Source organism: Triticum aestivum, chromosome 1A, assembly GCF_018294505.1.
Source record: "Triticum aestivum cultivar Chinese Spring chromosome 1A, IWGSC CS RefSeq v2.1, whole genome shotgun sequence".
Lineage (NCBI taxonomy): Eukaryota > Viridiplantae > Streptophyta > Magnoliopsida > Poales > Poaceae > Triticum > Triticum aestivum.
This window is the reverse complement of record NC_057794.1, coordinates 357,212,003-357,283,879: the sequence shown is the minus strand read 5'-3', so window position 1 is coordinate 357,283,879 and position 71,877 is coordinate 357,212,003. Positions and strand designations below refer to the sequence as shown.

The window sequence follows — 71,877 nt, the reverse complement described above, 5'->3', positions numbered from 1 at the left end:
TTGGAGACACCTGTAGAGTACCTTTATAATCACCCATTTACGTTGTGACGTTTGGTAGCACACAAAGTGTTCCTCCGGTAAACAAGAGTTGCATAATCTCATAGTCATAGGAACATGTATAAGTTATGAAGAAAGCAATAGCAACATACTAAACGATCGGGTGCTAAGCTAATGGAATGGGTCATGTCAATCAGATCATTCACCTAATGATGTGATCCCGTTAATCAAAGAACAACTCTTTGTTCATGGTTAGGAAACATAACCATCTTTGATTAACGAGCTAGTCAAGTAGAGGCATACTAGTGACACTCCGTTTGTCTATGTATTCACACATGTATTATGTTTCCGGTTAATACAATTTAGCATGAATAATAAACATTTATCATGATATAAGGAAATAAATAATAACTTTATTATTGCCTGTAGGGCATATTTTCTTCAGTCTCCCACTTGCACTAGAGTCAATAATCTAGATTACAAAGTAATGATTCTAACACCCATGGAGCCTTGGTGCTGATCATGTTTTGCTCGTGGAAGAGGCTTGGTCAACGGGTCTGCAACATTCAGATCCGTATGTATCTTGCAAATCTCTATGTCTCCCATCTGGACTAGATCCCGGATGGAATTGAAGTGTCTATTGATGTGCTTGGTTCTCTTGTGAAATCTGGATTCCTTTGCCAAGGCAATTGCACCAGTATTGTCACAAAAGATTTTCATTGGACCTGATGCACTAGGTATGACACCTAGATCGGATATGAACTCCTTCATCCAGACTCCTTCATTTGCTGCTTCTGAAGCAGCTATGTACTCCACTTCACATGTAGATCCCGCCACAACGCTTTGCTTAGAACTACACCAACTGACAGTTCCACCATTTAATGTAAACACGTATCCAGTTTGCTATTTAGAATCGTCCGGATCAGTGTCAAAGCTTGCATCAACGTAACCTTTTACGATGAGCTCTTTGTCACCTCCATATATGAGAAACATATCCTTAGTCCTTTTCAGGTATTTCAGGATGTTCTTGACCGCTGTCCAGTGATCCACTCCTGGATCACTTCGGTACCTCCTTGCTAGACTTATAGCAAGGCACACGTCAAGTCTGGTACATAGCATTGCATACATGATAGAGCCTATGGCTGAAGCATAGGGAACATCTTTCATTTTCTCTCTATCTTCTGCAGTGGTCGGGCATTGAGTCTTACTCAACTTCACACCTTGTAACACAGGCAAGAACCCTTTCTTTGCTTGATCCATTTTGAACTTCTTCAAAACTTTTTCAAGGTATGTGCTTTGTGAAAGTCCAATTAATCGTCTTGATCTATCTCTATAGATCTTAATGCCTAATATGTAAGTAGCTTCACCGAGGTCTTTCATTGAAAAACTCTTATTCAAGTATCCCTTTATGCTATCCAGAAATTCTATATCATTTCCAATTAGTAATATGTCATCCACATATAATATCAGAAATGCTACAGAGCTCCCACTCACTTTCTTGTAAATACAGGCTTCTCCAAAAGTCTGTATAAAACCAAATGCTTTGATCACACTATCAAAGCGTTTATTCCAACTCCGAGAGGCTTGCACCAGTCCATAAATGGATCGCTGGAGCTTGCACACTTTGTTAGCTCCCTTTGGATCGACAAAACCTTCTGGTTGCATCATATACAACTCTTCTTCCAGAAATCCATTCAGGAATGCAGTTTTGACATCCATCTGCCAAATTTCATAATCATAAAATGCGGCAATTGCTAACATGATTCGGACAGACTTAAGCATCGCTACGGGTGAGAAGGTCTCATCGTAGTCAATCCCTTGAACTTGCCGAAAACCTTTTGCGACAAGTCGAGCTTTGTAGACAGTAATATTACCGTCAGCGTCAGTCTTCTTCTTGAAGATCCATTTATTCTCAATTGCTTGCCGATCATCGGGTAAGTCAACCAAAGTCCATACTTTGTTCTCATACATGGATCCATCTCAGATTTCATGGCTTCAAGCCATTTTGCGGAATCTGGGCTCACCATCGCTTCTTCATAGTTCGTAGGTTCATCATGATCTAGTAGCATGACTTCCAGAACAGGATTACCGTACCACTCTGGCGCGGATCTCACTCTGGTTGATCTACGAGGTTCAGTAGTATCTTGTTCTGAAGTTTCATGATCATCATCATTAGCTTCCTCACTAACTGGTGTAGGTGTCAGAGAAACAGGTTTTTGTGATGTACTACTTTCCAATAAGGGAGTAGGTACAGTTACGTCGTCAAGTTCTACTTTCCTCCCACTCACTTCTTTCGAGAGAAACTCCTTCTCCAGAAAGTTTCCGAATTTAGCAACAAAAGTCTTGCCTTCGGATCTGTGATAGAAGGTGTATCCAATAGTTTCCTTTGGATATCCTATGAAGATACATTTCTCCGATTTGGGTTCGAGCTTATCAGGTTGAAGCTTTTTCACATAAGCATCGCAGCCCCAAACTTTCAGAAACGACAACTTTGGTTTCTTGCCAAACCACAGTTCATAAGGCGTCGTCTCAACAGATTTTGATGGTGCCCTATTTAACGTGAATGCGGCCGTCTCTAGAGCGTATCCCCAAAAGATAGCGGTAAATCAGTAAGAGACATCATAGATCGCACCATATCTAGTAAAGTACGATTACGACGTTTGGACACACCATTACGCTGTGGTGTTCCGGGTGGCGTGAGTTGCGAAACTATTCCACAATTTTTCAAATGTACACCAAACTCGTAACTCAAATATTCTCCTCCATGATCAGATCGTAGGAATTTTATTTTCTTGTTACGATGATTTTCAACTTCACTCTGAAATTCTTTGAACTTTTCAAATGTTTCAGACTTGTGTTTCATTAAGTAGATATACCCATATCTGCTTAAGTCATATGTGAAGGTGAGAAATTAACGATATCCGCCACGAGCCTCAACGTTCATCGGACCACATACATCTATATGTATGATTTCCAACAAATCTGTTGCTCTCTCCATAGTACCGGAGAACGGTGTTTTTGTCATCTTACCCATAAGGCACGGTTCGCAAGTACCAAGTGATTCATAATCAAGTGGTTCCAAAAGCCCATCAGTATGGAGTTTCTTCATGCGCTTTATACCAATATGACCCAAACGGCAGTGCCACAAATAAGTTGCACTATCATTATCAACTCTGCATCTTTTGGCTTCAACACTATGAATATGTGTGTCACTACTATCGAGATTCAATAAAAATAGACTACTCTTTAAGGGTGCATGACCATAAAAGATATTACTCATATAAATAGAACAACCATTATTCTCAGATTTAAATGAATAACCGTCTCGCATCAAACAAGATCCAGATATAATGTTCATGCTTAACGCTGGCACCAAATAACAATTATTTAGGTCTAATATTAATCCCGAAGGTATATGTAGAGGTAGCGTGCCGACTGCGATCACATCGACTTTGGAACCGTTTCCCACGCGCATCGTCACCTCGTCCTTAGCCAATCTTCGCTTAATCCGTAGTCCCTGTTTCGAGTTGCAAATATTAGCAACAGAACCAGTATCAAATACCCAGGTGCTACTGCGAGCATTAGTAAGGTACACATCAATAACATGTATATCACATATACCTTTGTTCACCTTGCCATCCTTCTTATCCGCCAAATACTTGGGGCAGTTCCGCTTCCAGTGACCAGTCTGCTTGCAGTAGAAGCACTCAGTTTCAGGCTTAGGTCCAGGTTTGGGTTTCTTCTCTTGAGTAGCAACTTGCTTGCTGTTCCTTTTGAAGTTCCCCTTCTTCTTCCCTTTGCCCTTTTTCTTGAAACTAGTGGTCTTGTTGACCATCAACACTTGATGCTCCTTCTTGATTTCTACCTCCGCAGCTTTCAGCATTGCGAAGAGCTCGGGAATAGTCTTATTCATCCCTTGCATATTATAGTTCATCACGAAGCTCTTGTAGCTTGGTGGCAGTGATTGGAGAATTCTGTCAATGACGCAACCATCTGGAAGATTAACTCCCAATTGAATCAAGTGATTATTATACCCAGACATTTTGAGTATATGCTCACTGACAGAACTGTTCTCCTCCATCTTGCAGCTATAGAACTTATTGGAGACTTTATATCTCTCAATCCGGGCATTTGCTTGAAATATTAACTTCAATTCCTGGAACATCTCATATGCTCGATGACGTTCAAAACGTCGTTGAAGTCCCGATTCTAAGTCGTAAAGCATGGCACACTGAACTATCGAGTAGTCATCAGCTTTGCTCTGCCAGACGTTCATAACATCTGGTGTTGCTCCAGCAGCAGGCCTGGCACCCAGCGGTGCTTCCATGACGTAATTCTTCTGTGCAGCAATGAGGATAATCCTCAAGTTACGGACCCAGTCCGTGTAATTGCTACCATCATCTTTCAACTTTGCTTTCTCAAGGAACGCATTAAAATTCAACGGAACAACAACACGAGCCATCTATCTACAATCAAGCATAAACAAGCAAGATACTATCAGGTACTAAGTTTCATGATAAATTTAGGTTCAATTAATTTACTTAAAGAACTTCCACTTAGATAGACATCCCTCTAATCCTCTAAGTGATTACGTGATCCAAATCAACTAAACCATGTCCGATAATCACGTGAGATGGAGTAGTTTCATTGGTGAACATCACTATGTTGATCATATCTACTATATGATTCACGCTCGACCTGTCGGTCTCCGTGTTCCGAGGCCATATCTGCATATGCTTGGCTCGTCAAGTATAACCTGAGTATTCCGCGTGTGCAACTGTTTTGCACCCGTTGTATTTGAACGTAGAGCCTATCACACCCGATCATCACGTGGTGTCTCAGCACAAAGAACTTTCGCAACGGTGCATACTCAGGGAGAACACTTCTTGATAATTAATGAGAGATCATCTTATAATGCTACCGTCAATCAAAGCAAGATAAGATGCATAAAAGATAAACATCACATGCAATCAATATAAGTGATATGATATGGCCATCATCATCTTGTGCTTGTGATCTCCATCTTGGAAGCACCGTCGTGATCACCATCGTCACCGGCGCGACACCTTGATCTCCATCGTAGCATCGTTGTCGTCTCACCAATCTTATGCTTCCACGACTATCGCTACCGCTTAGTGATAAAGTAAAGCATTACAGCGCGATTGCATTGCATACAATAAAGCGACAACCATATGGCTCCTGCCAGTTGCCGATAACTCAGTTACAAAACATTATCATCTCATACAATAAAATTTAGCATCATGTCTTGACCATATCACATCACAACATGCCCTGCAAAAACAAGTTAGACGTCCTATACTTTGTTGTTGCAAGTTTTACGTGGCTGCTACGGGCTTAAGCAAGAACCAATCTTACCTACGCATCAAAATCACAACGATAGTTTGTCAAGTTGGTGTTGTTTTAACCTTCGCAAGGACCGGGCGTAGCCACACTCGGTTCAACTAAAGTTGGAGAAACTGTCACCCGCAAGCCACCTATGTGCAAAGCACGTCGGGAGAACCGGTCTCGCGTAAGCGTACGCGTAATGTCGGTCCGGGCCGCTTCGTCCAACAATACTGCCGAACCAAAGTATGACATGCTGGTAAGCAGTATGACTTATATCGCCCACAACTCACTTGTGTTCTACTCGTGCATATAACATCAACATATAAAACCTAGGCTCGGATGCCACTGTTGGGGAACGTAGTAATTTCAAAAAAATTCCTATGCACATGCAAGATCATGGTGATGCACAGCAACGAGAGGGGAGAGTGTGATCTACGTACCCTTGTAGACCGACAGCGGAAGCGTTAGCACAATGCGGTTGATGTAGTCGTACGTCTTCACGGCCCGACCGATCAAGCACCGAAACTACGGCACCTCCGAGTTTTAGCACACGTTCAGCTCGATGATGATCCCCGGACTCTGATCCAGCAAAGTGTCGGGGAAGAGTTCCGTCAGCACGACGGCGTGGTGGCGATCTTGATGTACTATCATCGCAGGGCTTCGCCTAAGCACCGCTACAATATTATCGAGGATTATGGTGGAAGGGGCACCGCACACGGATAAGAATATGATCACGTGGATCAACTTGTGTCTAGGGGTGCCCCCTGCCCCCGTATATAAAGCATCAAGGGGAGGAGGCCGGCCGGCCCCTATGGCGCGCCAAGGAGGGGGAAAGAAGTGGGGAGGGAGAAGGAAAGGGGGGCGCCGCCCCCCTCTCCTAGTCCAATTCGGACCAGGGGGAGGAGCGCGCGGCCTACCTTTGGCTGCCCCTCTCTCTCTCCACTAAGGCCGATATGGCCCATTACTTCTCCCGGGGGGGGGGGGTCCGGTAACCCTCCGGCTCTCCGGTTTTCTCCGAAATCACTCGGAACACTTCCGGTGTCCGAATATAGCCGTCCAATATATCAATCTTTATGTCTCGACCATTTCGAGACTCCTCGTCATGTCCGTGATCACATCCGGGACTCCGAACTAACTTCGGTACATCAAAACTCATAAACTCATAATATAACTGTCATCGAAACCTTAAGCGTGCGGACCCTACGGGTTCGAGAACAATGTAGACATGACCGAGACACGTCTCCGGTCAATAACCAATAGCGGAACCTGGATGCTCATATTGGCTCCTACATATTCTACGAAGATCTTTATCGGTCAGACCGCATAACAACATACGTTGTTCCCTTTGTCATCGGTATGTTGCTTGCCCGAGATTCGATCATCGGTATCTCAATACCTAGTTCAATCTCGTTACTGGCAAGTCTTTTTACTCGTTCCGTAATACATCATCTCGCAACTAACTCATTAGTTGCAATGCTTGCAAGGCTTATGTGATGTGCATTACCGAGAGGGCCCAGAGATACCTCTCCGACAATCGGAGTGACAAATCCTAATCTCGAAATACGCCAACCCAACATGTACCTTTGGAGACACCTGTAGAGTACCTTTATAATCACCCATTTACGTTGTGACGTTTGGTAGCACACAAAGTGTTCCTCTGGTAAACAGGAGTTGCATAATCTCATAGTCATAGGAACATGTATAAGTTATGAAGAAAGCAATAGCAACATACTAAATGATCGGGTGCTAAGCTAATGGAATGGGTCATGTCAATCAGATCATTCACCTAATGATGTGATCCCGTTAATCAAATAACAACTCTTTGTTCATGGTTAGGAAACATAACCATCTCTGATTAACGAGCTAGTCAAGTATAGGCATACTAGTGACACTCCGTTTGTCTATGTATTCACACATGTATTATGTTTCCGGTTAATACAATTCTAGCATGAATAATAAACATTTATCATGATATAAGGAAATAAATAATAACTTTATTATTGCCTCTAGGGCATATTTCCTTCAGGTATTGCCAGATCTTCCTCTGTAGGTAACTTAACAGAAGGATTATGCAAAACATCAAGAAAGGTGTTAGGCGGCACCGGCTTACGCTGAGATCCCAGCCGGCTTAAGGCATCAGCCGCCTCATTCTTCCTTCGATCAATGTGTTCCACCACATAACCCTTGAAATGTCCAGCCACAACATCGACTTCATGACGGTAAGCTGCCATAAGGGGATTTTTAGAGTCCCACTTGCCTGACACCTGTTGAGCCACAAGGTCTGAGTCTCCCAAGCATCTTACCCGGCTCAAGTTCATCTCTTTGGCCACCCGGAGACCATGGAGTAGGGCCTCGTACTCAGCTGCATTGTTAGTACAAGGAAACATAAGCCGGAGCACATAACAAAATTTGTCACCTCGAGGGGAAGTTAACACGACTCCGGCCCCTGAGCCTTCCAACTGTCTTGACCCATCAAAGTGAATAGTCTAATAAGTGTTATCGGGCTTCTCCTCAGGTGCCTGTAGCTCTGTCCAGTCGTTGATGAAATCCACCAAAGCTTGAGATTTAATGGCAGTGCGTGGTACGTACTTCAGACCATGAGGCCCGAGCTCGATGGCCCACTTGGCGACTCGTCCTATAGCCTCTCTGTTTTGAATAATGTCTCCCAAGGGGGCAGAACTTACCACAGTGATATGGTGACCTTGGAAGTATTGCTTTAGCTTTCGGCTTGCCATGAACACCCCGTAAACAAGTTTCTGCCAATGAGGATATCTTTGTTTTGACTCGATGAGTACCTCACTGACATAATAAACCGGCCGTTGAACCGGATGTTCCTTACCAGCCTCCTTGCGCTCTACCACAATTGCCACACTGACGGCTTGTGAATTAGCAGCCACATATAACAGCAAAGGCTCTTTGTCAATGGGAGCTGCAAGAACTGGCGGCTCAGATAACTGCCTCTTCAAATCCTCAAAAGCAGCATTAGCAGCATTACTCCATACAAAGGTGTCTGCCTTCTTCATCAGTTGGTACAGTGGTAGGGCCTTCTCACCTAACCGGCTTATGAACCGGCTTAAAGCGGCAACACGACCTGCCAGTCGCTGAACATCATTGATACATGCCGGTTTAGCCAAAGAAGTGATTGCCTTAATCTTCTCCGGATTAGCCTCGATGCCCCTGTTTGAGACCAAGAATCCCAAAAGCTTGCCTGTAGGCACACCAAATACACACTTCTCCGGGTTAAGCATCATTTTGTAAACCCGGAGATTGTCAAAGGTTTCTCTGAGATCAGATATCAAGGTTTCCGCCTCTCTGGATTTCACCACTATGTCATCCACATAAGCATGAACATTGCGCCCAATCTGATTGTGGAGACAATTCTGTACACACCGTTGATAAGTCGCCTATGCACTCTTGAGCCCAAAAGGCATAGACACATAGCAGAAGGCTCCAAACGGAGTGATGAAAGTCATCTTCTCCTGGTCCTTAACTGCCATCTTGATCTGATGATAACAAGAGTAAGCATCCAAAAAGCTCAAATGCGCACAACCCGCCGTAGCATCAATGATTTGATCAATACGGGGGAGAGCGAAAGGATCAGCCGGACAAGCCTTATTTAAGTCCGTGTAATCCACACACATCCGCCAAAGTGCCGTTTTTCTTGAGCACGAGCACCGGGTTAGCCAACCACTCCGGGTGAAAAACTTCGACAATGAACCCAACCACCAAGAGCTGGGCGACCTCTTCTCCTATAGCTTTTCGTTGTTCCTCATTGAATCTCCGCAGAAACTGCCTGACCAGCTTATACTTCGGATCAATATTAAGAGTGTGCTCAGCAAGTCCTCTCGGTACACCCGGCATGTCAGAAGGCTTCCATGCAAAGATGTCCCGGTTCTCACGGATGAACTCGATGAGCGCGCTTTCCTATTTAGGATCCAAGTTGGCACTGATGCTGAATTGCTTAGACGAATCACCCGGAGTAAAATCAACAAGCTTAGTCTCTGCAGCCGATTTAAACTTCATGGCCGGGTCATGCTCCGTAGTCGGCTTCTTGAGGGAGGTCATATCCGCCGGGTCAACATTATCTTAATAAAATTTTAGCTCCTCTACTGCACAGACAGACTCGGCATAAGCCGCATCGCCTTCTTCGCATTCCAGGGCCACCTTTCGGCTTCCATGCACAGTGATGGTACCCTTGTAACCTGGCATCTTGAGCTGTAAATAAACATAACACGGCCGCGCTATGAACTTGGCATAAGCCGGCCGCCCGAACAAAGCGTGATATGGACTCTTGATTTTTACCACTTCAAAAGTTAACTTTTCCGCCCTAGAATCATGCTCGTCTCCAAAGGCCACCTCTAGCTCAATCTTACCCACAGGATACGCCGACTTACCAGGCACCACTCCATGGAAGACGATGTTGGAAGTCTTTAAATTCTTGTCAGTTAATCCCATGCGCCGAAAGGTCTTGTAATAAAGGATGTTGATGCTGCTACCTCCATCCATGAGCACCTTAGTAAATTTATAACCACCAACCTGCGGTGCCACTACTAGGGCCAGTTGACCCGGATTATCAACCCGGGGAGGGTGATCCTCCCTGCTCCAGACAATAGGTTGTTCCGACCACCTCAAGTAATGAGGGACTGCCGGCTCAACAGAATTCACCGCCCTCTTATGAACTTTCTGATCACGTTTACACAAACTTGTGGTGAACACGTGATACTGCCCACTGTTTAGCTGTTTTGGATGGCTCTGATAACCCGACTGCTGCTGCTGCTGACCTCCTTGACCAGACTGCTGTTGATTATAACCACCCTGGCTTCCCTGAAAACCGGATCCTGAACCGCCTCCCTGGCCATGAAAGCCGCCAGCTCCTGAGCCGCCGCCTGGGCCTTGATTGCCATCAAACATATTAGAATTCTTGAAAGCCTTCATGATTGCGCAATCCTTCCATAAATGAGTCATTGGTCGTTCCCGGGTGTCGTGTTTCGGGCAGGGCTCATTGAGTAGTTGCTCAAGAGACGGACCTGACCCGCCAAACCGAGGGGGTGGCTTTCCTTTGCGCTTCTGATTGTTACCCTGTGCATTGGCCACAAATTCCGGGTTACCGTCCGTCTTATGCTTATTGCCTCCTTGACTCGCTGGGTTATGCTGCTGACCCTTTCCATTACCGTTCTTCTTTCCCTTCCCTGTCTTTTCCTCATCAGACGCGGGATCCTTGGTAGTATCAGAATCGGCATACTTGACTAAAGCCGCCATCAGCGTCCCCATATCGTTGCAATCACGCTTAAGGCGCCCCAGTTTCTGTCTCAGAGGCTCAAAGCGGCAATTCTTCTCCAGCATGAGAACTGCTGAGCCGGCATCCATCTTGTCAGACAAATGTATTATACCTTTGACCCGGCGCATCCAATGAGTCGTAGATTCACCTTCCTCCTGCTTACAATTTGTCAGGTCCACAATCGACATAGACTGCTTGCAAGTGTCCTTGAAGTTCTGGATGAAACGGGCCTTTAGCTCCGCCCATGAACTAATGGAATTGGGTGGCAAACCCTTTAACCAAGAACGGGCCATTCCGTCCAACATCATGGTGAAGTATTTAGCCATCGCTTCATCACTAACCTCCAGCAGCTCCATGGCCATCTCGTAACTTTCAATCCACGCCCCAGGCTGTAAATTGGCCGTATAATTCGGCACCTTTCGAGGTCCCTTGAAATCCTTGGGCAGATGTACATTACGTAGAGCCGGTACCAGACAAGGAACTCCTCCGGTTCTAGTAGCAACACCCGCCTCAATGGAAGTCGTCGGGTAAGCCGGTGAGTCCTGTTGGGCTGCTAGCTGAGCCGCCCGCTCATCCTCCTGACGTATCCGATCCTGAACCGGGTTATACCCGCCGGGCTGGTTCCGGCGCTGAGCGCTACTTGACAAGGCCTCTGACTCCATGTGTCTACTGTAACTCGGGCTCCGGTTTTGACGAGGCGGAGCTAACCAGGGCGGAGGAGTTGAGTGAATCATGTCCCGGCTATAGGAGTAGGTCTCTTGCTGAGCCAGGGCTGTTTGGACAAGTTCCCTGATCCTCCGGGTTTCCACCGCTGTTGGATCATCACCATCTACTGGGAGAGCCGCCAATCGTGCTGATGCTGCGATTAAGTTCTCCATGGGGTTGGAGAAGTGACCCTGTGGTATTGGTACGTAATGGGGCGGTGCCATATTGCCGTGAAGAGGCGCCGTCATCGGAGGCTGGACTGGGCCTCCTGCTCCGGATGTCATAAACTGATTTGCACCTGGCGGGTTACTTGGGCCAGCCCCGGGTGTAGCAAAGAGATTCCGAGGATCATAAATCTGAGGTAAACGGGACTGAGTTTTCTGACGTCTCCTCCTCATTACCTCATTAGATGCGTTCAAGCTCAACGTGAGCTGAAAGGCCTCTGCCTGAAGTTGCTGCGCCCGTACGTCCAAAGCCGCCCGTTCTGTGGCTAATCTAGTATCTTCAGCTGCTAAGGTTTCCTTGGCCCGGGCGATCTCATCGCGAACCTGTGCCACCGCTGCCTCATGCTTAGATTGGTTTGCAGGGACGACTATAGCAGTTAACAAGGCCGTAAGTTTATCCATGAGATCCATCAGTACCTGAGCCGGTGAGCGCACAGGGCCTCCTGCCCCGGCTGCTCCTAACCTGGACATTATCGCTGCTAAAGCCGTAGAATTTTGGCCGGGTTGAGTACCAGCCATGAAGACTCCTGCCCAGTTTGGCGACTCTGAGGGGTCCGGAATAGTGCTGCCATCGGAATAGCCCCCAAGCACACCATCTTGAACTTGATACAGCGAATCTGTTGAGCCGACGGACGAATCACCGTCAGAGAGGACGGTCGGCTCACCATCACCTTCAGATCCTTCAGAAAGTTCACCTCCGTGGATGCAACTGAAGGAAATATGCCCTAGAGGCAATAATAAAGTTATTATTTATTTCCTTATATCATGATAAATGTTTATTATTCATGCTAGAATTATATTAACCAGAAACATAATACATGTGTGAATACATAGACAAACGCAGTGTCACTAGTATGCCTCTACTTGACTAGCTCGTTAATCAAAGATGGTTATGTTTCCTAACCATGAACAAAGAGTTGTTATTTGATTAACGGGATCACATCATTAGGTGAATGATCTGATTGACATGACCCATTCCATTAGCTTAGCACCCGATCGTTTAGTATGTTGCTATTGCTTTCTCATAACTTATACATGTTCCTATGACTATGAGATTATGCAACTCCCGTTTACCGGAGGAACACTTTGTGTGCTACCAAACGTCACAACGTAAATGGGTGATTATAAAGGTACTCTACAGGTGTCTCCAAAGGTACATGTTGGGTTGGCGTATTTCGAGATTAGGATTTGTCACTCCGATTGTCGGAGAGGTATCTCTGGGCCCTCTCGATAATGCACATCACATAAGCCTTGCAAGCATTGCAACTAATGAGTTAGTTGCGAGATGATGTATTACGGAATGAGTAAAGAGACTTGCCGTTAACGAGATTGAACTAGGTATTGAGATACCGACGATCGAATCTCGGGCAAGTAACATACCGATGACAAAGGGAACAACATATGTTGTTATGCGGTATGACCAATAAAGATCTTCGTAGAATATGTAGGAGCCAATATGAGCATCCAGGTTCTGCTATTGGTTATTGACCGAAGACGTGTCTCGGTCATGTCTACATTGTTCTCGAACCCGTAGGGTCCGCACGCTTAAGGTTTCGATGATAGTTATATTATGAGTTTTGATGTACCGAAGTTAGTTCGGAGTCTCGGATGTGATCACGGACATGACGAGGAGTCTCGAAATGGTCGAGACATAAAGATTGATATATTGGACGGCTATATTCGAACACCGAAAGTGTTCCGGGTGATTTCGGAGAAAACCGGAGAGCCGGAGGGTTACCGGACCCCCCCCCCCCCGGGAGAAGTAATGGGCCATATGGGCCTTAGTGGAGAGAGAGAGGGGCAGCCAAAGGTGGGCCGCATGCCTCCTCCCCCTGGTCCGAATTGGACTAAGAGAGGGGGGGGCGGCGCCCCCCTTTCCTTCTCCCTCCCCACTTCTTTCCCCCTCCTAGTAGGAGTCCTACTCCTACTAGGAGGAGGACTCCTCCTTGGCGCGCCATAGGGGCCGGCCGGCCTCCTCCCCTTGATCCTTTATATACGGGGGCAGGGGGCACCCCTAGACACAAGTTGATCCACGTGATCATATTCTTAGCCGTGTGTGGTGCCCCCTTCCACCATAATCCTCGATAATATTGTAGCGGTGCTTAGGCGAAGCCCTGCGACGATAGTACATCAAGATCGTCACCACGCCATCGTGCTGACGGAACTCTTCCCCGACACTTTGCTGGATCAGAGTCCGGGGATCGTCATCGAGCTGAACGTGTGCTAAAACTCGGAGGTGCCGTAGTTTCGGTGCTTGATCGGTCGGGCCGTGAAGACGTACGACTACATCGACCGCATTGTGCTAACGCTTCCGCTGTCGGTCTACAAGGGTACGTAGATCACACTCTCCCCTCTCATTGCTGTGCATCACCATGATCTTGCATGTGCGTAGGAAATTTTTTGAAATTACTATGTTCCCCAACAACAACCCACAAAGGCACGCTTCACGACGGGTTGAGCTTGGGCGGGTTTCGCACACTGAGCCGTCTCGACGAGGTCGGTGCAGCTGTCCGGCTCAGGGCCCGGCTCACCAATCCGGCCAATGAAGACGTGAATTCCGCCAAAGGGGACCCGGTACCCGTACTCAATTGAGCCAGCGTCGGGGCCCCAACCTTCATCGTCGATGTAGATCTTGTCGCGACCACTCTTGGTCATCCGGCCAACTGCGTAGCCCTTGAGCCCTTTGAAGCTGCCCTTCAGGAACTCAAATCCACCATGCGCTGGCCCCACGATGGGCGCCAACTGTCGTGGAATTGTCACGGCAGATGTCCTTTTGCAAGGACTTAATCGTGGAGCCATCGCAACTAGGAAGCTTAAAGGGGTTAATCGGGACAAGGACATGCGAGGTTTATACTAGTTCAGCCCCTTACGGTGAAGGAAGGCCTACGTCTAGTTGGGTTGGAATTGCTTGAGGTTTCGATGACCAGGGAGCGAGATCCGCTATGCCTGGCTCTCGATCAGTTGTTTCTCTCCCTAAGCCGCTGGCGGGTCGTCCCCTTATATACACGGGTTGACGCCCTGCGGCCTACAGAGTCCCGGCCGGCTCATAAACAGTGTCCGGCTCAGCGACTAGTTACTTCTACCTTACAGTACAAGTTATACCATCATGGCGGCTTATCTTTACGGGCCTCAGAGTCGCCTGTGGGCTTTTAAGCCTTTTAGTGAACCGCCATCTTCATGCCTTGGTCTTGGGCTTCTAATGAACCTCTATTTGCGTAACCCGACCCCTCCTGGATGGCTTACACAAATAGTCATATCCCCAACACGCGTTGTCATAATGCTTCCGCTTACGGTCTACGAGGGTACGTGGACAACACTCTTCCCCTCTCGTTGCTATGCATCACCATGATAGATCTTGCGTGTGCGTAGGAATTTTTTTTGAAATTACTACGTCCCCCAACAGTGGCATCCGAGCCAGGTCTATGCGTAGATGTTATATGCACGATTAGAACACAAAGGAGTTGTGGGCATGGGTATATACATATTTCTTGCCATCACTAGTTGATTCTTGATTCAGCGGTATTGTTGGATGAAGCACCTCAGACCGACATTACGCGTACGCTGAGCACCTTCTTCTTTGAGGTCACTTCCTCATCAACAACAAAGTCCTCATCTTCAGAATCTGAGGTTCTCTTCTTTCTTGTCCATGTTACGGCCTTAGGCAAATTGCTTGGGGTGCTTCTGCTACCTTCATCATAGTTGCTGTTGGAGGGACTAGTGCCCTCACTAAGATTCACCTGCTCCTCTGACCTGTTCTAACAATCACTGCCCTTTGACATCTCTGAAACCGACCCTGTGAATAGATAGGTATAGGTAGAGTGGATGAGCATCACAAAGCACAGCTATTTTTGCAAAAAGTTGAGACAAAAACTTAATTTTAGTTTTCTATAGAAAGCATTTCGGAGCTACCGATATGACAAACTCGGTGACACCGAAGCACAATCAGAGCCTAAACATATAGTCAGACCGAAATGCAGTTCGTTGACTCCGAGATGCTAGGGTTTCAAAGAGAAAGTGAACTCAGTCACACCAATTCATACACTTCGGTCAGACCGAGTTGTACATGTGCAATGTCCTGAGCCAAATCGGTGAGACCGAAATCTTCAGATCAATCAGTCTGAGATGAGTTCGGCAGAAACCTAACCCTAAGATTTTGCATCAAATCTATTCTAAAGGAAGTTTTCAGTGGATAGATTAATCTCAAACGTGGCAAGAAACATGGAAATGATCTTTGTGCAAGAATTGGAGTTAAGGAAAGCACAAAGAGATCGAGTCTGTACCCTAACTTGGCGACGAACTCACTATGGCGACAACGGCGGTGGGATTCTCGTTGACGGCGACGGAGACTAGCGGTGAGAGGACGCTGGCAACGGCGCGGACGATCGAGAGACCAGGAGGGGGCAGAGTTGGGTAGGAGTAGTTGGGTGTTTGAAGAATTTTCCAAATTTCAACCAGCAACATATATATACCCAGTCAGTGTGACCGAGTGGAAAGACTCGATGGCACCGAGATGCAGAATCGCAAGCAGTTACTGCAACTCAGTGAGACCGAACAGTTCTAATCGGTTGCACCGAGGTGAAAAGCTAGATCAACTCAACAATTTCGGTGGGACCGAGAGTAATGAATCGGTCAGACCGAAAGCCATTAAGAGGTTTTGGAAGTTTAAGCCCATGACGGATTGGTGGCTCCGAATCCTCCTCACCCGGACGGTCCGAATTTGACTTGTTTAGACTTTGTGATGTAGCATGAATAAAGTTTGAGACGAGAAAAGCATATATAGTTAGAGGGAGTTCTTAGGCATTCTTGTCCATCCATTTGGTAAACAGAAAGAGTAAACAATCGAAGCAACAAATGGATGCCCTTGAATGGAGAAAATCATGCAACCAACATGCTCACTCAATAAGATAGCAAATGAAATATGTGGTAAAGCATGCACAAACACTCTAGCATCTATCAAGCAATTGGCGATGACTAAGTTATCTATATATGAGTATATTGACTGAGGAGTCAAATGAGAACATTTGATCGTAGGTCATACTCATTGTTTAAGCACAAGTGGGGTTACCACTTTTACATAAAGCATTGTTGTGTTCACACCATTAGAGTTGCTTTTGCTCAATTCTTAGAGCAAAGCTCCCCCTAGATGTGATATCCCCCTTAAGAGGGATGAACTAACCTTGGGTTTTGTCGATGATGACTTCATGTAGGTGTTGAAGATGTAGATGCTCAATGTTGATGTAGATCATTTGGAGCAATCCATTGGAGTGAGTTGCACTTTCAATACCTACATGGGTTAGTCCCACAAGGAACACACGAGGATATCGATAGACATAGAGTGAAATACACATATGATGATGTCCATGAAAACATTAGGTTACCTTGTCTCTTGTCTTACCAATAAGAGGGTTTGTGACTCCTTGAACCAGTGCAAGATATGGAAGTTGATTGCACCTGTCCTTGCCAAAATGAATATGAGTGAAGTGTGTTGGTGAAGTCACCCTCGAGAACTCTCTAGTTCTTCTTCTTTGGGACCCACATCAACTTGATGGGAATCCTTGAAGTTGTAGTTGTACTTGATGAAGTAGAACTTAGTGTAGTCTTGGGAACCCACTTGACCAAGGCCTTTGGAGCTACTTCAAATGAATCAATCTCTTCTTGAAGCTTGTCCTTGCCTTTTAGCTTGTGGTCTTGTGGTGGAAGATCATCTTAAGCTTGTGTTCCCTTGAAAGAAGTCGGGTCATACTTCTCTTGTTGAGGAACAAACTTCATCTTGGGGTATTGATCTTCTTCCCACTCAACTCCATTGGCATTGAACTTGCGTTCAAAACCAACGCCTTGATTCTTCCGGTGCCTTCCTTGCTTGTGTACAATTTCCTCAAATTGCTTACTTTCGGCAAGGCTCTTGTAAACACTTTTCTCTATAATTCCCTTCAATAAGCTATTTTCTTGCTCAAGTGCAACTTGGCTAAGAGAATCATCAGTGGAATCAAGAGAACTACTAGAAGCAACAATATTGGATTTAGCATGATTATTGTTACTACTAGAAGAATCTTTCTTGCTCTTGTTGCTAGATTTTACTTGTGGCATGTAAGTAGACAAGAGTAAACGCTTGGCAATGTAAGAAGAACTTTTCTTACAAATATCATCATTGATTTCTTTTAAGAACTCATGCTCTTGCTCTAAATTGAGATTTTCAAAGTGTAGCTTCTCATGAGTCTTTAAAAGCTCTTGATGATCCTCTAAGGTAGTTTCATGAGCTAACTTAAGAGTGTTCATTCTTTAGTTAGACGCTCAATCTCCTTCTTATCATTGTCATTCGCTTCATCTTGATTAGCAAGATTAATGCAATTTCATCATAGTTTTCATCACTAGTGTTGTCAACAAGTAAATCATCATCACCTAGCAAATCATCTTCATCACTATTGAAATCAACATACTCGGGTGCCATACCTTGGGGCCTATAGCCATGAAGCATCTTCCAATCCCTTCATTTGGTGAGTCGAATATGTCATAGGAGTTGGATGACACAAGTGCAAGACTGGTAACACCTTCATCTTAAGTATATTCAGAGTCAGAGTGATAACTTCTCTCGGAGTAGTTGTCGGAGTCAGAATCGGATACCCATTCACCAACATGAGCTTGATGTCTTCGTCTTGTGTAGCCTTTGATGACTTGTCCTACCTTTTTGAATCCTTGCTTCTGGGAGAGGGTCTTCGTTCATAACGATCATCTCTACTCCTTCTCTCTCTTGGTGGTGATTCCTCTCTTTTACTTCTCCTTTTAGTTGAGTCTTCTCTTCTTTTGGAGGGAGCCGTACACTCATTGGAATAGTGTCCGGGTCTTCCACAACCGTAGCAATTGTGATCACGACTAGAAAATCTTTTGTCATTGTAGGACCTTGACTTGGAACTTCTCTCTTTGCTTCTCCTCTTGTAGAACTTGTTGAAGTTCCTCACCATTAAGCTCAATTCTTCATTGAATACTTGTTTCTCACTTGATGTTGCAGGAGCATCACATGAAGCTTTGTAAGCACCACTAGACTTGTTGTGAAGCTCTTCCTTATCCTTAAGTGACATCTCATGAGCAACAATTCTACCAATGACTTCCGTTGGCTTGAGATCTTTGTAATTGGGCATCATTTGGATCAAGGTGCACACGGTATCATATTTTCCATCCAAGGCTCTTAGGATCTTCTTGATGATGAATCTTTCGGTCATCTCTTCGCTTCCTAAGCCGGCAATCTCATTTGTGATGAGAGCAAGTCTAGAGTACATCTCAGCGACTCCTTCACCATACTTCATTTTGAACTTGTCAAGTTGACTTTGAAGCACATTCAATTTGGATTCCTTGACAGACTCGGTACCTTCGTGCATATCAACCATAATATCCTAAATTTCCTTTGCATTCTCAAGGCGACTGATTTTGTTGAATTCTTCGGGGCACAATCCGTTGAAAAGAATATCGCAAGCTTGAGCATTGTATTGCAACATCTTCAATTCTTCCGCGGACGCTTTACGATCCGGTTCTCTTCCATCCTGAAAGTATTCACCTTGCAAACCAATACACACAATAGCCCAAACTGCGGGGTTATGTTCAAGAATATGCATTTTCATCTTATGCTTCCAACTAGTAAAATTAGTATCATTAAAGTAAGGACCTCTATGGTGGTAATTTCCCTCGCTAGACTCCATACTCTCCTAGGTTGTGAAACCAAGGCTATGGTCACCAAAGCTATGGAAATCAAGGCAAATGGAGACCAAAGCTCCGATACTGCATGTAGGATCGAAAGTAGGCCTAAAGGAGGTGTCGGGGATATACCCCGCGGTGTGACCTGGTCGGAGATATAACCCGGCTGGGACTTGATGTTTCATTGGTGACCCGACAGACTATAAGCCGGCGGGAACAGTTAAGCAGGTTAAGTCGGCGGGAATAGTTGAGTAGGTTAAGCCGGCGGACACAGTTAAGCATTGTAAGCCGGCAGACACAGTCATGTAAGCCGGCAGACACAGTCATGTAAGATGGACAGTTAAGTCAGACAGTTAAGCCAGATTGTAAGCCGGATTGTAAACCAGCTTACGTTAAGAAGCCCAAGACATTAAGAAGCCCAAGACGTTAAGAAGCCCGTGGTGAGAAGCCTAAGATAACACGTCAAAATAGGTTAAGTCCTAATCCGAGTTTGACTCTACATGTAACCCGTCCCTTCATCTTATATAAGGAGGGGCGGGGCACCCCAAGAGAGGGGGGGGCAAGAAAAATAATTGTTAAGGCTAGACACAACTAGAGGAGAGCCAGATTTATGACGTCTCCCTCATGAGCATAATGAGACCTAGCCACAAACAACATGTAGGGCTATTACCGGATGATGTTTCCCGGGGCCCGAAGCTGTCTAAATTCTTGTCTTGTATGTTGCCTCTCTCGTCCCGATCAACCCGTCTCAAGTTACCACATAGATGCGTTGGCCTCACGACTAAGTCCTCACACTAGGACATCCGCCGTGATGTTTCCACGACAGTTGGCGCCCATCATGGGGCTCGCGCACGGTGGTGTTGAGTTCTTGGAGGGATCTCTCCAGGGATCGAAAAGCTCGCGATTGACCGGGAGAAGAAGAACCAACATTGAAAAGAGTTTGCAAATTTATGATCAAAGAAGTTAGGGTTTGCGGTTGAGCCGCCGCCACCGGCTGTATAATCCATCAAGTTGTCGTGTTTTTGCTACTGTTTCCTGCTCTCCACATCTACTACGGAAGGATCGATTCAATCTACGTGTGAGTTTCTACCAAGGAAACTAGAAGTCGTCGGTTACGACAAGGCAAACAAACAAGCGGTCGGTTTGACCAATCCAAGTCCGTTTTAATCCACAGTGAAGACAAGTTCGATCCAAACCGCCGCACCTCGAGCTACCCCGCAGTTGTGCTCTCGACCCACCCCGCTACCGTTGTCTTGAATCGCCAGCCCTCCGCCTTCGATTCTGCACCTGAGTCACCTACGTTGAGCCGCCAGGATCTCCTTTGCAGCTGCGGCTTCGTCTGAACCGCCAGTCCGTTCCAAGTCAACCTCGCGGTCTTAAACTGGATCGACTCCGAGTCGTTGCTGCTCCACGTCCATGAGTCCCAGGCCGATCCTCACCTCGCCCTGCCTCTGAGCTGGCCCATGCTGAGATGTCTCTGTTGCGGTCCAGCGCACCAAATCGCCCTGACCACGCCTCTGCACCGGAGTCGCTTCGTCCAGGCCGGGTTGACCCAACCTCGAACCACTTCCGTCGTGGTGTTAAACGTTGAGCCGCCGTGCCATGCCTCCGGACCACAGAGGACCGCCATGAGTCACATGTCTCTGGTTCCAACCCGGACCCTGCCTCGCCAAGTCGCCTCCGGGTCGCTGTGGTCTGCCTTGCTGTGACCCGCGTGCCTCGAGCCGCCGGCTGCCTCTGCCACAGAACGCCATTGTTTGCCTGCTTCCAAACCGCTAGCTGCTTCTGCCGCTGAGGCTGCGGCCTCACCTTGTTCCTTGGCTGAATCGCCAAGTATGGCCTCGAGCCGTCACCGAGGCCTCCCTTGCAGGTCGTGCCCTCGCCGTCACGCTAAGTCACCTCCGCGGGCCGCCTCAAAACGCCCCCGCGGTACACATCTTTGCCATCGCGCCAGTGCGGTCACCGTCGGTGTGGTCAACGGCCACGCCATCGCCTGCCCCTGTTGCTGCGGTCTTCACAAGCTGCTGCGGCCGAGTCGACCTTGCTTTAACTCGCCGGCGGCCCGCTTGTGCCGCCGCCTCCTCTGTTCTAAGTTGTCAGCTGTCGAGCCCTGTGAGCCGCCTTGACCTCACGAATGAGCCACCGCCGGTCTCCGATCTGGCTCGCGGCTGTGGTTTGCCGCGGGCCTCCCGGTCGCCTCCACGGCCTCGCCGTCGTACGTCAGGCCACCTTCACCCTGGTTTACTTCACCTTAAACCATTGTACGCCGAGTCGCCGCACCAGCCGCTACAGCCTCACCCCTCAAACGCCTCGAGTCGCAGCCACCAAAGAGCCGTCCTACGCCTATGAGCCGCCATGACCATCGCGGCTTCCGAGCCGCCCTCGTCGGAGTGCTGAGTTGCTGCTGAGGTCGGCCTGCTTCAAGTCGTCGCCTTGACCTTCGCCAATTCTCCTTAGTAGACGCGGGTTGTTTTCTGTTGTGGCCTTGCCTCGCTGTCCACCGTTGCCTCCGTGGCCGGCTTCTGCCGCATGTTGTTGTTGCTGCTGAGGCGTTATTTCTCTTTCACCTGTTGACAAGACTGCTAGGAAGTGCAAATTTTAAACAGTGCGAACAGATGATGTTTCAGAAGAAAGCGCTGCAGGCGCTCTACTACAGAGAGTTTGCGCCAAATGGGAAAGAGGGTCAAACTGGATACTTGTTTGACTCCCGTACACATGCTGGAAGCAAAATCAATCGGCACTATGGAATACTACTACCCCACGCAGAGCTCCTGGAGGATTTGATCTGAGTTTAAAAATGAATAAACGCTTCTTGCCAACAAAACACTGGTCCAAACTACCTACGGTGTTGCCCGAAGCCACATTGAGCCATCCCTGCCGCGCGATGAGCCGCCCGGCCTCGCGGCCACTGCAATATTAAATGATACTGCTAGCACGAATGTTCTGCCATAAAGAAAAGAAAAAAGCAAAGGGGGTGTGTCACTGTCATCACCGTGGCATCACTATGAGCCGGCCACTACTACTCCACGTGAGGTTAAGGCTACAGTCAAGACGTTGTCTACGTTCACCCGATGAAAATACCAGGTGCTATTTTTTCTATGTATCTCATCATTACATATTAAATTGTTTGAGAATAATTACTTTGGTCTATGGTATATTTTCGCACGACCATTTTTCGTTATAAAGGTGTCGCAAAGGGGTGTGCGCCAATATTATTTTTGCACTAGCGCTTGTCCGTGCCGTGCTGATGGACGGATACATGAGCAAGTCATCGCCCCCGCTACATCAACACAATGTGGCTGACTCGCCCGTGCGCGCGGCTTACCACGCCTGCGATTGACTCGCTCGTCCGCACCGGCTTACAACGCCGCGACCGGCTCATATACCTACTCCCATGGCCGACTCGATCATGATTGATTTCAGCTTCACCAAGGTGATCATCAACTCCGCGGTGGATAATTACTGGCTTGACGTATCAGGTGATATCCATCCAGTATATTTTTATATTACATATTGCTTTCTTTAAAAGAGCAATTACTCTGGCTTGCTAGTTCTCCCATGCAGACTCAAACCGGTCTATATCATGGTCAACTGTGGAGAATCTCAAGTCAACTCATTGAGTCGTCTTAAAGACTCGAGGGCTACATGGACATAGCTCAATAAGTGTTGCCAGTTTAAAGGTCGTCCGGAAAAAATTCTGGTTCAAGAAAAATTTATCTCTCGCAAAGCTCGATTCTCAGGAAAAATTAAAGGGACCAAAGAGAGTCTGTTGCAAGGCACAACTCAAACATAGGTACCCTACTTCAAAAGACCATTGTAGGCTGATTGTATTTGAATCTAGCTTAACCCCTCTTGGGTCCGACTTTGATCGTATTCGAATCAGAGTCGTTAAAAAAGTCTCAAGGTCATTTGGGGGCTTCCTGTTCAAACATAGGTCGTATTAGAACCAAAGAGAACATAGTTGTTGGTACCCTCTTGATCGGCGCAATGCCATACCCACTAGGGGGCTTATTGATCATATTCGAATCATAGTTTAACCCCTTTTGGGTCCAACTTTGATCATATTCGAATCAGAGTCGTTAAAAAACTCTCAAGGTCATTCGGGGGCTTCCTGTTCAAACATAGGTCATATTCGAACCAAAGAGAACATAGCTGTCGGTACCCACTTGATCCGCGCAACGCCAAAACCACTAGGGGCTTCATGATCGTATTCGAATCCTAGCTTAACCCCTTTTGGTCCGGTTTACTGATCGTATTCGAATCAGAAGCCTCATTTTTCCTCTGTTTGGCTTAAGTTTTTTGAAAACAATATTTGGTTTTGTCTTGAGACCTTTTTGTTCATATCTGAAGCATATATGTGGTTTGGATTAACCCGGCTTGACTTTGGATTATAAGTCGCCATATATGACAATCATAAATATTTGGAAGTTTTGGCTTCTAAAGATTGGGTTATCACCCTTACTGCACAGGTATCCTAAACCGGCAGTACGATTCAATATCACAGGAACCGGTTTTCCAAACCGGATTATATTATTCAAATCTTTATTTAATAGCCAACATGGCTGGATTTTTATTATGGTTATCAATAGCCAATATTATGATGGAGGTCTTCAAAGTCGCTTGAGCGCAATGGTTATTATTTTATTAATGGACATGATTTATTTTTACAGTGGAGGGAATAGTCCCGAGTCGCTGCAGGCTTACGACCCGGCACTTGGGGGCTACATTATTCAAATTGAGATTACATCAAATATGCAAGTCGCGTGTCACTGCCAGCATGCACCATGGCACTTGGGGGCTAATGTAAAGTCATTTTTTATCAACTTATTGAAGACCCGACTCATCCCATTGCAATGAGCCGGCCCTTGGGGGCTACCAATTGCTCCTGTCAAAAATTCAAGGTACACAAGCCTCAGTCCATTATATTGAAAAATCCACTACTCAGTTGGTAGAGTACAAATCTCTTAACCTTATGGATGTGGGTTCAAGCCCCATGGTGGAGATTACATCATATGATGTTATTATCAATGAATTATATACAAATTCCCAGCTCAGTATTATCTTAATGAGCCGGCCCTTGGGGGCTACACGTTGCTGCTCAAGTTTACATGATCATATTTACAAAGTCCCTGCTCATTATTGCATAATGACCCGACCCTTGGGGGCTACAAGTGATGAATATAATGGAGATCTACATCTTCAAGCCGACTGAAAATCAGATGAGTATTTCAAGGCCAATATTCTTCACAATATTTTTCTATGAGAAACCAATGTCAGCAAATTTATTATGAAGCTGGTAAATTGACCCGGACTTCCCACAAGAAGGAAATGACAAGGACTTAAGGATGATCAGGAGCCGGCTTACAAGAGTTCTTAACCCAGAGCATAATCTGTCAAAATTGTTCGTGTGTTTGTTTTACAGGATTGGCTTAACATGGATGAATCCAAATTAAACTGGGGGCTAATGTCGGGGATATACCCCGCGGTGTGACCCGGTCGGAGATATAACCCGGCTAGGACTTGATGTTTCATTGGTGACCCGACAGACTATAATCCGGCGGGAACAGTTAAGCAGTTTAAGCCGGCGGGAACAGTTAAGCGGGTTAAGCCGGCGGACACAGTTAAGCATTGTAAGCCGGCAGACACAGTCATGTAAACCGGCAGACAGAGTCAAGCATTGTAAGCCGGCAGACACAGTCATGTAAGCTGGATAGTTAAGCCAGATAGTTAAGCCAGACAGTTAAGCCAGATTGTAAGCCAGATTGTAAGCCGGATTGTAAACCGGCTTATGTTAAGAAGCCCAAGACATTAAGAAGCCCAAGATGTTAAGAGACACTACTAGGAAAAAGCCTAGTAGTAGCGCGGGTTAAAAGCTAGTAGTAGCGCGGGTGCCTGCGCTACTACTACGGCGCTACAGCTAACTAGTAGTAGTAGTAGCGCGGTGCATCCCGCGCTACTAGTACGTGTGTTAGTAGTAGCGTGGGTTCGACACGCGCTACTACTAACTATCTATAGCGCGTGTCTGAGACCCGCACTACTACTATTAATTTGAAAAACCAAAAAAATCTCGACCCCATGACGCGCGCACGTTGGCCGGGAGCAGGGAGATCTCGGCCATGACGCGTGCCTCATGGAATCCGTCGAGGGCAGCCGCGGAGGCCAGCTCGGCGTGGGCTGGGAGCTGGAGGACCTGCATCTTGCCATCGTGCGTGGGGAGCAGCACCTCGCGGCAGCCGTCGCCATTGAGGTCGGCGACGAGCGGCGGCGGGAGGCAGTCCACGTCATGCTTGATCGGGAACCCGTGGTCCGACAGCTGGTACCACGCCTCCTGGAATGAGAAGTCGCCCTCGTGCTGCCGGAGGAGGAGGGGGATGGGTCAGCTAGCGTTTCAGATCGAATCGAAGAGGGGGTAGGAGGAGGGCTGACCTGGAGCAAGAAGAAGACAACGAAGGCGATGAGGAGGAGGATGCCGAGGTCGCGCTTCCGCATCTTGGCGGCAGCGAGGAGCTCCGGCGACCGCCCACCGGAGGGATCTCAGAGAGGGAGGGGGAAGAAAGCAAAGTGTACCAGCGGCGGCCACCGCTGGAGTATGAGGGAGAGATGAGGAAAGTGAGAGAGGGGGAAAGTGAGGGAGAGAGAGGAGGGATTCGGCTGAGGATACGTGGATTTCACCTACCTCATACTTAGTAGTAGCGAGGGGTATAAAACCACGCTACTACTATCAACTTAGTAGTAGCGCGGGTTGGTACCCCTCGTTACTACGATGGCATGTCCCGGGAGGGCACGGTAGAGACCGCTTAGTAGTAGCGCGTTTTTTTATCAACTTAGTAGTAGCGAGGGGTAAAAACATGCGCTACTAGTAAGTAGCAGTAGCGAGGGTTATAAACCCTCGCTACTAGTAAGCGTCTGCCTATAAGCTTTTCCCTAGTAGTGAGACGTTAAGAAGCCCAAGACGTTAAGAAGCCTATGGTAAGACGTCAAAATAGGTTAAGTCCTAATCCGAGTTTGACTCTACATGTAACCCGCCCCTTCATCTTATATAAGGAGGGGCGGGGCACCCCAAGAGAGGGGGGCAAGAAAAATAATCGTTAAGGCTAGACACAACTAGAGGAGAGCCAGATTTATGACGTCTCCCTCATGAGCATAATGAGATCTAGCCACAAACAACATGTAGGGCTATTACCGGATGATGTTTCCCGGGGCCCGAAGCTGTCTAAATTCTTGTCTTGTGTGTTGCCTCTCTCATCCCGATCAACCCCTCTCAAGCTACCACATAGATGTGTTGGCCTCACAACTAAGTCCTCACACTAGGACATCTGTCGTGACGTTTCAACGACAGGGGGTGATTAGACTACTTGACCAAATAAAAATCTAGCCTTTTCCCAATTTTAAGTCTTGGTAGATTTTAGCAACTTAGCACAAGTCAAGCAATCAACCTACACATGCAATTCTAAGAGTGTAGCAGCGGAAAGTAAAACATTGCATATGAAGGTAAAGGGAAGGGTTTGGAGAAGGCAAACACAATGTAGACACGGAGATTTTTGGTGTGGTCCCGATAGGTGGTGCTATCGTACGTCCATGTTGATGGACACTTCAACCCACGAAGGGTAACGGTTCCGTGAGTCCACGGAGGGCTCCACCCACGAAGGATCCACGAAGAAGCAACCTTGTCTATCCCACCATGGCCATCATCCACGAAGGACTTGCCTCACTCGGGTAGATCTTCACGAAGTAGGCGATCTCTTGCCCTTACAAACTCATTGGTTCAACTCCATAATCTTGTCAGAGGCTCCCAAGTGACACCTTACCAATCTAGGAGACACCACTCTCCAAAAGGTAATAGATGGTGTGTTGATGATGAACTCCTTGCTCTTGTGCTTCAAATGATAGTCTCCCCAACACTCCACTCTCTCTCACGGATTTGGCTATGGTGGAAAGATGATTTGAGTGGAAAGCGACTTGGTGAAGGCTAGAGATCAAGATTCTTGTGGTTGGATTGGAATGTCTTGGTCTCAACACATGAGTAGGTGGTTCTTGGGTGGAGGGGTATATATAGCCTCCACACATAATCTAACTGTTACACACATTTGACCCAACTCGGTCAGACAGAATAGAAGAACTCAGTGAGACCGATTCAGTTCAAAATGTGAATGTTAGGAATCTCGGTGGGACCGATATGATCAGCTTAGTGGGACTGATGTGCTAGGGTTAGGGCAAAACCTCATCTCGGTGTGACCGATTGCATGAACATGGTGAGACCGATTTTAGCAATGAGTTAACATAGAGTTGGTCAGGCAAACTCGGTGGGACTGATCGCTCATTTCGGTAAGACCGAAACATTACGAAGGGAAACAGAGAGTTTACATTGCAAACTTGGTGGGACCGATCGCTCATTTTGGTAAGACCGAAACATTACGAAGGAAACAGAGAGTTTGCATTGCCATCTCGGTGAGACCGAGATCCCGATCGGTGAGACTGAATTGTCTAGGGTTTCTAGCAGTGGCTATGTCAAAAGAACTCGGTGGCGCTAGATAGATTAAATCGGTGGGGCCGAGTTTGACTTTAGGTTTTGGACATATTTCGAAATGAGAAAGTGGTTGAGGGCTTTGGAGCATATCACTAAGAACTTTGAGCAAGTAGACCATTAAGCAACACCTCATCCCATTTTAATAGTATTGGCTTTTCATGTGGACTCAATGTGATCTTGGATCACTAAAATAGAAATGAAGAGTCTTGAGCTTTAGCCAATCTTTGTCCTTAGCATTTTGAGGGGTCCACATCTCTAGACAATGCCATGCTGATATTAGTTCAATGAGCTATATGTTGTTATGAATTACTAAAACCACCTAGGGAATATGTCGGGGATATACCCCGCGGTATGACCCGGCTGGAGTTGTAAACCGGCAGACAATGTTAAACCGGCATGCAATGGTAAACCGACAGACAATGTTAAACCGGCAGGCAATGTTAAACCGGCAGACAATGTTAAACCGGCAGACGTTAAGAAGCCCAGGAAGGGAAGTCAAAATATTTTAAGTTAAAGTCCGAGTTGGACTCCACATGTAACCCGCCCCTTCAACATATATAAGGAGGGGCAGGGCTCCTCAAAGGGGGACAGGCAAGAAACAATCTCTAGGGCTAGACACAACTAGAGGAGAGCTGGTTTACGGCGACTCCCTCGTGATGATAATGAGATCTAGCCTCAAACAACATGTAGGGTTGTTACCGGATGATGTTTCCCAGGGCCCGAAGTTGTCTAAACCCTTGTCTTGTGTTGCGTCTCTCGATTCCGCTCAACCCCTCTCAATCTACCACATAGATGCATTGGCCTCGCGACTAAGTCCTCACACTAAGGACATCTGACGTGACAATTCCACGACAGAATAGTTGCACTTTCAGCTTCCTCTTATGGCCTTCAAACTTTTTCTACCGTTAATGTGCGCTAATACAACTATCATGTTAAAATTTGAAAAAAAAATCAATGGTCATTTGACCATTTAAAGACATTTAAGTGATTTTCTAGCCATGTAATGATTGTAATTCAAATTTGAACTACATGTACATGCAACAGCTAACCATAACGGTTTGAAAAATCATATTCGTGTACTTATGTGCGAGTTAATTCCATGTGCATTATATTAGAAAAAATTCGAACATATTGGTGTCACGGCTTGGACACAAGCATTGAGTGCCATGGTAACACAAAATAAGCATTCATGCCATATATGAGTAAAGAAAATGTAATTATCTGGCAAGACAACCGGACCCCACACGATTGGCACTCTATTTCGTGCCTCGAGGTTTGGAAGGTGAGTGGTGCGAGTTATTAATCAGACGCGGTTCTATATTGGAAACCGTCAGTGATTAAGTTCACACACGACTTTGCTGCGGGAATCGTGTGCAATTCAAACTACAGTACTCGTAAATTCCGGTGACCGATGTGTGTACTATTCCCATCGATCTAGATTCCGGCCGCCAATAAATAATACCATGCTCACGTCGTCCTGCCTGCATTATCATTCTACATCCTCTCCTCGCCCCCTCTCACACACACAAATCTCTGCCATGGCACCACCGATTTGCCCACACGCCGATGAGGAGGCGCCGCCCCCTCAGGATGTTCAGTCGAAGAGCAGCGATGAGGAGGCGCCGTCGGACGAGGTTGCGCCGGACCCCCAAACTTTAGATTGGTTTTGGGGCTAGTACAATCTTCGTCTGTGGAAGTCGCTGTCGCCGGCTGAGAAAGCCAGTCAAAAGTGGCGTTCAAGAAGGGGGTAGCAGAGGAGGAAGCCAAGTACCAGGCAGCATGTGAAGCCCGTGAGGCCGCCTAGAAAAAGGAGGTGCTGGAGCTTTGGGGACGGGCACGTCGTCGTGCGGAGGAGGTGTATGAAGACGGGTACTTCGCGAGGAAGGTCAAAGGTGTTAGGCGCCTCATCGCCGCATGGAGGTGGGTCGATAAGCTCCAGTGTGCCACCGACGAGGAGCTCCGATGGGCGCCCAATGAAATGGCAAGATCGTGCGCGCTTATCCGCCAGCAAGAGGCAAATCGGTACGTCAAGTGCTGTGAGGCGCAAGAGGCGGAGTACTACCTCCGCGCTGGGAAGATGTGGCGCACCAGGGAGCTGCTTGCGAGCGGCTGCCAGAATACTGCCCCCATGAGGGAATTAGTTTTAGTATTGTTCGTTTTCAATTTATGCATTGTACATAGTAGTTAAGTATCATCACGTATATGTGATGATATTATATATATTCTGTGATGAACTAATGAACACTTAATATATATATATTATGAATTCCATTTTTCTATCTGTTTTCGTAATACTAATTTGTATCTAGCTGTTATCCATATATACATAATGGAAAGCACATACACACACATTGTAACAGACCATATAAGAACGGAAAACAGAGTACTCACATTGAAACAGAGCAATATTATGACTGTTGTGAATACATAGTGATCCACGTCAAAATGACTCAACAAATAAAACACGTCCATCATCGGTAGCCCTTGCCTACGGTAGCTCTTGGCTCTGTCTGAACTTGTGCAGGCGTTCGCCCAAGCGGTCGACATGCTCGCGGTACATCTCGAGCTCCAAGTTGGCTATTTTATCGAAGATCACCAGCTCGAGTATGCGACGGCCATGTTCCTCTATTGCGCCCAGGTGGACACCTGGGCCAAGGAGGCAGTCGAGCCTAGTGACCAGCGCCTTGGCATCGAGCGGGCTGCGGACAAGGCGAACAACATGACCCATGCGAACGGCAAGGCGAGCGTCTGGTGCAAGTACGGCGCGGCCGGCCTCTGGTGCAAGTATGACACAAACGACGTCTGCCCACTCCTGGCAAGGAATGGGGGTACTGACGGGATGTGTGCCCAACTGCGACGCCCTGTCGACAGCAGGCAAGCACCGATGGATCTGCTCTTGCTATGTGGCGCACATCGCCTCTCGCTCTGCGGCGCTTCAACGGTCTCGCTGTGCAGCGAGCCATAGTCTATCGGCGCGGACGCGCCTAGCTTGCTTTGTGGCGCACCATCGATCATGTTGTGTGGTGAGCTGCAGTCTCTCGACGCTGACATGCTTATCTTGATCCCTAGCGCTGAAGCGCTGAAGCGCCAAGGGTCTGCTCAACCCTGATACGTCTCCAGCGTATCTATAATTTTTGCTTGTTCCATGTTGTTATACGATCAATCTTGGATGTTTTACAATCATTTTATAGCAATTTTATGTCATTTTTTGGGACTAACCTATTGACATAGTGCCCAATGCCAGTTGATGTTTTTTGCTTGTTTTTCCCTTCGCAAAAAATCAGTACCAAATGGAGTCCAAACATAGCGAAACTTTTTGGTGATTTTTTCTGGACCAGAAGACAACCAGTGGGCCAAAGATATACGAGAGGGGAGGCCCAAGGTGGGCACAACCCACCAGGGCGCGCCCAGGGGGTTGTGCCCCCCTCGGTGACCTCCCGCACCACCTCTTCGCCCTATAAATTCCCAAGTATTCCAAAAACCCTAGGGGAGTCGATGGATCATAAGTTCCGCCGCCGCAGGCCTCTGTAGCCATGAAAAACCAATCTAGACCTTGTTATGGCACCCTACCGGAGGGGGAAATCATCACCGGTGGCCATCTTCATCATCCCAGCGACCACCATGATGAGGAGGGAGTAGTTCACCCTCGGGGTTGAGGGTTTGTACCAATAGCTATGTGTTTATTCTCTCTCTCTCTCTCTCTCGTGTTCTTGAGATGGCACGATCTTGATGTATCGCGGGCTTTGTTGATATAGTTGGATCATATGGTGTTTCTCCCTCTCTATCTTGTTGTGATGAATTAAGTTTTCCCTTTGAGATTTCATTCTTATCGGATTGAATACTTTTATGGATTTGAGAACACTTGATGTATGTTTTGCTATGAATACCCGTGGTGATAATGATGTATCGTATTGATTCACTTGATATACGTTTTGGCACTCAACTCGCGGATTCCCGAGGTGACATTAGGGTAATCTATGCATAGGGGTTGATGCACGTTTTTGTCTTTGTTTCTCTGGTAGAAATCTTGGGGCACTCTTTGAGGTTCTTTGTGTTGGATTGGGTATTATGAATCTGAATTTGTTTTGGTGTTATTTTAGTACGAACTCTTGATAGAGTGATCAGAAAGAATAACTTGGTGTTATTTTAGTACGAACTCTTGATAGATCAGTCAGAAACAATAACTTGGTATTATTTTAGTACGAACTCTTGGATAGATCGATCGGAAAGAACAACTACAAACAATTTATTCTTATGTTCTCCACTAGATAGGAACTTTGGAGTGATTCTTTTACCGCACGTTGAGGGATGGTTATGTGATCTAATTATATTAGCATTGTTGAGAGATTGCACCAGCGAAAGTATGGACCCTAGGCCTCATTTTCAAGCATTGCAATACCATTTGTGCTCACTTTTGTTACTCGTTACCTTGCTATTTTTTATTGTTGCTATTACAAAAATCAATATCTACTATCGTTACTACACTTGTATCACCATCTCTTCGCCGAACTAGTGCACCTATACAATTTACCATTGTATTTGGTGTGTTGGGGACACAAGAGACTTTTTATTATTTGGTTGCAGGGTTGTTTGAGAGAGACCATCTTCATCCTACACCTCCCACAGATTGATAAACCTTAGGTCATCCACTTGAGGGAAATTTGCTTCCAAGAGTATAGCAGCGGAAAGTAAGACATTGCACATGTAAATAAAGGAGGAGTTTGGAGAAGGCAAACATAACGGGGACACGAGGATTTTTGGCATGCTTCCAATAGGTGGTGCTGTCATACGTCCACGTTGATGGAGATGTCAACCCATGAAGGGTAACGGCTGTGCGAGTCCATAGAGGGCTCCACCCACGAAGGGTCCGCGAAGCAGCAACCTTGTCTATCCCACCATGGCTATCGTCCATGAAGGACTTACCTCACTCGGGTAGATCTTCACAAAGTAGGTGATCTCCTTGCCCTTACAAACTTCTTGGTTCAACTCCACATCATGTCAGAGGCTCCCAAGCGACACCTAACCAATCTAGAAGACACCACTCTCCAAAAGGTAATGGATGGTGTATTGATGATGAACTCCTTGCTCTTGTGCTTCAAATGATAGTCTCTCCAACACTCAACTCTCTCACACAGTTTTGGCTATGGTGGAAAAAGGATTTGAGTGGAAATCAACTTGGAGAAGGCTAGAAATCAAGATTCAAATGGTAGAATTCGAATCTCTTGATCTCAACACATGAGTAGGTGGTTTTATCTCAAAAAATGAATGGTGGAAGTGTGGCTTTGTTCTGATGACTCTCTTACTGAGTAAGAGGGGATGGATGGGTATATAATATATATAGCCTCCACACAAAATCCAACCGTTACACACATTTGACCAAACTCGATGGCACTCACTGGAATTCCCGGTGAGACCGACCTGTGCAAAAGATATGAATGTTGGAGGTCTCGGTGGGACCGAAGTGCAATGGCAAAGGCAGAACCGCGTTTCGGTGATTCTGATCAGTTTCATTCGTGATTCCGAGATGAAGTGATTTCATCACAGAAACTTGGCACGGCCATCTCGGTGGGACCAAGAGCCGTTTCAGTCAGACCGAAATGTTAGGGTTTGGCCGTGGCAGTGTCTAGATGAACTCGATGGGTCCAGATAGATAGAATTTGGTGGGACCGAGTTAGCTTGAAAGGGTTTTGGACGCATTTGGATAAAGAAAGTGGTTGAGGGTTTTGGAGCAATATCACTAAGCACTTGAGCAACCAGATGATTATCTACACCTCATCCCCTTTTAATAGTATTGGACTCAATGTGATCTTGGATCACTTAACCAAAAATGAAGAGTCTCGAGCTTTTGCCAATTCATGTCCTTAGCATTTTGAGGGGTCCACATTCCCTAGTCCTTGCGATGCCAATCAATGAACGTCTTGAAATCTTTAACTTGAATGATATTAGTTCAATGAGATATATGTTGTTATTAATTACCAAAACCACCCCGGGATTAGTTGCACTTTCAGTCGCGTACTATAATTTCACTATGAGGACCATGCGAATAATTAGACTAAGGCTTCTGCAATATCCAATCTCCGGCTACATCCATGTTGCTAGCAAACCAAATTTCCCTTTCCTTTAGCATGTATGTAGGAACATGAAAGATTGGGATCAAATTATGTGCCCCTTTCCTGGCGCACATGCACCTTGTTGTATTTTCTTTAATAATGACATAAATTACACGAAAGTGTGCGTGTAAAATCGATAAATATAAAATACTTATTACTATGGTAATACAAACATCAGTACTGCTTAGTACACTACTAACATAGAGTAGTAGTATCTGATATGGCGAGAAAATACAGACCCTCCTTGAATGCCGATGTATCTCGCTGTCAAGTCAACTGGTTGAAAGTCAGTACTCCCATTAATCCGCTCAACACTCTCGTAGCCGCTCACGGCTCCTCGTCTTTTCTCACTCGAAAACCCCTCTTCAACTATGTTTGAATCACTCATCTTCACACATACTCATTTCATATCGCATCCTCTGTAACAGTCTTGCCTTTTTCACTAAAAGACATCGTAGCCATGTGAAAAATGCCGCCCTTCGATACATCGAGTTTCTATATCGCTCTACCTCCAATAAAAAACTTGAGGCATTTACAAAACACCTCCACGTCCTCCTAAAAAACCTTAGAGTTCCATATGTGGGTGGGTGCGGCCCTACACAAACATCACTAGCACCGACTTTATAAAGTTCGTATCCCCCTTCATAGTTCTTCCCAAGCAAAGATGAAGGTAAGATTTAAACAACCATGTACAACATCAAATGTGACACCTCAGGAAGTTACAACCCAATTATGAGGGATATCAAACGTGTAATATATCCCTATTTTGCTCTCAGGGTCTTAACTACCACTGCTTAACTTTCAATTTGACAGGGTGGTCGAATTTGTGTCCACGTCAAACGCTCGTTTCACTCAAATTGACGTGTAATTAAGAGAAGAGTACACATTATTTAGAAAAGAGTAGTGTGAGTGATGCGTCAGGAAAGTCTATACACGTTGATGTCGTATCCATGCAAACAACGTATCCCTTAAGGGGCAAATTTGCCAAGCTACCCAACTACCCTCCTCCACAACGAGGTGGTTACTTGGGATGCGAGTCCAAAACCATATGCAATCCAAAATGAGATAAAAAAAAGACAAGTTGTTGTCCTTCTATATAAAGTACTCACTTCATCATACTCCCTCCGTTCGGAATTACTTGTCGCACACATGGATGTATGTAGATGTATTTTAGTTTTAGATACATCCATATCCGAGACAAGTAATTCCGAACGGAGGGAGTATAATATAAGACTTTTCTTACATGTTTGCATGCCCATGAAGTAAGAATTTTTTGAGAAATTTAAGAACGAAAATATTGATGGTGTACAGGGAGAAGGAATGAAATCTTTGTTTTTTAGGATGAGAATGAGAAAGTATGAATCACAAACCAAAGTTGTGGACTCATCAATCGAAACTGACTGCAGCCATCCGATCAGCATCCAAAGGCGAGGATAAGGGCCACGCTGCATATTTTGCAAAAACACTCTCTTCCCCAGCCTGCCCGCCCCCATCCGATCCCCCAATCCCTTTTCTCACTCCGATACGGGCGGGGCCCAAACCCTAGGTCGCCGGCTCCTCCCGAAGCGAGTCTAGCTGATCCGTTTGTTCTGCACAAGCTCTGCCGTGTTTCGCCGCTGTTTCCTCTTTAGAGGAAGAAGAAGAAGAAAGAGAGGGATCTGGTCGACTGCCGTCGTCGGCGATGGGCGACGGCCGCGGCGGAGGGTCAAACCGCCCCGCGTGGCTGCAGCAGTACGAGCTGGTGGGTAAGATCGGCGAGGGCACCTACGGCCTCGTTTTCCTCGCGCGCCTCAAGCCAACGCATCCCCAGGCTGCTGGCCGCCGCGGCTCCCCCATCGCCATCAAGAAGTTCAAGCAATCCAAGGAGGGCGATGGCGTCTCGCCTACCGCCATCAGAGAGATCATGGTAACTCATCGCCGCCGCCGGTTGCTTCATTCCTTCGTGGCGTTCCAGACCCTGGCTATATAGGACTGTAATCTCTCTCCCTGCGCTTGCCCTTTGATTGCAGCTCCTGCGCGAGATCAACCACGAAAATGTCGTCAAGCTCGTCAACGTCCACATCAACCACGCCGACATGTCCCTCTATCTCGCCTTCGATTACGCCGAGCATGACCTCTATGTATGCAACTCCCGTCCCCTGCTTATATGTGCCTTTTTCATTCCTGTCGACCTCTTAGTATGAAATTCAAATCCAACTCTCTCTACGGAATAGTTAATTAACGAAGCACTGCTCTATCCGCAGGAGGTTATTCGGCATCACAGAGAGAAGCTTAACCTCTCCATTAACCAATACACAGTTAAATCCTTGCTCTGGCAACTGCTCAATGGCCTCAACTATCTCCATAGGTATGTCTATATATATTTTCTATTAACAAGTCGACAAGCATGATTCTCCACAAGCTGTGATGTCTTCACTGTAAATATATGCAATGTTTATCTGGGTCAATCCTATCAAAATCTGATCTATCCTACCTGTCTCCCTTCCTGCAGTAACTGGATTATCCATCGAGACCTCAAGCCTTCTAATATACTGGTATGCTGCTTCATGCCTCACGCTGATACGCAAATCTGTCCAGTATTGTCTCTTTTGCTTGCTAAGCATGCTGCAATGGTGTGCCCCAGTAGGTCATGGGAGAAGGAGAAGAACATGGAATTATAAAGATTGCTGATTTTGGGCTGGCTAGGATATATCAAGCTCCACTAAAACCACTAAGTGACAATGGGGTGAGTAGCTCTATCTACATTCCTATTTCTAGTAATATGAGGGAACCAAAGGATGGTACTTTGGTAATGGAATGTAGTCATTCACTCATTCCGCCAAGTTACCACTGGTATTCTCAGGTTCCCACTATTCTTATAGTCTCAAAGCTTATAATTGGCAATTGCATGCAAATATATTATCACACAGTGCACCGATTTTGAATGTTTGAGTTCAAGTATCTGAATGCAATCTTGGCCGTTGATTGGAGTCCATTGGCGGCCTAGGAGGATCCACATTAAATCCCATAATATACCCTCTTAAACCTTCTAAATTTAACTCTAATTGTACATTAATTACGGCACGTAGTAGTATTATTTTGCACAACACTGCTTCATGAATAGCTGAGGTGGTATGGTAGATTTCTGCAGTACTTTTGACACTGTGCAATGTATTATGCTAATTCCCTGATTTGAAATAAATTTCAGGTTGTTGTAACTATCTGGTATCGTGCACCTGAGCTGTTACTTGGAGCTAAACACTACACAAGTGCTGTTGGTATCCTTGTAGGGAGAGAAAAGCAGATCCTTTTACTATCTATTTTTCTTCATTAATTCTGTTATTCTCTTAACCATCTCCAGACATGTGGGCAGTTGGTTGCATTTTTGCCGAATTGCTTACACTGAAACCACTGTTCCAAGGTGTTGAAGCAAAAGCTACTCCAAACCCTTTTCAAGTATGGGCAGTTGCACTCAGTTAGTTAGTGTTGCCATCTTGTTTTTAGATTACATCACTAGACTAAAGTTGTTATATTTTACATGATGATCATGTCTCAAGTAATTTTCCTCCGTTATGCGATTGGTATATCTCACAGTTGATTTACACGTCTTGTAGCTCGATCAACTGGACAAGATTTTTAAGGTCTTAGGTATGTATTCCTTGTTTTTGCTTGTCTTGTTTGATTTGTCATGCTCATCAGAAATATACTCACGATAATAACCCAACTCTTCTGAAGGTCATCCTACGGTCGAGAAGTGGCCTACCCTTGCAAATCTTCCATGCTGGCAAAATGACCAGCAACACATTCAGGGGCATAAGTAGTATGTTGGACATTGTTGAGCTGCTCTAAGAAGGCTTAAATATCTCTTTTATTATTATTTAACTTAATATACTGTCATATTTCCCTTGCAGTGAGAACACAGGTCTTCATACTATTGTTCACTTGCCGCAGAAGGGTCCTGCATTTGACCTTCTCTCGAGAATGCTTGAGTATGTCTCTTGCTCTCTAGTTTGTTGGAGTCAACATTACGTTGGTTGATGAACATATTTTTTGTTCTTTTTTGTACTATTATGTGTTGGTTTATCATCCTAGTATTCCTCATGTTTCAGGTATGACCCTCGAAAGCGTATTACAGCTGCACAAGCTTTGGAGCATGAGTAAATAATTAATACCTTCACCTATTCTTTTCCCCCTTTCGCGTGTTTGGATGCTTCTGTTTCCATATCTGTATAACTATTAACTAGTTCTTAGCTGATGCATACCTTAAATGTCCGCCCCTATTAACTTTAAAAAATAGCCTTCCGACAAACGCCCCATATTAAGATAACACATGCTAGCCCTTCCGCCAAAATGAAGCACTTAATTAAGTGCCTTCCGCCAACATGGAGCAAGCCATTTAGTGGCTTCCGCATAAGATGCTACCCTTCCGCCAAAACATGCTATTTAGCACTTAATTACTAGTTAAAACATGCTAGCCATTTAGTGGCTTCCGCCGAAGATGCTACCCTTCCGCCAAATATGTTAATTAGTGCCACTTAATTAGTGCTTCCGTCAAACATGCTAGCAGCTTCCGCCAAACTCCTTCACCTTCCGCCAAACAGGAAAAAATTAGCAGCGGCCTTCCGCCATCCGGACGGAGAGGAGGGATACATGGTGGCTTTTGATTGGCCAGATGGATTTCCGGACTCCCGCAAAGCTCCCCCAGGTTTGCTACCAGTTTGCCGGAATTCAGACATCCGGACGCGTCCGCGGACGTTTGAGGGATAGCACTGGATGGCAAGTGTCCGGACTCCCGCAAAGGACATATACGGATGATTCGAGGGTCCACGTTGGAGATACCCTTAGAAGCAGTCTGGAATTATTCTTGGAATCATGTCTATGTTTTAACCTCGAAGTTTCCTTTATTCACATATAAAATGGTTTTAAAACAAGGGGCTGCCTTCTGATTTCCGTTATTACAAACAATTAGGAGTTCGTTACAGCAGGAAAAAAACAAAACAGAACAGAATTCGTGTTATTTCCTATTAGAAGAATGCCGAAATGGATCACAAGCATAAAGCAAAAGCGGCCAAAACCTGGAACCAAAGGTTCTTCCGGTAGGATTGATCTGTACCTAATGTTGTCATTGCTAATTACACATAACTTTTAACCATTGAAACAATGCCGATTTGAGATAAACTCATGCCCTAATGCTGTAGAATATTTTAAATATACAGGGAACACGACAAAATCATAGTTGTAATGCGGCGATATTGGCGATTACAGTTTAATATGTCAACTCTTCTGATATTGGGGAATAAAGTTTGATATATCAACTCTTCTGAATACATCCACCTCTTTGCTAGGTACTTCCGGATGGACCCGCTACCTGGACGAAAGTAAGTTATGTATGAATAGAGTCTCAACTGCCTCTACTTTAGAAAGTGATGGTTTTTCTTGTCGCTGTGCCTAAAATGTCTCTCTGGTCAGTGCACTTGTACCATCTCAGCCAGGCGAGAAAATTGTGACATATCCTGTTCGTCCAGTAGATACCTCAACAGATTTTGAAGGAACAACAAGCCTTCAACCAACTCAACCGGTAATAGAAGCTTTGTCTCTGCCTAAATCTTAATTTTCCAATCTGTGACCTGATTAGTGGAAAGCTTTTTTTGATAGAGAAGAGCTTAGTGGAAATCTTTTTTTAGAGAAGATTAGTGGAAAGCTTGTGCAATGAATGTGCTTCTTATGGAGATTTAGATTTCTTCCTTGTAGCAAAATCATCTTCCAATGGCGCAGACCATATTTAATCAGTCAGTCAAGTTAGATGTAGGCATCGCAAGGCTTGTTTCTTGTTTAATTTCCTCAGAAGATTTGTTTCAGTCCCACTTTGAGTGAACCAAAGAATTCTTAAGAACTGCCGTGCTATGATCTGTAATAACATGATGCATTCATGTTTCAGCCATCGGGAAACGGACCTCCAGGAGGCCAGCCTGTACCAAGACAAATCCCAAGGCAAATGCAACAGCCTATGGGTGGTATGCAAAGAATGCCTCCTGGTGCAAACATGGGTGCCTTTGGCGCAGCACCCCAAGCAGGCATGGTTGGGATGAATCCCGGTAACATTCCAATGCAGAGAGGCGCAGGTGGCCAGTCTCATCCACACCAGGTTTGTTGTATATTTTAATTATGTTATGTTCCTAGCTACTGTTGTTTGAATAACGCTTGTGACGGTCAGTAAGCCGTTTGATTTTCTTGGCGTTGACAGTTGAGAAGGAAGGCTGATCAAGGGATGGGGATGCAGAACCCTGGGTACCCTCAGCAGAAGAGGCGCTTCTGACATCCTCCCTCCTAGGCACCGACTGATATAAATGTACTCATGGCATCATCATGTATGTACATCTTCCAGATAGATATGCATCGTCTGGTGGCCATGTAAGCTTGTTGTTGTAGATTTATAGTGCTTATCTGCTAGCTTGGTAAGTTAAAGTAGCTGTAAGGGTCATTGTAGAGGAAATTTGGATGATTGCCTTTTACAGCTACTGCGCTAAGCTGCTCTATGCAGAATATTGACATTCTGAATTCTGAATATACAAGACAAGCTGGTAGACATGCTAGTTTCATTCTTCTGCTCATGTTGGAAGATGAGTGGTTTGGCAAAAAGTCAGTTTGGAGGACGAGCTCCAGTGAGCCCTATATTTTGAATAGTGCCAAAATAATATTGAGGTTTCAAAAAATTCTGAAAAAATTCAACATGTTTATATGGATGCATTGTTTTGGGAATTATGATGCATTGTTTTGGGAATTATGATGCATTCTTTTGGGAATTATGTATGTAAAGCACAAAGAAATTATTCTATTTGTTTGATTAGTGAGAATTGAGGGTCAAGATGTGATTACTTAAACATCTCCTCGAACTCCCACCCGCCCTTGTTATCTCTTCAGTTTTTTTTTTTTTTTTTTTTTGAGAATAGTTATCTCTTCACGAAGGGCAACTCCAACGAGGGTCACCAAAATGGGCCTCACAAAAGTATGCAAACATCTCCACGGACAGATATAGCAGAAGAGTCCATTCAATCGCAGGCATCAAATGCTGGTCCCATTTCAAACGAATCTTAAAAAAGAGAGACGAAATTCACACTAAACTAGACGATATTTGTCAAATTTTGATATATATTATTACCCTGGTCGCGAGCCAGGGCCACATGGACTCCATGAGATCCCCTCTCATGGCTGCAATGCTTTATGAAATTTCCTGGATTTGAAAGTTACAGACGTATTTTATTTGATTTGTTTTGATAAAAAACTGATTTTTCTGAAAACTCTAAAAAATAGCAGAATACAGCAACTAGATTTTTTTTTTTTTTGAATTGAGGGGCATGCCCCCAATTTCATTTCATTGCATGAAAGGAAACCAATAAAACAGATCAAGTATTCTTCAGATTTCATCCAGCCCCCAGATGTCCTACCATGACATCCAGGCATCAGCAACTAGACAACCAAGAGAATAAAGCTTGCAACTAAGAAAAACTCAACACTTATCACAAATGCATACCCAGGTGAGAGGTAACCACACAGGGCTCCTCTCCCCCCCTCATCACCACATATTCTCCAGGGAGGACAGAAATTCAACTAACATTACAGACAGAATTACTCCCCGATGTCAAGACGTTTCACCATGGGCGCCCATCCTCTACTCTTGTTGAAAAAACCGTTCGCAACATCAACCAGCAGTGCTGCGACGGCCCGCAACATTTGTTGCCCTTCTTTTCTCTGTAGACCAGCCCAGTAAGACATCCAATAAGATATTTGAAAGAACAACACACTAGGGTCATGAGGGTAAACATGATGAAATGTAGCAGCATTTCTGACTTTCCACAAAGTCCAAAACACCGCAGAAACACCCACTGCTATTGTTTGCCTAATATTCTTAGGAAATTTTTCTACCCAGGCAGTAAACTCTTCTATCTTGCATGGAATGTCATGAATTCCAGTTACATTCCTAACCACACCCCGCACAAACTTAGCCACCACACATGTACAGAAAAGATGATCAACCGTTTCTGGATAATCACAGAAACTACAGTTTTTATCCTTTCCTTTCCAGTTTCTTTTCGCCAAATTGTCTCTAGTTAAGACACTATTTTTAAACATCAACCACAAGAAAACTTTAACTTTCAGCGGTATCCTTGCCTGACACAATTTCCTATGAGGCCAGGCAGCCTGATCCGTTTTTAAAGCAAGATACAAAGATCTAACTGTGAATCTACCAGATTTAGTTAGCAGCCAGCTACATCTATCCTCTTGATCATTTAAAACTACTTTACTGCATAGATTTTTGAGCTCATACCACATATCAGCCATGTCTCCCCATAAGACTCTTCTAAATCTAATCAAACTCATATTATCAGATAGAGCTTTGGCGACAGTGAAATCTGAACTAAAGGTTAGCAAATAAAGTCTAGGGAACTGCACGCTAAGAGGTTTGTCTCCTAGCCATATATCACTCCAAAACATAGTCCTCTCCCCATTACCCACCATCTTCCTACAATATTGCAGGAAAATTGGTTTAACCTTCATTAGACCCTGCCAGAAATGAGAGTGACCATGTTTTTTCTTGCTATCTCTAAGGGTACATCTACTTAAGTATTTCTTTCTCACTAGATCTTGCCACACACCACTGCCATTTTCGAGTTTCCAGATCCATTTGCACAGTAAGCAGATGTTCATAATTGTTTATTTGAACAATTGTCTGGCCTTAAAGTTAATTTTCACAAGAGTGAGGTTTTTTGTTTTGGTGAAGCTAAGGACAAACAGGACAATTACTCTACAATATTTACTTGTGCTGTAGGAAAACTTCCTTCTAGATATTTAGGTATGCCTATTAATGCAATTAGATTATGTAATAGTGACTGGAATTGGGCTGAGGAGAAAATGGAGAAGAAGCTAAGTGTGTGGAAAGGGAGGTACAGATCGTATGGGGGGAGATTGATTTTAATTACCTCTAGTTTAAGCAATATTCCTTTGTATATGATTTCTCTGTTTGAGCTACCCAAAGGTCCTAGTAAGAAGATGAACTTTTTTATGAAAAGAATGTTATGGCAAGAGGAGGAGGGAGTTAAAAAGTACCATCTAGTGAAATGGGAAGATGTCTGTAGACCTAAAGAGATGGGGGGTTTAGGCGTCTTAGATCTTGACATTATGAACATACAGCAACTAGATGTGGGCATTGAATTAATAGGTTAGTCTAAAAAAATAATACTCCCTCCGTTCCTCAATCTAGTGCGCATAGTTGGAGGACGCTCCTCTGCCGTGCGCTACGTGCCGTTGGGCCACTGACATGTGGGCCAGGTTCCCCAAAGGCCCACATGTCAGTGACAGAACGGCAGGCTGCTGTACGTCAGAGGATCCTCATCCCGCATAGTTTGCAGCACACATACCAATGTATGCGCTGGCGGAAGCTTTTGGACGAGAAAGCCCTGAGCCCTCACACGCTTTGTCCCACTCCCAGCCCATGCCATATGTTCCCAAGTAGTACTACAGTACTAGTAGTACTAAGTGGAGAAGAAAGTGGCAGCGTGCCGTTGCTGCGCCGGCGGCGTGCCCTCGTAACTCGCTGGACGCGGAGACGCCGGCCGAGGACGCGGCAACGCCGGCAGCGACGAAGGCATGCTAGCCGGGTCAGAGTTACATCGGAGATGCCGACCGCGGACGTGGGCATGCAGGCCGTGGATGCGGTGACACCGGAGACGCCGACGGTGGACTTGGTGACGCCGGGGTCGTGTCAGGGGGGACGCACGAGGTTAGGACTTGCCAGAAGATCGCGGTGTCAAGCTAGTCAACGAGCAGTCAGAGACGCCGGCGGGAGCCAACCTTCCGTTGTGGTCAACGTGGGCAAAGGGCATGCCTCCTGTGTGTACAGGGCGTCCAGCCAGCCCCTATCGCCGCCATTGTCAGGCGGCTCCCCATCTTCTTGCCCGTGGCACCATACATCATCTTCTTCCTCCATCTTGAACTTCCACCGTCGCTGCTTGAATCCCGCTGGGCCGCTGCAGTCCTGACCACCTGGACGGCCGACATCGCCTTCTCCTACGGCGGCACAAGCATCCTCCTCTCCACCCCCCGCCTCCTCCGTCCATCACGCCACTGAACGCCGCGGCGGCGCCGCCTCCACCACCTCTGACCTCTTCCCCCGCCACGATCTCTTCAAAGGATAGCAGTCACGTGCGCTAGGCGAGTAGATCGGCGATGTGGAGTTCAATCGAGATGCATCTGCGGGAGGAGGGGATAAAGCGAACAAAGGAAGGAGCGAGCGGAGGACGAAGCGCGTCCTTGCGGTCTGGGGATAGAATCGTCCAGAATCGCCCACGGGTGCTAATGCGCACTACAAAGTGGAATTTTCGTCAAAATTTTATACGCACTAGATTGAGGAACGGAGGGAGTAAAAGATAATACTAAAGCTATGCAATAATGATATAAAAATAGCATGACACAAGAAACAAAAGATACATTTGAGACGTATCATCTATTCAAAACCGGTTATTTTCCACTCAGAGGTGTTAGTGAGATGTAATTTGCGCCAACTTTGCGCTTTTAAGGATTTGTGACGCCTCAAACTCCTTCAATTTACACTGTGGTCCAACGCAACTTCTTGAAGTTAGCTCCCTGGAGCTAGGGTTCCTGACATGGCTCCGCTTCGTGGAGCACGATGTCGGAGGTCATCCGATTAATATCCGCTCAACTCTCATACCCCTCCTAACCATAGGACGAATCTAAATCTTGATCCCCTAAATTCTCATTCTCTAGTTGTAATTATCCCCAACCAAACATTGTTGTGAACTCATTTGAAATTAAACCATGGATTTAAGGGCATCTTTGTATTCCATGATAGGAAAACCAAATGAATAGAAAATTTAAAGGAGTTAGACATCAAGTCTTGTAGATTCCTAGAGGAATCAGAAGCGCATAAGTTGCACAACACGCTCGTTCGATGCTCTACATAAATTTTGCTGGAAGAGAGAACATAATGTTTGAGCAAAGCCTTCTAGTCCTAAAAAGTAGGGTTAGGCTAGAGTTAAAATACACAAGATCTTGAAATCAAGTCATGATTCTCACATGTGAATAGCTAACCTTCACACACTCATGCTCATGACTAGTTCTTTGATGATATTTCAGTCATTTAGATCTTTCTTTGCTGATTGTCCCATGTCAAATTTGGTATGCCCATCCTCTCTTGACATTATCATCATGCTTTAACCATCTGCTATGCAGTGACGCTTCTGGGAAGCCGCGTTGTATATGCCTAAACCATCTCAGACGATGCTGGACAAATTTCACTTCAATTGATGCTACCCAAACTCTATCACATATATCATCATCCCAGAGTCGATCCTATCTTATGTGGCCACATATCTGCATCTCTATTACATATCACTATTGGACATGACGCCTTTTAGTTGGTCAACACTCAGCATCATACAACATCATAGGTCGAATCATCGTCCTATAAAGCATGTCTTTAGCTTGGCATTCTCTTGTCACAGAGGATGCCAGAAGCTTGGTCCACTTCATCCACCCAACTTTGACTGGATGGCTCACATCTTCATCGATATCATCGTCTTTTTGCAGTATTTACCCCAAATATTGAGAGGTTTATCTTTACAACTCTAACTTTCTATTAACCCTCGTCTAATGATAGCACCACACATCCGGATTCAACATACACCATGTGATAAGGTTTGCATATCCATTGTGACCTCATCCATCACAGAAGCAAAAAAGATAAGGACTCAAAGTTAACCCTTGATGCAAACCTATTTTAATAGGAAATTCATTTATGTTGCCATCACTTGTTTCATATGGGGCCTAAAATTCTCTAGAACTCCTTTGTTCCAAACAGAGCCTTACGATCACTATTAGTGAGGTGCCTTCCGTGATTTTTGTAGCATTTAGCGATTTATGTGTTGTACCTGTATTTTAGGGCTGCAACGTTTATTCAGTGGGAGGAGACGTTTCCGTCGACGACGAAGTCGCGTGTGGTGACTTCGTTAATCTAAAAGTGTTGTGTCGACTCAATATATTGAAGGTGCTCATAGGGATAAGATGTGCGTGCGACCATGCGTGTGTTCATAAGGATGAGTGTAGGTGAGCATCTGCATTTGTAATGTGTTATAAAAAAATCCGTTTTTCCAAAAGTTCGGTGGGAAAGATGGCATTTGCGAACATCTTGCATGTCATTTTTTTAGAACGCATGCCATTTTTACATGATAGTCTCTCTTAGGAAGGAAAAAATACGGCAAAAAGGTCAAAAACTATCATAAAAAAGCGTTTGTTATGACTTGAAATTGCCAGACAAACCCGTTCGCTTGCCATCCAGCCCCAGCGACCGTTCGCGAGGTAGCTTCTTTTTAGGGGTGTTCACGAGTTAGTTTTTTTCTTTGGTTTTTTAGATAAGTCTGCGAGTTATTTTTCCCGTAAAATAAAACAAAACAATGAAGTACTCTGGGCTTGCCATCACTTGTTTCATACGGGGCCTAAAATTCCTCTAGAATTCCTTTGTTCCAAATGGAGCCTTATGATCACTATTAGTGTGGTGCCTTCCGTATTTTTTCAGTATTAGCGACTTATGTATTGTACTTGTATTTTAGAGTTGTGATGTTTATTCAGTGAGAGGAGACGTTTTTGTCGACTACAAAGACGCTGCAGTGACTTCGTTAATCTAAAAATGTTATGTCGACTTAGTATCTTGGAGATGCTCATAGGGATAAGGTGTGCATGTGTGCGTTTATAAACATGAGTGTATATGAGCATCTGCATTTATAATGTGTTATAAAAAAGGGGTTGTATCCGGTTTTCTAAAAGTCTGATCGGGAGGATGACATTTACGAACATCTTACCTGTCATTTTTGTTAGAATGCATGACAGTTTTCTTAGGGGCACGTGACAGTCTCTGTTAGGAAGGAAAAAATACGGAAGGAACAATCATAAACTGCCATAAAAAAGAAAATGATTATCATCCACTGACGGATTGCTCCCAAACGTCAACCGTCTTCATCGTCTACCATGTGTACATGTGCCCACGTCCGTTGTCCACCTTTCCTTTCCTAGAAACACCACAATCCTATTGCTCTCGTCTCACCCGAGAACAGTTGCTGGGCGTCGGCTCGCACGGGCATCGGTTGTAAAAGACTATAAATTTCTGCAACCAGACCTCTATTGCAGAATAATTCTGCAACACAACCTTTATTGCAAAAAGAAAATCTGCAAATTTCCTGACTTTTGTAACAAGATTTTTGTCACAAAAATTTTTGCGACAAGACCTCTGTTGCAAGGGGAAAAAAACCTTGTAATAAGACGTTTGTTGTAAAAAAAACTACAACTAGACCTATGTTGTAAAAATTTCTGCAACATCACCAATGCTGCAAAAGTCTTCCGCAACATCATCTATGTTACAAAAAAATGTAGATGAAAAAGAAAACTACAACACAATCCTTGTTCGCTCGTACTACACGCGTCCCATGTGACATGTGCCCCTAACTCCTCATGGCTCCCCTCAATTTTTTCTGCAACAACACCAATGTTGTAGAAGTTTCTCCTGAAACATAAGCTATGTTGCAAAAGAGTGAAGACAAATTTTTTTCAACAAACCTCCGTTGTAAAAAAGTCTTGCAACATGACCTCATTTGCAAAAAAGTTCTACAACACGGCGTCTTTTAGAAAGGTAAATAGCGGTTATGACGTTTTGCAACAAGCATTCTGTTGCGGAGCTTGTTGTGCAACACCGCTCTTGTTGTAAAAGGGAGATGACCCTCGTGGATGGGTAGATCCAATGGACATCCCCGCGTCCATCCAACAGCCAGCGAGGCGGCATATATTTTCTAGTTATCCGCCGTGGCGTTCGTTATGACTTGAAACTGCCAGACAAACCCGTTCACTTGCCATCCAGCCCCAGCGACCGTTCGTGAGGTAGTATTTTTTTCTAGGGGTGTTCACGAGTTAGCTTTCCCGTAAAGTAAAGCAAAACGACGAAGCACTCTGGGCCTGGGCTTGTGCCGAAATTCAACCGAAAGCGAGATAGAAAAGCCCAACGAAGCCCAAGGCTTGTCGTGCGGTGTTGCTGTCGGAATCGCTTTCTGGAGAAGTAAACGGAAGCAAATCAAATCGAATTTCAATCCAATGCGCAGACATCTCTACACCTCTTCCCTGTGGGAGGCGGAGGCGGAGGCGGTGCCGGAGCGGCCGGCCCCAGGACTATATTAGGAGGAGGAAGCGGCGGCGAAGGTTCTTGTTCCGCCCGCTGCTTCTCCCTGGATTCGATCTATTGATACGCGCTTCCGGCGGCCCGCAGGTTCGCGTCGCCTCCCGATCCCCTTTCCGCGAGTGGTTCCAAACCCTTGTTCGATTCGTTTCTCAGATCTTAATCTTCTAGGGCTATTCCAGACCGATCCTCATGGCCGGCTGGACCGATTCCGGCGGCAGCCGGGGGCGAGGAGGAGGAGGAGGCGGCGGCGGCTTCTCAAACCGCGGCGGCGGCAACGCCAACAACAACACCATGTGGAGAGAGAGAACGCCACCTCAGCCTCAGCCTCAGCCGCCGCCGCAGCCTCAGCCGCCGCCGCAGCAACAGCAACAGCAACAGCATCACCACCAACAACAGCACCATCAGCAACAGCAACAGCATCACCACCAACAACAGCACCATCAGCAGCAGCAGCAGCATCGCTACCGTCCTGTCAACCACAATGACCACTCCTCGCAGCACCCGCGCCACCCACCGGCGGGGGAGCTGGACCGACACCAAGGGCAGGGAGGCTCCTCCACTTCCACCCGGCGCCCGCGGCCAACTCGTCCACCACAGCCTCGCCCCACCTTCACAGACCACAAGCCGTCTCCTACCTCCACACCCAATGCCAACGAACCGGACGACAAGGCCAGGTGCAATGCTGCCAATTTCGAGTGCAACGTCTGCTTTGACATGGCAGACGACCCCGTAGTCACCAAGTGTGGCCATCTCTTCTGCTGGGACTGCCTCTACCAGTGGCTCCATGTCCACTCCAACCACCGCGAGTGCCCTGTCTGCAAGGGCCAGGTCGCTGACGATGCCATTATACCCATCTATGGACGTGGCGGCTCTGCAGCGTCTGTTCACGCCGCACCGCCGAGGCCCACTGGGGCCAGAGTTGAAAGCTCCAGACAGCAGCAGCTGCAGCAGTTTGCTGCTTCCAACTTGAATATGATGATGGACGAAGATGATGAAGACGACGACCCCTTTCTCGAGGAGATTAGTCTTCGTTTTGGAGTTAATTCGCTGAGAGGTGGTATGATGATCATACCCGATGATGACATCGAACAAGATTATGATGACTACACTGATCCCTACCTCCACCGCAACTTTGATGAGGTATATGGCCTTGATTTAATGCGACTCCCATTGTTTAGATCTGCTGACGCTGCTGAAGCCGTGATTGGCTCTTCCCGTCGACATGGTCATCATAGTGTTTTTTCTGATGACATTATGGATACATTCTTTGACAACACAACCCATCAGGAGCCAGATTTTGGTTACCGCGGTGGTCGGCGTCAGCGCGGGAGAGCAAGAGGAACAACATCTGCAGATCATTTCAACGATCACATCGTTGGCATGGTGTTGGGGAGTAGCTTGAGGATCGAGGACAGCAGCGGTGCATCTTACCGTGACACCGGTGCTGGTCCTCATCATCATATTAATAATACAGGTGGTTCCTCTCGGCCTAATGGTGGATGGGAGAGAAGAGGAAGAAGCAACCGTAATTCAAATTCCGGTGGTGGAAGAGGAACGCAGAATAGCAGGAGGCAAGGAGCAAATTACAATTGATCATGGCCTGAAAGTGGCAATCAAATAAATCCAGCCTTGAATTATTCTTTCTTCTGATTCTCTGTTCTGTTACTTTTGTAGTCGCCCCATCTGGGCACCTTGATAAGCATATATTTGACTATTGGGGTGAATGTTTCTTCTCGTTGATGCAATTAACATTACATGTGGTTATATACTCTTTGCCATTACTTGCTATATCACTTCATGGTATGATTCTATTGATGCTATAGATAATTTGATTGGAAGTACTTGGCAGAAGGTGGTCATGCTGTTGATCCTATGTAAATGGTAGTAGTTTGATTCCTGCTTGTTGGGTAGAATTAGGAAGTAGTATGACCAGGACATGTCTCTGGAAGAAGAGTAGGACTATATAGCAAGATGGCAAGAAACTTACAAGAACTCGGCCTAGTTCCAACAAACAGACTCAAAGCCAACTACTGTCTAAACTATCACTATCCATCTCTTTGGCAAACTTCCAGAGCTGAAATTCAGAAAAATGAGATTGGCCAATTCAGGCTCCTTCGCCTGGAGCGCCAGATTTCTGAAAACCGGGCACCGTGCCGTTTCCATACGCTCCAGGCGATTAAGATAATCAGAGTGTCAAACTCCCTCCCTCTTGCTGCACTTGGGAATCAGGTTTCTAGCGTGCAGCCACCAGGGTCCTAGACTGTCAACAGGGAAGAAGTTCTGCTCTGAAGACATGGTACCAAACCTGTTGAGATCTTGCAGACAGAGATAACAGGAAGCCATGTCATCTTGAAGGCTATGCTGGACTCTGTGATCCAGATCCTGTACTGAATGCCAAGCGAAAGTTTTGCAAGTGTTGGAAAAGGGGATAGCCACGACCTCTGCATCAAGCGATGAATACCATCCCTCCAGATGCAATTAGCAGTACTGAATCTAATCTGTCCGGGCGAAATCCCTGGCCGGCCGCATCCGCGGCGATGCCCGAGGGCGCCGTGTTCCTCCTTGGAGACGTCTGACAGGTCTAATCCCCTACTCCGCACTCCCCCCTTTCCCCTGTTCTCCCGGGTGAAAGCCCTAACTTTGTTGGGCGGAGGCGGCACCGGCGCCCTCGGCGTCGTATTCTTCTTGAAGACGCCGTTTTGGGAGGTGCTCGTCGGTGGGCGCTGTTGGGGTGCGGGTGGTGGCGTCGGTGGTGCCCTCTGTCCTAGTTGCTGCTTTTCCTCCTCTGGTTGCTGGATGTGGGGAGCGGTGGTGTTCTGCTTGAGGAGAAGCGCCGGTAGCTCGGCTTGGGTGCGCTGACCCACTGTATGTGGCCATTTTCCGGAGGCATCCACCATTGTTCTTGGGGAACTTTATCATCTCGCGACGGTACGGCACCTTCGATCTAGGCGAGGAGGTTGTGGCCTCCTTCGGAGATGGATGTTGTTGGATGTGCCGTGCCGGGGTCTGTAGTAGCTTGGTGATGGCGTTCCCCGATGGTGCGGGTCTGCCTTTCTCCTCTTGAGCCGCGTGTTCTTGTTCTCGGCGCTTTGTTCACGGAGGAGGACCTCGGCGTCTACGACTTCATGCTTCATTGCTGCTTTCCAGCGCCTTTGTATATTTCCGCTCTGTGTTTTCTTTCTCGCTGCCTATGGGTGTATGCTTGAAACCCTGGCCGGTTGATTGCTTTATTAATTCAAAGCCGAGCTAGGCTCAAGCCCTATCTCGAGCCTTCTCTAAAAATCTAATCTGTCCTTGGCACAACAGCTTGTAGACAGAGATACTCTGTAAGAACCAGTTGGGCGGCTCCAGCGCCAAGAGAACTTGCAATCCTCACCTGCATTCCTGCTAGTGCTGTAGACCGCATCCCAAAGCCGATCGAACATACTAGTCCTGGACAAGGCCAGCGGTGGAATGAGGGCTACCAGCAATGTCCAATCGAATCATCAAATGTACAACAAGGAGATTGTGCAGTGCTTCTCGAATGAACTCAAACGATCGACTAGGAAATACTCCTTATTGTCCCAGGCTAGGAGTATATAGTAAACAAAAGGAAATACTATATGGCTAGAACTCGAACGAAAGCTTCAGTGAACTAGTAGTAGAAGGACTAAAGGAGCTAGCTAGGAGGGGGCGCCGCGGTTCAGTTGTCGTCGCCGTAGGCGAGGAAGCGGTAGCGCTCCTCGTAGGGCCCGTCGAAGTGGAGGTCCGCCTCCAGCCACTTGGGGTACCGGACCAGGTCGCCGGCCACGAAGTGCATGTACTCCTCGCCGGTGGTGGCCCCGGCGGGGAGCACGCGGACCTCGCCGGCGACGATGTACACGAGCTGGTCCACCTGCCAGTCCCAGGCCAGGTGGCAGCGGCCCCCCGTGCGCCACGTCGACCACGTCTCCATCGCCCGCAGCGCCTCCACCCGCTCCTGCGCCGCCGCGCCGCGCACCACGCGCACCTTGTACACGTCCTCCACGGGGCGCCGGCCCAGCACCCGCCCGTCTGTCGCTGCTGCTGCTGCTGCCCCCGCCGCCGCCGCTAAGCCGCACCTCCTCCTCCTGCTGCTAGCGGCAGCGCCGGTCACGGGGATGCTGACCGAGATGGGAATTTGGGGGAGGTGGGCGAGATGGCATCCCGCCCAGGCCGTTCCTGCTGCCATCTCTCTTGCTCACGCTGACTGCTACGCTCTCGTCTCGCCTTGCCTGCTTCCTTTACCTTATCCTCCCTCCCTCCTCGCTCGGCTATGGACGGGGCATATATTTACGTCTTTACCAGTCTCCAATTAGTTATTTAGTGCCTTGGGGTTGGGGGTGTAACACGGAGTTAGTTGGCGAACGTTCGCTAGGCGGATGGCAATCACGAACAATTAGCCGTAGGAGGGTGACAATTTCTGGAGACTAGCATGTCACTGTAGTGAATGCATTTTTTTTAGAAAAAATTGCAACGGCTGCGATCTGGGAGTTCCTTCTTAGTTACCCTTCAAAGGAATTTTACATTGTCTTTTTTTTTGCGGGAAAAACTTCCAATCTATTTATCTTTAATTATGGTAGTACAACGAACACTAGAAATAATAAAAATTACATCCAGATCCGTAGACCACCTAGCGACGACTACAAGCACTGAAGCGAGCCGAAGGCGCGCCGCTGTCATCGCCCCTCCCTCGCCGGAGCCGGGCAAATCTTGTTGCAGTAGACAGTCGGAAAGTCGCCGTGCTAAGACCCCGTAGAACCAACGCACCAGATCAGCAACCGCCGCGGATGAAGAGTGTAGATCAAAAGGATCCAATCTGAAAACACACGAACGAAAACGAACGACGAACAGATCCGAGCAAATTCAACAAAGACAGATCCGCCGGAGACACAACTCCACACACCCACCAACAATGCAAGATGCATCACCGGAACGGGGCTAGGCGGGAAGACCTTTATTCCATCTTCAGGGAGCCGCCACCATCTCGCCTTCCTGAGCAGGACACAAACCCTAATAAAGCTCGAAAAAAGATCTAAAAATGGAGCCCTCCCACCGGCAAGGGCCGAGATCCACTCCGCCTCCATGGCTATAGGGCCACCGGAGACGGGATGGCCCGGCGCCGGCGCCGGTGGGAGGCAGAAAGCTAGGTTTTTTGGAGGCGGCGGCTAGTGATACAAAAGCTCACGCATAGGTTCAGGCACAAGTCCGAACCAGACAATATTCACACTCTGATTTCTACTCCCTCCGTCCCATAATGCAGGACTTTTTTTTGAAACTACTAGCAAAGCTAGATGATGAGCTGCAGTATCGCACTCTCTTCTTATATTTCTGATAAGAAAATCATCTTGGTTCTTCAAGGGCTTGATTTCTTCAGATATTCTCCGCAACTTTTCTTAAATACATCTATTTGTTTCTGCTGACTCCAACAACAACAACAGCAACAACATTACCCAACTCCAAAATAGTAGGGGTCCGAGGAATATCATTCACAATTTTCATACCTAGTACTCCCTTCGTCCCAAAAGCTTGAGATACTTATTTCGGGACGGAGGGAGTACAACACAGACCCTTTGCTTCAGCTTCTTCGACATGGATTTGAAGCAGCTAACGCCACCACGTCCACAACACCACCAATCCAAGAAAAGCATCCCATAATTTTCCATTTTTAGCGTTGGCATTCTAGCTAGTCATTCCCAACAAACGAACAAAGTAGAGTAAATACTGTGATTTCTTCAGACTAAACCACAAATATGAGCGTGTCATGCCATCGGTAGAAACATCAGTATTTACATCCCACAATCCTAGAGTAGAACAGAATAGATATGCGCTTCTAACTAGGAGGAGCACCCCCTCTTCAGAAATGCATCTCCTCTTGCGGATCATTCATACTACAACAAATCTGTCGACCACATCAAAGGGCAGCCACAGGGCAGACACAAAAAGGAAAAATGAGGTGCCAAGAAACACAGACGAGCCATCCCTGTTACTCTTTACGCCGATGTCGAAGCTAACCGCCCTGTAGCTCGCATTTCATCCAGAGTCGTCGCTAGCCAGTCCAAGCCTTCGTACAGGCCATCGCCTTTAAGAGCACATGTGCCTTGGATGTGCCAGATGCGGTTGTTCAGGTCATACAGACCAAGACCCTCACATACTTCCATCGGGGTCATTGCTCCCCTCTGCATTCACAAGACACACAGGCACTACATGATTAAGCATACAAGGAGTGAAAATAAACCTGTTTTCTAAGGCAGAATAAACTCTTCCTTTTCACAAGTGAAACTGAAAATATCAACAAAAGGCTACTTCAGCCCTACATAAATGCAGCATGTCCATATATGTAAACAATGTAAATCCCCTACAATCTGCAAACTCTTTATATATGCACGCAAGAAGCAAGTCCAAAACAACCAGTCTTAAGGCAGAGAATTATAATCTACTAGTATTCTACACAAACCACACCATCTTGAACAAGTGCACGTGATACCAAAAGAAACCATGACAAGCATACCATGTCTTGCTTGTTAGCAAACACCAATAATACACTGTTGAGCATAAATGGGTCATTGATTATGGCCTGCAAGAGATAATAGATTACAGTAAGTTAGAGCACATATCACAACAGATATTACCACAGAAACAGGAACAGGTTCTCGATAAGAAATGCCATAAACCTGAAATTCAGCCCTGGCTCTTCCAATTCTATCCCTGTCGAGGGAATCGACCACATAGATCTGCAAGTTAACAAACGCAACAGAGAAAGCTTACATCTCAAGAAAGCAGTGTCATATCACAAATCACTATGCCCCATCAATAAATCAAAGGCGAGTTCTAGCATGATCCACAAAGACGAAGGTCCTAGGCTAGGTAGGGAGATGTGTAGTAACATCCAGACACTTATCCTGTTTGGCTAACAATTCTACCATGTCTGTTTTTGGTGCCTCAGCAGCTAAGAGCACTAACGTATGCAAATATCCACAGTAGATAAGCTAATTGACCATCTTTCCTGGTGACTGCTACTGAACTTGTTCATAAATCAGATGGGCACAAAAGAGAAGCAAGTAAAGAATGAAACAACTAACTGGAGGAAAGGAACTTATAGCTTCAGTAGTCCTATATGTTCCTATGTTGAATCGCTACTTAAAATACAACGAAACAACAAGCAAGCATATGGAATGAGAGTAATGACCAGAGCATCCGTGTTGTTGAAGTAGTGCCTCCACAAGGGCCTCAATTTCTCCTGGCCGCCCACATCCCACACAGTGAACACTACATTCTTGTACTGAACCTTCTCAACATTGAAACCTGCCCACGAATGGATTAACTAGCAAAGTAGTTCAAGGGCTTCGTGTTTAGTCGTATGAAAGCACACTGCACGAGCCCAAAATTAGTTAATAAGTAAAGAGATAGGCAGGCAGGTATGTTGTACCAATGGTGGGGACGGTGGAGAGTACTTCGCCAATGTGTAGCTTGTAGAGTATGGTGGTTTTACCGGCTGCATCCAACCCAAGCATCACCACCTAGCATAAGGCAACAGGCCGTTCCATTAGAATCGAGGAGCACAACGAATTAGCTTGGATCTTCGTGCCCTCTGAGTATCTCTGATGGTACATGGATGGTATGCATACATAGTGCGATGAAAATAGCAACTAACATGACAGAAAAGCAGCTAGTAAGAAAGCGAGCATCATCAGATCACATGGTTGAGATGTAAAATCTGCTAGCTCCTCAGTTGTATGTATTCATCAGGATGAAAACAAATCAAATCAGACAGAATCATATGAAACTAATAGTAAATCAAAGGAGGAGCGGATCGATATGTGCTCTGATCGAAGGTCGACCGATCCATTCGCCCAACAAACTAATTAGGAGAAGAGAGGAGAGAAGAGGGCGCACCCGCATCTCCTTGTTGCCAAAGAAGGCATCGAAGAGCTTGCGAAAGGCCTGGCCCATCTCCCTCCCTCCTTGGATCAGGAGAATCTGGCCGGCTGGTCGGCCGCCGAAGAGGATGGGAATGGACCGGCTTCTGGAAGTTTCTGCTGCGTGTGTGAGGTTCGGGGTAGGATCGATCGGCCCCGCCCCTGCCTGCCTGCCTTGCTTCCTCTGGTCGAAGTCGGAGCCGGAGACGACGGGGGAGGAGGAGGAGGAGGTGGAGATGCTGAGCTCACTGGCGTTGGGGGGTGGTAGCGGATGCCCAAGGAATAATCTGGGCCGTCTACTTTTACGTGGGCCCCAACGACCATGTGAGCGGGTTGCAGTTAGGTTAGGTCGGGTTAAGCTGTTTTTTTTGCAACTGGGTTGGAGAAGTATCACCTTTTTCTTTAACTGATTCTAAAAATACTCCCTCCGTTCCGAATTACTTGTCTTGAATTTGTCTAGATATGAAGGTATCTAGCACTAAAATGAGTCTAGATACATCCGTATCTAGACAAATCCAAAACAAGTAATTCGGAACGGAGGGAGTATATATTATTTTGACAACCTAAAAGAAAAGGCCAATTCTTTATTCTGAAATAGAAAGAGCTTTATGTATAATTATGCATAACCAATTCCGCAGGTAGGACGAGAATTGAGAGTAGCTCAGGTGGTTAGGTTCCTTACGGTGAAACCAGTCCACCAAGTTTAAAGTCCTAAACTTCGACACTGGTGCTCGTATTTTCATGTATTTATTAGAGACTTTCTCGTGATGTTAGGAGGAGACGTTCCCGTCGACTACGAAGACAGGTGTGCACGTGTGTGTTCTTAAGAGTAAGTGTATCTATGTGTATGTGGGCTTCTACATTTGTACCGTGTTAAAAAATTGCACGCAGGACAAAATGAGCTTTGTGTAACTTTAATTTACACCAAATTAGCTTTTTTGCTCATAAAAGGTTTTCATTAATTAAACAGAGTCATTACTGCCCTGTCGACAAAGGATGTCAACCTCCTCAGGAGCACTACGAAGCCATACAGCGGTTTGGGCAATAACCACCCCCTCCTTCTGGGTGAGTGTGTGGCTAGCTTTGTTTTGCTCCCGTTTAATCAATGTTATCTCACGCTATGGGCCTGCAATGAGCTGCCGGATATCTCCAACCATTGCAACCACCAAAGACCTATTGGCCTTGGAGTCATTGTTCATGTGGGCCACCGAAGAGCAGCCCGTCTTCACGATGAGTCTGTTTGGACTCAGGTCAAGGGCCAGAGTCACTCCCTCTATTAGCACCGCCATCTCCACCTCAAGGGCGCTCATACATATGTGAATGAAGCGACAAGATGAGTAAATGACAACACTTGTGTGATCTCGGAGTATCATTCCAACACCTCCTGTGCTCTCCTCTTCCTTCCATGCACTTTCCATGTTCAGATTTACCCAACTGAATGGTGGCTTTCATCATCGCTCAAGAGGTCGTGTGCTTGCAGTCATCATTTTACAGAGCCAAACTAGTTATATACCTGTGTGTTAGCACGGAAAAATGGAACCTTCAATAAAAATGTTCATCCAAATCAAACAAACTCCAATGACAAATTTTATCTCCCTCGCCCTCATGCAGAAGCCTCAATTCATCCAACATTCAACATAGCTCTCATGTGCAGTGTCTATCAAATGATAAACGTCGGTATTTCCCCAAAGAGGAAGGGGTGATGCAGTACAACTACGGTAGGTATTTCCCTTAGTTATGAAACCAAGGTTATCAATCCAGTAGGAGAATCAAGCAACACTATGTAAACGGTACCTGCACACAAAGAACAAATACTTGCAACCCGACGCGTAAGAGGGGTTGTCAATCCCTCCACGGTAAAAAGATAGACTAAATTGTATGAGATTGGATAAATAGATCTAGCAAGAACACAAAATAAAGTAAGTAAAGAAAAAGTACAACAAGGTATTTTGGGGGTTTTGGAAATATAGATCTGAAAACAATATGATAAAAGATAGACCCGGGGCCGTAGATTTCACTAGTGGCTTCTCTCGAGAAAATAGCGTACGATGGGTAAACAAATTATTGTTGGGAAATTGATAGAAGATCAAATAATTGTGAAGATATCTAAGGCAATGATCATGTATATAGGCATCACGTCAAATATTAGTAGACCGACTTCTGCCTGCATCTACTACTATTACTCCACACATCGATCGTTATCCAGCATGCTCTAGTGTATTAAGTTCATGGAGAAACAGAGTAATGCAATAAGAACGATGACATGATGTAGACAAGATCTATTCATGTAGGAATAGACCCTATCTTTTTATCCTTAATAGCAACAATACATACATGCCTCGCTACCCCTTATGTCATTGGGTAAGGATACCGCAAGATCGAACCCATCACAAAGCACCTCTTCCCATTGCAATAAAAAATTGATCTAGCCGGCCTAACTAAACCAAAGATTCAGAGAAGAAACACGAGGCTATAATAATCATGCATATAATCGATCAAATAAAACTCAAATAATATTCATGGATTTAGATCTGATCATAAACTCAAACTTCATCGGATCCCAACAAACACACCGCAAAAAGTCATTACATCAAATAGATCTCCAAGAACAACGAGGAGAACACTGTATTGAGAATCAAAAAGAGAGAAAAAGCCATCTAGCTACTGCCTACAGACCCGTAGGCCTATGGTGAACTACTCATGCATCATCAGAGGAGCACCAATGAGGATGATGAACCCCTCCGTGATCGTGTTCCCCTCCGATAGAGTGCCGGAATAGGGCTCTAGATTGAATCTCGTGGTTCTGGAACTTGCAGTGGTTGGAATTGTGTTTCGTCGACTCCTCTAGGGTTTCTGGAATATTTGGGTATTTATAGAGTCGAGAGGCGGTGGAGGAGACGTACCCCTGTGGCCCCACAACCCATCAGGGCGCGCCTGGGCCTCCTGGCGTGCCCTGATGTCTTGTGGGCCCCACAGACCTCCCCTCTGGTGCTTCCTTGGCTCCCAAGTTGTCTTCTGGTCCCAAAAAATCTCCAAAAAGTTTCGCTACATTTGGACTCTGTTTGGTACCGATATTCTGCGAAGTAAAAAACAAGCAAAAAGCAACAACTGGCACTTGGCACTATGTCAATAGGTTAGTCCCAAAAAATGATATAAAGTTGCTATAAAATGATTGTAAAACATCCAAGAATGATAATATAACAACATGGAACAATCAAAAATTATAGATACGTTGGAGACGTATCAGCATCCCTAAGCTTAATTATTGCTCGTCCTCGAGTAGGTAATGATAAAAACAGAATTTTTGAAGTGGAATGTTGCCTAACCTGTTCATCACATATTATTTTCTTTTGTAGCATGGACATTTGGACTTTTAGATGGTTCAAAGCAATAGTCCATATTTGACATGAAGACTTCAATACTCAAGCATATCAACAAGCAACCATATCTTTCAAAATATCAACACTAAAGAAGTTATCCCTAGCCCATCATGCTCAATCATTGATCCATTCACGAAACACACTTGAGTATTAGCTACATCCAATGCACAAGTGTTGTCATAGTGCTCCCTAGTTGGTGCTTTATAAGAGAAGATGGAGACTCAAATAAAAATAAAAATTGCATAAAATAAATAGATAGGCCCTTCACAGAGGGAAGTAGAGATTTGTAGATGTGCCAGAGCTCAAAGCAAACATTTAGAGATAAATATTTTGAGAGGCATGCTTTTCCTGTGAACGAAAACGACTGAGTAGTTCCCAGTACTTTTCATGCTAGATACATCATAGGCGGTTCCCAAATAGAAAATAAAGTTTATTTCTTTTCCCACCATTCTTTCACAATCCATGGCTAGCTGTATCCACGGGTGCCTTCCATACCAACACTTTCCAAGGAATTTATTATTGAACGACATAAATATATTTTTTGCATTTCGGGACTGGGCATCCCTATTACCTTTGCCACACTCTTGTGCAATGGTAAGTGAATAAACACTCATCTTGAGAATAACACATCTAGCATGAAAAATATTGGCCACACAAAAAGGAATTTTATTTTGAAAATTAGAGTTGGCACATACAAATTTACTTGGAACAACACGAAAATACCGCATATAGGTAGGTATGGTGGACTCATATGGCAAAACTCGGTTTAAGGATTTGGGATGCATAAGTATTATTCCCACTTAGTAGAAATGAAGGCTAGCAAATAGATTGAGAAGCAACCAACCAAGAAACAATAATTCTCATAAACCAACGTTAAGCATAATTAACACCGAATAATGCACCACAAGTAGGATGTAATTTCATTGCATAATTATTGACTTTCGTGCTTGCATAGGGAACCACAAACCTTAACACCAATATTCTTACTAAAGCACAATTACTCACCAACATGACTCACATATTACTATCTCCATATCTCAAAACTATTGCAAGGAATCAAACTTATCATATCCAATGATCTACATGAAAGTTTTTATTATATCCTTCTTGAATATTAATCATATTAGGAGTGATGGGCACATGCTTCTCCGTACTGATTCGTATGGAATTAGCCCGACCCGGCGATCAAATTCTTGGTGGGAATCATCAACTTTATAATGTTTTAATAGCGGCTCACGCTTTTTAATGATCTTTTTTATGGTTATGCTGGCGATGATAGGTGGATTTGGTAATTGATTTGTTCCGATTCTGATAGGTGCACCTGACATGGCATTTCCATGATTAAATAATATATCATTCTAGTTGTTGCCACCAAGTCTCTTGATCTTATTAAGCTCATCCTTAGTAGAAGTGGGCAGCGACACTGGGTGGATAGTTTATCCGCCCTTAAGTGGTATTACCAGCCATTCTGGAGGAGCTGTTGATTTAGCAATTTTTAGTCTTCATCTATGAGGTATTTCATCAATTTTAGGTTCTATAAATTTTATAACAACTATCTTCAACATGCGTGGACCTGGAATGACTATGCATAGATTACCACTTTTTGTGTGGTCCGTTCTAGTGACAGCATTCCTACTTTTATTATCACTTTCGGTACTGGCGGGGGCAATTACAATGTTACTAATCGATCAAAACTTTAATACAACCTTTTTTGATCCCGCGGGAGGGGGAGACCCAATATTATACCAGCATCTCTTTTGGTTCTTCGGTCATCCAGAGGTGTATATTCTCATTCTGCCTGGATTTGGTATTATTAATCATATCATATTGACCTTTTCAAGAAAACCGGTCTTCGGGTATCTAGGCATGGTTTATGCCATGATAAGTATAGGTGTTCTTGGATTTATAGTTTGGGCTCATCATATGTTTACTGTGGGCTTAGATGTTGATATGCGTGCCTACTTCACCGCAGCTACCATGATCGTAGTTGTGCCCACAGGAATCAAAATCTTTAGTTGGATCGCTACCATGTGGGGAGGTTCGATACAATACAAAACACACATGTTATTTGCTGTAGGGTTCATCTTTTTGTTCACCATAGGAGGGCTCACTGGAATAGTTCTAGCGAACTCTGGGCTAGACATTGCTCTACATGATATTTATTATGTGGTTGCACATTTCCATTATGTACTTTCTATGGGAGCCATTTTTGCTTTATTTGCTGGATTTTACTATTGGGTGGGTAAAATCTTTGGTCGTACATATACTGAAACTTTAGGCCAAATCCATTCTTGGATCACTTTTTCGGGGTTAATCTGACCTTCTTTCCCATGCATTTCTTAGGGCTTTCGGGTATGCGACGTCACATTCCAGATTATCCAGATGCTTACGCCTGATGAAATGCTCTGAGCAGTTTCGATTCTTATATATTCGTAGTTGGGATTCCTCGTTTCTTTGTAGTTGTCGCAATCACTTCAAGTAGTGGAAAGAACCAAAAATGTGCGGAAAATCCTTGGGTTGTTGAACAGAATCCAGCCACACTAGAATGGTTGGTACAAAGCCCTCCGGCCTTTCATACTTTTGGGGAACTTCCTGCGATAAAAGAGACAAAAAGCTAAAAAAACCTCTCCTAACTATGAAGGAAGTTTCATAGAGATAGGTGTGGGGAAATAAGTTATTCATTTGAAGAGTTAGTTGGCTGGCCTACCGGCCCGCAGATTAGGTTGGCTTTTATCGTCAAGTGAACTATGTAACCAAAGCGATTCCTTCTTGGTGGAGATAGGTGGGTCCTGGTCCAACCTAAGTCACTTTGAACCTGACGGGTCATTCGTTCGTGTGGAGAATTTCTCTCCTTACTTAGGATTTCATTATCTTCGAGGCTAGGCATATTCATATGTCGAAGAAGGGGGAAGTGTCTCCATTTACGCTCATAGAACCTGGAAAAAAGAATATACCGTCGTTTAAGGACCAAGGATGCGATGTGAGAAGCATAGGTCGGAGTAGCAGGAGTATGCAACAAGCAGTTGCATGTTTGATGTGGGTCTGTAACGAGATGAATTATAATACTTGGAATCCTCGCGGTATAGCTGCCACGAGGGCTCTTTCCCACTTAATAGATTCATTCCTTCGTTACAGCGGTTGAGGGTACTTGTCGTTCAGAGATGCTATCAGAGTAGGAAAGTTAGCCAAGTTATCCTGCCTAGTTTAGATAAAGCACCCTGATCATACCAGATGCAACCCGATCATATACTACTTGTGAATCCAAAATCCTTAAACCCAGTTTTGCCATATGAGTCCACCATACCTACCTATATGCGGTATTTCCGTGCCGTTCCAAGTAAATTTGTATGTGCCAGCTCTAATTTTCAAAACAAATTTCCTTTTTGTGTGCTCGTACCACTCATGAAGCGACGGGGGGTGGCCAATATTTTTCATGCTAGATGCATTATTCTCAAGATGAGTGTTTATTCAATTGTCATTGCGCGAGAGTGTGGCAAAGGTAATAGGGATGCCCAGTCCCAAAATGCAAAAAAATATTTATGTTGTTCAATAATAAATTACTTGGAAAATGTTGGTATGGAAGGCACCCGTGGATACGGCTAGCCATGGATTGTGAAAGAATGATGGAAAAAGGAATAAACTTTATTTTCTGTTTGGGAACCGCCTATGATGTATCTAGCATGGAAAGTACTAGGAACTACTCGGTCGTTTTCGTTGACAGGAAAAGCATGCCTCTCAAAAATTTTATCTCTCAATTTTTGCTTTGAACTCTGGTACCCCTACAAATCTCTACTTCCGTCTGCGAAGGGCCTACCTATTTATTTTATGTAATTTTTATTTTTATTTGAGTCTCCATCTTCTCTTATAAAGCATCAACTAGGGAGCACTATGATCACACTTGTGCATTGGATGTAGCTAATGTTCAAGTGTGTTTTGTGAATAGATCAATGATTGAGCATGATGGACTAGGGATAACTTCCTTTAGTGTTGATATTTTGAAAGACATGGTTGCTTGTTGATATGCTTGAGTATTGAAGTATTCGTGTCAAATATGGACTATTGCTTTGAACCATCTAAAAGTCCAAATGTCCATGCTACAAAAGAAAAGAATATGTGATGAACATGTTAGGCAGCATTCCACATCAAAAGTTCTGTTTTTATCATTTACCTACTCGAGGATGAGCATGAATTAAGCTTTGGGATGCTGATACGTCTCCAACGCATCTATAAATTTTTTATTGTTCCATGCTGTTATATTATCATTCTTAGATGTTTTACAATCATTTTATAGCAACTTTATATCATTTTTTGGGACTAACCTATTGACATAGTGCCTAGTGCCAGTTTCTGTTTTTTGCTTGTTTTTACTTCGCAGAATATCAGTACCAAATGGAGTCCAAATGCAGCGAAACTTTTTGTAGATTTTTTTGGACCAAAAGACAACTTGGGAGCCAAGGAAGCACTAGAAGGGAGGCCTGTGGGGCCCACAAGACACCAGGGCGTGCCCTAATGGGTTGTGGGGCTCACAAGTTTCTCCTCCACCGCCTCTCAGCTCTATAAATACCCAAATATTTCAGAAACCCTAGAGGAGTCGACAAAACACAATTCCAGCCGCCGCAAGTTCCAGAACCACGAGATCCAATCCAGAGTCCTATTCCGGCACTCTGTCGGAGGGGACCACGATCATGGAGGTGTTCATCATCCTCATTGGTGTTCCTCTGATGATGCGTGAGTAGTTCACCATAGACCTATAGGTCCGTAGGCAGTAGCTAGATGGCTTCTTCTCTCTTTTTGATTCTCAATACAATGTTCTCCTCGTTGTTCTTGGAGATCTATTTGATGTAATGAATTTTTGCGGTGTGTTTGTTAGGATCCGATGAAGTTCGAGTTTATGATCAGATCTACATCCATGAATACTATTTGAGTTTTCTTTGATCGATTATATGCATGATTATTTATAGCCTCGTATTTCTTCTCCGAATCTTTGGTTTAGTTAGGCTGACTAGATCGATTTTTATTGCAATGGGAAGAGGTGCTTTGTGATGGGTTCGATCTAGCGATGTCCTTACCCAATGAGAGAAGGGGTAGCGAGGCATGTATGTATCGTTGCTATTAAGGATAAAAAGATGGGGTCTATTCCTACATGAATATATCTTGTCTACATCATGTCATCGTTCTTATTGCATTACTCCGTTTCTCCATGAACTTAGTACACTAGATGCATGCTGGATAGCGGTCGATGTGTGGAGTAATAGTAGTAGATGCGGGTAGAAGTCGGTCTACTAATCTTGTATGTGATGCTTATATACATGATCATTGCCTTGGATATTGTCATAATTATTTGATCTTCTATCAATTGCCCAACAGTAATTTGTTTACCCATCATACGCTATTTTCTTGAGAGAAGCCACTAGTGAAATCTATGCCCCCGGGTCTATCTTTTATCATATTGTTTTCAGATCTATATTTCCAAAACCCCAAAAATACCTTGCTACACTTTTTATTTACTTATTTTATTTTGTGTTCTTGCTAGATCTATTTATCCAATCTCTTTAATCTATCTTTTTGTCATGGAGGGATTGACAACCCCTCTTATGCGTCAGGTTGCAAGTATTTGTTCTTTGTGTGAAGGTACCATTTACATAGTGTTGCTTGGTTCTCCTACTAGACTGATACCTTGGTTTTATAACTGAGGGAAATACCTACCATAGCTGTGCTAGATCATCCCTTCCTCTTTGAGGAAATACCGACATAGTTCCAGCGACATCAACCTCACCCTTGCCGAACCACAAAGGGGATCATGGCCCCATAGGTGATCGTGCTCTCCCACGACATCTTTGGTGCACCAGGTAGGGGGGCATCACTTGCGTGAACCCGAAGTTGTGAACAACGCGTCGATATTCATCAACATCCTTTTCGTCATCATCTTCTCCATCCATGGCGCCCAAGAAGAAACCCGACGTGACCACGCAACCATCCGCTTTGAAGGCCCCCTCGCACACAGCTGTGGATGTTGTAGGCATCACAACAGTGTTGGGTGAGGCAGGTGCCGCAGGCGACACGACCGGCACAGGCGGCGCCATCGTTGTGCCCCCCGCGGCAGAAGCTAGAGCAGGAAGCGCAGAGGGCGGGCGACATCAGCAACACCCTGGCGGGCTGGATCCGGAAGCTGCAGGGGAAGGGAACTTTCAGTCTCCTCGTCCCCGTTGTACTAGCAGGCATAGTCGCAACAACGACGCCCGCTCCGGTGCGAGCCGCGATCCTCTAGTTCCGCCCACCACGGGCACGGCTACTAGGCGTGCGCCCTGCCCAGAACAAGACGGGCAGGGCGAAGCGCCAAATAGAACCGCCGACCCCCAAGCATGGCCCACTCATCATCGGACTGCTTTGGCGCCTGGTTCACGATGGCAAGAATGCGACGATGCTCCTGCTGGTTCTTTTAGAAGTCGAGCGACGTCGCAGTCTACCTTACTAACCATGCCAAGTATGGCCGTAGAAGCAATGACGCGAGCCCAACTCCTGTTGAACTTTTCGCCAACGGCTGACAAGATGGATGAGTGGAGGGCCACCATCCAGAGTTTGATTGGCTTTGTTGAAGCCGGTAAATCACAGCATGCAGAGCCATCACAATGCCAGCGAATGGCGACGACAACCTGTGAAGTTGGTCGTTTGAGAAGGCTACACCAATGGTGCAATCCCCTCCGCGACAACAGACCAAGTGGCAGCCTCGGTGAGCTCAATGAGTCAATGAGCCCGACGAGACATTGATGGCTTCGTCTGACCCACAAACCCGTCGTGATCAGCGGCGGGTTCTAGAAGACCAGCGGAAGGAAGATGCACGAGTCACCATAGAGCGACGTTGAAAGGCACACCGTCAGTCTGACAGGCGCAATGGACCAGACGATGACGAGCCCGCGCTCAGTGCTGGCAGGTACCTACCTTTCGAGGTTGGGTGCCCTGCCTTCACTCGTGAGCTGCGGCAGGTCCGCTGGCCATCTGCCCGCGTTTTCAAGCCTGAACTACCAGAAAAATATGATGGAAAGTTAAACCCGGTAGAGTTTTTGAGCATTTATACAATTGTTGTTCAAGCCGCTGATGGCAGAGATGAGAAGGTGTTCGCCAACTATTTCCCTTTGGCTCTTAAGCCAAATGTGAGATCATGGCTGATGCACCTGCCTGAAAACTCCATTTAATCATGGGCAAACTTGTGCAATGAGTTTGTTGGCGCCTTCATAGGCAGCTACCAAGAGCCTGGACAGCCTAGTGATCTGCAGGTCCTTCCACAGAAGGAAGGAGAGGATCTGTGTTAGTACATATAGAGGTTTAGTCGAGTACACCGTAACATCCCGAAGATACATCCTGCAGCCATGATTGTCGCGTTCCACTCGAATGTGCACAACAAAAGGATGCGGGCCAAGATGAACGTCCGGTTGCCCAATATCGTCAATGAGTTATACACCTTGGCGGATAAGTGTGCTCGGGCTGAAGAAGGAAGGTGGCTCCCCGAAGAGGAGGCTGGCGTTGAAATCGATTCAGATGACGATGACGGTGCTGCCAACCCAAAGGGGAGGAATTAAAGGCTCAATAGGAAGCACAAGGATAAGGAGTATTGGCCATTGAGAGCTCTGGTGATCCTGGTACTAGCAAGAAAACCAAGACTGAGGCCCCCCACAAGGGAGCTGCTGCATGCGCTGATTGCCGAGGCCGCAGCAGCAGAAAAAGCCGGACAATTCGTATTGGAAATATGCGCTAGAGGCAATAATAAAATGGTTATTATTATACTCCCTTATTCATGATAATTTTCTATTGTTCATGCTATAATTGTATTAACCGGAGACCGTAATACATGTGTGAATACATAGACCACAGTATGTCCCTAGTAAGCCTCTAGTTGACTAGCTCGTTGATCAATAGATGGTTACGGTTTCTTGACCATGGACATTGGATGTCATTGATAACGGGATCACGTCATTAGGAGAATGATGTGATGGACAAGACCCAATCCTAAGCATAGCACAAGATCGTGTAGTTCGTCTGCTAAAGCTTTTCTAATGTCAAGTATCATTTCCTTAGACCATGAGATTGTGCAACTCCCGGATACCGCAGGAATGCTTTGGGTGTGCCAAATGTCACAACGTAACTGGGTGGTTATAAAGGCACACTACGGGTATCTCCAAAAGTGTCTGTTGGGTTGGCATGAATCGAGACTGGGATTTGTCACTCCGTGTGACGGAGAGGTATCTCTGGGCCCACTCGGTAGGACATCATCATAATGAGCTCAATGTGACCAAAGAGTTGATCACGGGATGATGTGTTAAGGAACGAGTAAAAGCGACTTGCCGGTAACGACATTGAACGAGGTATTGGGATATCGACGATTGAATCTCGGGCAAGTAACGTACCGATTGACAAAGGGAATTGTATACAGGATTGATTGAATCCCCAACATCGTGGTTCATCCGATGAGATCATCATGGAACATGTGGGAGCCAACATGGGTATCCAAATCACGCTGTTGGTTATTGGCCAGAGAGCTGTCTCGGTCATGTCTGCATGATTCCCGAACCCGTAGGGTCTACACACTTAAGGTTCGGTGGCGCTAGAGTTGTTATGGGAATTAGTGTGCAGTTACCGAATGTTGTTCGTAGTCCCGGATGAGATCCCGGACGTCACGAGGAGTTCCGGAATGGTCCGGAGGTAAAGATTTATATATGGGAAGTCCTATTTTGGCCACCGGAAAATGTTCGGGATTTTTCGGTATTGTACCGGGAAGGTTCTAGAAGGTTCCGGAGTGGGGCCCACCTGCATGGGGGGACCCACATGAATGTGGGTAGTGGGGGCAAGGCCCCACACCCCTGGTCAAGGCACACCAAGATCCCCCCTTAGAAGGAATAAGATCAAGATCCCTAAAAAAGGGGGATAACAATCGGTGGGGAAGGGAAATGATGGGATTTCTTTCCCCCACCTTTGCCAACGCCCCAATGGACTTGGAGGGCAAGAAACCAAACCCCTCCACCCCTATATATAGTGGGGAGGAACATGGGAGCCGCACCCCTTCCCCTGGCGCAGCCCTCTCCCTCCCCAACACCTCCTCCTCCTCCTCCTCCTCCTCCGTAGTGCTTGGTGAAGCCCTGCCGGAGAACTGCAAGCTCCACCACCACGCCATCGTGCTGCCGGAGCTCTCCCTCAACTTCTCCTCTCCCCTTGCTGGATCAAGAAGGAGGAGACGTCCCCGGGTTGTACGTGTGTTGAACGCGGAGGCGCCGTTCTTCGGCGCTTAGATCGGAATCAACCGCGATCTGAATCGCTACGAGTACGACTCCTTCATCCGCGTTCTTGTAACGCTTCCGCATCACGATCTTCAAGGGTATGAAGATGCACTCCCCTCTCTCTCGTTGCTAGTCTCCCCATAGATTGATCTTGGTGATGCATAGAATTTTTTTAATTTCTGCAACGATCCCCAATGGTTCGATGGGCCATACTACAAGATCCACCGCACCAAGGGCCATGATCTCCAAGAGTGTCATCAAGTTGAGCAACTTGTTCAAAAGCAAAAGGCTGAATACGAGAAGCGTGACAGGGAGAGAAGCCAAGAAGGTGCTGGCAGGAAGGGCCATGGTGGTAAAGGAGGCCGCCATGACAAGGCCCCACAGCAGAAAGAAAAACCCACTAGGGGCGTGAAAAGAAAGAAGGAGATGATGTAAGTCATGAGGAAGATGAGGAAGGAACCAACGAACAAGAATTCCAGAAGGCGGCTGAAGCCATGTGCATTGATGGAGGTGCGTCCTTGCACTCCTCTCATTGGCAACTCAAGAAATGGGCATGAGAACTCAATGCCGTGGAGCCAATCGTGGATTCTCAAAGGCCACTAAAATGGTCCCACACGCCTATCATCTTTGACGAAGAGGATCACCCTGACCACACTACCACGGTAGGGTGCTTGCCACTGTTGGTTTCTCCAATGATCCGCAACCTCAAGGTCACGAAGATGCTAGTTGACGGTGGGGCTGGGCTGAATTTGATCTCCCCTAAGGTGGTCAGCATGCTACAGATTCATGATGAAGAACTCAAGGCCACGGGTACATTCCAAGGAATCAACGCCGGCAGGAGCCGGCCAAAGGGGAAGATCACATTGTTTGTGACATTTGGCGGGGAACTAAACTACCGGACTGAGAGGGTCGTGTTTGACGTTGTTGAACGCCCTTTGACTTACAATGGGATTCTTGGTCGTCCAGCTCTGGCAAACTTCATGGCAGCATCCCACTATGCCTACAACACTTTGAAGATGCCAGGGCCAATGGGTGTCATTTCCATCCCACCAGACAAGAAAGATGCAATCATATGTGTGGACAAAATGTACCGGGATGTGGTAGCAGCTAAGGCAGCTGACGCCCCCGCTCCAGCCAAGGAAACAAAGAAGGGAAAGAAGGCTAGCAGAGATGCCAGCAAGGAATCCGGGAAGCGCGCCTCTTCAGAGTGCATTGCACCCGTTGATGACCTGCCTGAGAGTTCCACTAGCAAGAGACCCAAGGTTGCTTCACCTACCGTGAAGAGGGTTCCGGCAAGATAGGATGGCGCTAACAGTACATTCACCATCAACGCCACCCTTGGCGACAAATAGGAAAGCACGCTCGTAGCCTTCCTGCGGGCGAATGTCGATGTGTTTGCTTGGCAGCCATCTGACATCCCTGGTGTTCCTAGGGAGGTAATCGAGAACCACCTTGCTGTCTGCCCTCATGCTCGGCCCGTCAAGCAAAAGGTCAGAAAGAAAGCTTTGGAGCAATAGCAGTTTATTGCTGAGGAAATCAAGAAGCTTGAAGCAGCTGGTCTGGTCAGAGGGGTACTGCATCCAACTTGGTTAGCAAATCCAATGGTGGTGTGCAAGGCAAACGGAAAATGGAGGCTTTGCATTGATTTCACGGACTTGAACAACACATGTCCTAAAGACCCTTCCCCCTGCCACACATTGACCAAATTGTTGATTCCACTTCTGGGTGTGATTTGCTATCCTTCTTACCACGTATGAGATCACTCTATCCAACAAAAACTTCCTTTATATTAGTTTTGATTCGAAAAAGGTTTCCGTCGAACTCATCTTGGACCGATCGAGTTGTAGAAATCGGTCTCACCGATTTGGCTTAGGCTATTGTACTTGTAACTTTTGGTCTAACCGAAACTTGCCAATCGGTGTGACCAAGTTCGGTTCTCAGTGAAACCCTAGAAATCTCGGAGCCACCAAACTGTGTCTCGGTCTGACCGATTCCACTAGTTCAGACTCCAATATTGCTTCAGTGGCACTGCTACCTCTTGAGCACTGTGTTGGTTTTCCCTTGAAGAGGAAAGGGTGATGCATCAAAGTAGCGTAAGTATTTCCCTCAGTTTTTTAGAACCAAGGTATCAATCCAGTAGGAGGCCACACGCAAGTCCCTCGTACCTACACAAACAAATAAGAACCTCGCAATCAACGTGATAAATGGGTTGTCAATCCCTTCACAATCACTTACGAGAGTGAGATCTGATAGAGATAATAATAATAAGATAAATATTTTTGGTATTTTTATGATATAGATTGAAAGTAAAGATTGCAAAATAAAATAGATTGGAAACTTATATGATAGAAAATAGACCCGGGGGCCATAGGTTTCACTAGTGGCTTCTCTCAAGATAGCATAAGTATTAGGGGGGTGAGGGAGTCCTGGATTAGGGGGTGTTCGGATAGCCGAACAATACCTTCAAGCCGGACTCCTGGACTATGAAGACACAAGATTGAAGACTCCGTCCCGTGTCCAGAAGGGACTTTCCTTGGCGTGGAAGGCAAGCTTGGCGATACGGATGTTCAGATCTCCTACCATTGTAACCGACTCTATGTAACCCTAACCCTCTCCGGTGTCTATATAAACCGGAGGGTTCTAGTCCGTAGGACAACATACACATCAACAATCATACCATAGGCTAGCTTCTAGGGTTTAGCCTCTCTGATCTCGTGGTAGATCAACTCTTGTACTACCCATATCATCAATATTAATCAAGCAGGACGTAGGGTTTTACCTCCATCGAGAGGGCCCGGACCTGGGTAAAACTTCGTGTCCCCTGCCTCCTGTTACCATCCGGCCTAGACGCACAGTTCGGGACCCCCTACCCGAGATCCGTCGGTTTTGACACCGACATTGGTGCTTTCATTGAGAGTTCCTCTGTGCCGTCGCCGTCAGGCCCGATGGCTCCTACGATCATCAATGGCGATGCAGTCCAGGGTGAGACCTTCCTCCCCGGACAAATCTTTGCCTTTGGCGGCTTTGCACTGCGGGCCAATTCATTTGGCCATCTAGAGCAGATCGAAAGCTATGCCCCTGGCCGTCAGGTCAGATTCGGAAGTTTAAACTACACGCCCGACATCTGCGGGGACTTGATCTTCGACGGATTCAAACCACTGCTGAGCGTGCCGCACTGTCACAATGAGCATGATCTAGCTCTGCCGCCGAACAGTGCCCTGGAG

General features: G+C 45.9%; 3 protein-coding genes and 1 pseudogene across 4 annotated transcripts; 2 read left to right on the top strand and 2 right to left on the bottom strand.

Moving 5' to 3' along the window:
- Positions 1-35,344: 35,344 nt before the first annotated feature.
- On the top strand, positions 35,345-40,455 carry LOC123050922 (cyclin-dependent kinase E-1). 2 transcript variants are annotated; one of them, XM_044473635.1, is made up of 15 exons: positions 35,346-35,779; positions 35,883-35,993; positions 36,117-36,220; positions 36,365-36,407; positions 36,500-36,598; positions 37,061-37,130; positions 37,214-37,308; positions 37,467-37,500; positions 37,588-37,672; positions 37,764-37,841; positions 37,962-38,009; positions 39,198-39,230; positions 39,322-39,430; positions 39,791-39,997; positions 40,097-40,455. In XM_044473635.1, the coding sequence occupies exons 1-15, from the start codon at positions 35,555-35,557 to the stop codon at positions 40,166-40,168; spliced, it is 1,413 nt and encodes a 470-aa protein (XP_044329570.1). In that variant the 5' UTR covers positions 35,346-35,554; the 3' UTR covers positions 40,169-40,455. The 2 variants fall into 2 exon arrangements, with proteins under 2 accessions (XP_044329574.1, XP_044329570.1); XM_044473639.1 differs by lacking the exon at positions 36,500-36,598 and having other exon boundaries at positions 35,345-35,779.
- A 7,510-nt stretch (positions 40,456-47,965) lies between these two features.
- LOC123050914 (uncharacterized) lies at positions 47,966-49,988 on the top strand (annotated as a pseudogene).
- Positions 49,989-51,627: 1,639 nt separating this feature from the next.
- On the bottom strand, positions 51,628-52,379 carry LOC123050903 (uncharacterized). Its single transcript, XM_044473616.1, has one exon. It carries the CDS (start codon positions 52,275-52,277, stop codon positions 51,771-51,773), a length of 507 nt encoding a protein of 168 aa, XP_044329551.1. The 5' UTR covers positions 52,278-52,379; the 3' UTR covers positions 51,628-51,770.
- Positions 52,380-53,798: 1,419 nt separating this feature from the next.
- On the bottom strand, positions 53,799-56,294 carry LOC123050892 (ADP-ribosylation factor). The gene is made up of 6 exons (XM_044473611.1): positions 55,982-56,294; positions 55,515-55,605; positions 55,275-55,390; positions 54,760-54,819; positions 54,597-54,662; positions 53,799-54,264 (listed from the first exon to the last, which is right to left on the bottom strand). Exons 1-6 carry the CDS (start codon positions 56,036-56,038, stop codon positions 54,079-54,081), a joined length of 576 nt encoding a protein of 191 aa, XP_044329546.1. The 5' UTR covers positions 56,039-56,294; the 3' UTR covers positions 53,799-54,078.
- Positions 56,295-71,877: the final 15,583 nt, after the last annotated feature.

What these genes read in the sequence shown, in the direction of transcription:
- LOC123050922 (XM_044473635.1), top strand. Translation starts at nt 35,555, where the DNA reads ATGGGCGACGGCCGCGGCGGAGGGTCAAACCGCCCCGCGTGGCTGCAG. An exon ending in ACGCCGAGCATGACCTCTAT is followed by an intron (nt 35,994 to 36,116) that starts GTATGCAACTCC and finishes CTCTATCCGCAG; the next exon opens with GAGGTTATTCGGCATCACAG. An exon ending in CAAGATTTTTAAGGTCTTAG is followed by an intron (nt 37,501 to 37,587) that starts GTATGTATTCCT and finishes ACTCTTCTGAAG; the next exon opens with GTCATCCTACGGTCGAGAAG.
- LOC123050903 (XM_044473616.1), bottom strand. Translation starts at nt 52,277, where the DNA reads ATGGCAGCAGGAACGGCCTGGGCGGGATGCCATCTCGCCCACCTCCCC.
- LOC123050892 (XM_044473611.1), bottom strand. Translation starts at nt 56,038, where the DNA reads ATGGGCCAGGCCTTTCGCAAGCTCTTCGATGCCTTCTTTGGCAACAAG. An exon ending in CTCCACCGTCCCCACCATTG is followed by an intron (nt 55,391 to 55,514) that starts GTACAACATACC and finishes ATTCGTGGGCAG; the next exon opens with GTTTCAATGTTGAGAAGGTT. An exon ending in GAGCCAGGGCTGAATTTCAG is followed by an intron (nt 54,663 to 54,759) that starts GTTTATGGCATT and finishes TATCTCTTGCAG; the next exon opens with GCCATAATCAATGACCCATT.